The sequence below is a fragment of the Phascolarctos cinereus genome, unplaced genomic scaffold (genome assembly GCF_003287225.1).
Source record: "Phascolarctos cinereus isolate Bilbo 61053 unplaced genomic scaffold, phaCin_HiC Scaffold_3;HRSCAF=262, whole genome shotgun sequence".
Lineage (NCBI taxonomy): Eukaryota > Metazoa > Chordata > Mammalia > Diprotodontia > Phascolarctidae > Phascolarctos > Phascolarctos cinereus.
In genome coordinates this window covers 67,878,095-67,950,183 of record NW_027555736.1, presented here as the reverse complement: position 1 = coordinate 67,950,183, position 72,089 = coordinate 67,878,095, and the positions used below count along the sequence as shown (strand labels likewise).

Genomic DNA, 72,089 nt, shown 5'->3' with positions numbered 1-72,089 from the left:
TATATTTAAAATGAATAGCAAGTTTTATATATACATATAAAATAGATTTTCAGTTTCACATGCAATCATCTTTTTTATTATACTATCTTGTGGAAATGCTTGTTTTATTCCATTAATTAAAAACAAACAAAAAAATAAATTTAAGTAAAAATATCTTAGTTGGTTTGCCAGTTTCAACCACATCCACATTAGACTCTTCAGTAATTGCACCCTTTTTCCTCCTCACTAGAATGATTTCTGTTTCTTCAAAATATCATTCTTAATAGCTTCTCATCCCTCTTGTGTTGACTTCTATAAAATTTTAGTCCATGAGATTCTACTTAGCCTTTCTCTGAACCCTCTGAAATCCTCTCCCCTAATTTAGTCTATGTGCGATAGACTATTCCTGGCTTTCCTCTCTGTCCTTCTCTATCACAAATTATGAAACGAAATTATTTCTTTTCCCCTGACCCCACAAGAATGTTTTTTGTTTTTCCTATCCCCTTATCATTTCCACCCACCACCAGTAAGTCATGAAAATCAGAGTCGGAATAGATCTTTTCTCTTTGTTAGTTCCTCTGCCTTTTGAAGGATGAAACTATTAAGGCAAATATCATCAGCTGCACTTCTTTGGGTAGAGTCCAAATGGATGTCTGGATAATTTAGGGTCCCAACCCACCCCCCACTACTATATCATACCTCTGTGGCAGGATTGTTATCTGTTTCCCAAACTTTCCATCAGTTTCCCTTATTTCTAGTCTTGTCTCTCAATATAAGAATTCAAAGGTCATGGTGGTATAATGTCTTACTTCAACACTTCACTACGGCAGGTCACAACTACTCCAAATTGTAGTGGACAGTTTTATGAGTTTCTAAGGCTAAAAAAAATGAATTATCTCTTGGCCAACTTTCTGGTAATAAGCCCTGTGAACTTAGCTACTTCTTAGACTATGGACCCAAATCTATTATATGGCTTGTGTGCAAAATTGTTCTAGCTTGGTGGGGCCTGACAGAGCACTGCATTGGTCAACTAGCACTTATCAAATGCCTGCTTGTGTGCTAAGCAGTAGGAATACCAAAAAAGGGCAAAAAATAACTCCTGCTCTCAAGTTCACAGTCTAATTTCTAATCCATTTGCAAAGTGTCTAAAAATTGCAAGATGAACTCCATGACTACATGAAGTATCGGAAAAGATCTTTCGTTGAAGAGCGTAATTTTAGGATACTTAAAAGTAATTGTTTTTTAATAATTAATCTTTTCATTTAAAAGTCTTTTATGATAAAAAAAATATAAGTTAAAAGAAAAATATTTTTTGGTTAGAATATGGTTGTAATAAGATATAATAGATCTCAAAGAGCTTCTTATAATATCAGATTTGAAAGTTTATTGTTAAAGATTTAAAGAAAATCTCACCAGAAAATATTTGTAAGTCATTACACACTGGAATCTGTAAACACACTGAATCTTAAAAGTAGATAGGGTTTTATAAATAAGTCAATCTTATTTCTTCATTTTATTATAATTCTATGAAATTGTGAGGTTTCCCAGTGACTTCATAACAATGTTATTTGAGTGCCTTTACTAAAATAACCAAAGCATTGTGTTTTGTAGCAATGAAAAAAATAATCTGGGAATAAAAATCACTTCATTAAAACCTAGAGTATGTGTGTTTTCTACAAATGAAGCCTGAGGCTATATCCAAGTATTAAAAATATATATATCAAGATTATATGAAAAATAATTTAATTATTTATATTATATATATTTATTATTATATATAATAATTATAATATAATATATAAACAGTAATATTACATAATAATTAATTATTATATGATAAATAATATAATAGCCTAGCCAGTATTCTTCATTAATTATGTTATAGGGCAAGCCATTATTTAAATTTTAGAGTTGAATCAATCCCAGTCTTGTGACTTCCCAAAGAGCATTTTGAAAAGGAAGGGAAGCCCGAAAATGTGAGCACAGGGAACAAAGTAATGGGGTATTTCCCATAGTGTGCTTTTTCTGGAAGACAAATCTTAAGAGTACATATCTAGAGTTGGAAGGGACCATAGAGATTGATTGTCTAATCCAACCACTTCATTATATAGATGCGGAAATTCTGAGGTCCAGAAAGAGGAAATGAGTCGGTCAACATCTCAGAAGTAGGAAGTAGCAGTGCCAGGATTTGATCCCAAATCTTCTGATTCTAAAGCCTAGTGATCATTTCCTGCATCATGCTGCCTCTAATGGATAAAGGTGGTTAATTGCTTGATTGACTGGATCCATCCCTACCCTTACATGCTAAGAAAAAAGTTTGGACTGAATTGCACCAAGGTATTCCCAATAGAGCTACCTTTAAAAAACTACCCAAAAGTCACATACAATAAAGAAACCAACCCAAACTCTCCAACTTGGTATTAGAAGTACCAGTTTAAAGGAGTATCTTACATCATTATACCTGTTCATAACTCCAGTATGGACAGTGTTCAAAAGAGTGAATATGATCTCCTGGTGCACATTTTGATGGAAATAACCTGAAAGAGACAGAAAGAGAGAGAGAGAAAGAGAGAGAGAGAGAGAGAGAGAGAGAGAGAGAGAGAGAGAGAGAGAATATATGGTTTCTTCTTTAAATTAAAAAAAATTTGATTAACCCTATAGGTAGTAATCATAAACAATACATTCAGATACAAAGAAAAGAAAAATGAAAACTTATTAAAGGCAATTATTTACATTTCATCTAAATATATTTGGCATACTATTAGTTTCCATATCGTTTTCTGAACTGCATTTCTCCTGTATGTTTTTTTTTCAAATCATGCTGCTTTTGTTATTATTGTTTTTTTAATATTTATTTTTTTTTAATTTTTGTAATAAAGCAAGCATTTTCATAACAGCATAATTTTTTAAAAAGAAGATTGCACACGAAACTGCAAATCAATTATGTATAACTTTTAAATATATAATAAAGTTGTCATGCAAATTTCTTTTTTTCTTTTTTTTCTTCCCTCCCTTTCACCCTTGCTCTAGAAATGGCTAACATTAGACACAAATATGTACATATATATGTATATATATATAATCATCCTACATATACTTCTATTTATCAGTTCTTTCCCTGGATGCAGATAGCATCTTCCTTCATTTGTCCTTTGTAGTTAATTTAGGTATTTCTAGTAGTCAAAATAACTTATTTGCTCAAAGTTGTTCCTAAAACAATATTGCTATTACTGTATACAACATTCTCTTGGTTCTGCTCATTTCACTTTGCATTATTTCATGCAAGTCTTTCCATGGCTTTCTAAGGTCATCAAGCTCATCATTTCTCATAGCACTGTAGTATTCCATCACAATCATACACCAGAACTTGTTTAGCCAATCCCCACAGTTTCCAGTTTTTTGCCACCACAAAGAGAGCTGCTATAAATATTTTAGAACATATAGGTTCTTTTCCTTTTTCCCTAATCATCTTTGGAAATAGGCCTACTAGAGTGTTTCTGGGTCAAAGGTTACAGGCAGTTTAATAATTTGGACCTAATTCCAGATTGCTCTCCAAAATCATTGTTATTGTTTCTATATCATCATGGTCAACATTTGTGTGTTATTCTCTCTTCACTTTCTATATTCTACATCACTTAGGTATTTCCAAGAGTCTCTGCATATTTATTATTTTTGCCTCAAATGAGTCTGGGATCTAGTACTGTGGGTATAATGGTCACAACCCATCTATTGCAGGCCATTCTAAGTGACTCTTTGCCGTGTCCTCCCATATGTTTACCACAGTGGGTCCACTCAATGTGTTGGAGGCTTTTCTTGCTTGCTGGGGACATTTTCACACTACTAATAGAGTACCAGGGCTTTCCATCCATTATTCTTCACTCTTACTATCTGATCAATCCATCTTATTTTTTTTTTACCCAGACATGTTTGGAAGACATCTTTTATGATGTTGTAACTTATGAAACACTATAGTCCCTAAAGAACTAAGAAGGAGTATATTTAGAGGGCAATGGAGAGGTAAGTACATGGAAGTGCAAGTAGGCTGCAATATATTACAGCAAGGAATTATTATGTCTAATGGTGCAATAATATTCTATGTAATTCATATGCCACAATGATTTCAGTCATTGTACTGAAGCCATTGCATATGGGTTGTTTTTAATATTTTTGCCATTCTGAATAAAGCTTCCCTGTATTTATATGCATAGGGTTTTTTCATCATTTTAATAACATTTTAAGATAGAGTCCTAGTAGAATAATCATTGGGTCAAAGGGAATATTCAGTTTTATAACTATTATCGTATGGTGCCATATTGCTTTCCATAAAAGCTGTGCCAATTCATAACCCTGTCAGCTATGTAATCATGTGCCTATTTCTTCACAATGTCATCAATATGGAATTTTGCCTTTTTTAATTAGCTTTGTCAATTTAATAAGTTTTGTTTAAATTATCATTTCTCTGGCTATTAGACAAAATGAACAATTTTTCAAGTAGCATTTCAAAAATATTTTACTTCATATTTCTAGAACTGAGTTCATGTCCTTTGACAATGTACCCAGTGGGAATCATTGATGCAAAAAAAAAAAATCCCTGCAAACATAACAAGAACATACAGCACCCAGAGAAATGTACTTGGACAGCTCAAGCTTGGGAAGTGAAGAATAATCTTATGCATTTATATTAATATCTTACAGATTTGGGATTTCAGTTTTTCTCAGAAATGTTTATGGCAAATATTTTCCCAATATGTTTTCTTTTAATTCTGGACTTGTTACTTCTTACTGACCAAAACCACTTAGTGTTTACGTAATCAAATCTATTTATTTTGTCTCTAATAATTTCATTTTATTTCTTAAATAAATAAGAATGTTATGTTCTCTATAATAGTAACTGATGCAGTCAGTTTTTCCAGTTCTTTATGATTATTAAAGATTTTTATACTTATCATAGGATCTGTTATGTATTATTATGTATCAAATTCCATTTTTTGTCATACTGCTATCCAATATTTCCAATAGTTTTTATTGAAATAATGGTTCATTTCCCCAATTACTCATGATCTTGAATTTATCAGGCAGAATTTATCATTCTATTATGTGCCTTTAGTTCTATTTTGGGATTATTCATTCTGTTGCATTGACCTACTTTTTTACTTTTTTATCCAATACCAGAGAGTTTTGATAATTATCACATCATGGAAAAATTTGAGACCTGGCAATATAAGCCCCCTCTATCATCATTTTTTTTATAGTTATTACTGATGTTTTGTCTATTTCTTCTCACAAATTGTCATTAATTCATATAAATCTATGATACAGTCTATTAGTGTTTTGAGTGGTATTATATTAAATCTATAAATTATTTGGAGATGGTACCATCCACTTTAATATTGGCTTAGTCCAGCCTTGAATATTGACCATCTCTGGTATTTCATTCTGCCTCTATGTTGTTCAAATTAATATAGAACTGTGTTTCTGTGAGTATGTTTGCATGTCTTAATTAGTTAATGAGCAAGTACTCAACTCATTTTGAAGAAATGCAAATGCATGCTTCTATCACTTTCTGATTTTTTTCTTAGAGACCTATACGAATGTTAATTATTTTTATGACTTCATCATAGACTTCACTAACTTGAAAGAAAAGTAAAATGGTAGAAGATTCTTGATATGTCCTCTAAATCCTATTGTAATCAAGCAATACATACTCTGAAAAGTAAATATAAAGGATACAAAATAAATACAAGGCCAAAACCAGAGGGGTATTGGTTATTCAAGAGCCTTGCTTGGGTCTCATTTCTCTTCCATGAGAGATTGATCAAAGCTTGCCAAAAGTACTGTTTCCCTTCATATGGTATGTTGTAACTTAAACATTTAATCAACATATGACATATTGCACAGATGAGAATGCTGAAGTCCAGGGAGGGGAATGACTTGTTCAAGGTCACAAAGGAAAAATACGTTGTGACCTTGAATAAGTCATTCCCCTCCCTGGCAAAAAAATAAGATAGTACTTTGTCTATCTTAACCTATCTGGGACCTTAACAACCAATTAAGACTATGGAGAGAAGAAGGAAGGAAGGAAGGAAGGAAGGAAGGAAGGAAGGAAGGAAGGAAGGAAGGAAGGAAGGAAGGAAGGAAGGAAGGAAGGAAGGAAGGAAAAGGAAAGAAAAGGGAAGGAATGAAAAGGAAAGAAAAGGGAAGGAAGGAAGGAAAAGGAAAGAAAAGGAAAGAAAAGGAAAGAAAAGGAAAGAAAAGGAAAGAAAAGGAAAGAAAAGGAAAGAAAAGGGAGGAAGCTCCCAGATGAGATAGTGGTCCAGGCTGATCACTCCAGGTGCTTAGGATTAGAGAATGTGATTAGTATTGGATTTCTTTTTTTTTTTAAGAAAAAGGCTGAATACTTATTTTCAACATAATACTGAATTAGAATTCAGCTCTGTGTGTCTTTTCTAAAAAAAAGTAACAATAATAACAAAAAAAATGAATGTGTGCAATATATCATAATTTTCAAAACACTTCCACATATATTATCATATTTGATCCTTACATATTTCTTCTTGTCACAAAATGTACTTATATATTATATGTATTTGTAGAAAGGCATTATGCTGTAGTGGCTAGAGAACCAGCCTTAACATTAGGAAGATTATCATTTAAGTCTTGCCTCTGACACTTGCTGACTGTGTGACCCTGGAAAAGTCACTTAACTTCTCAGTACCTCCCCCAACTCTCTAAGACTAATGGAAAGAGAGAGTGTGCGGGAAATAGAGAGTGTGCTGACTAGCACTGGTAGATGGAATTTCCTTATTAGGAATTTTCTATCCTGATGAACTCACAGATCCAGTATCATCCCATACATTTAAAATCATTTTTCCACTTCCAGGCAAAGCCAAGCATATTTCTAAAAAACAATGTATATGAATGTATTTCAAATTCAATAAAAATTTAATAATCAATAAAAAAAATAGTTCCCCCTTCCCTTTGTTTCATTCTCTTTCCTATACTATGTTTTGCCTTCCTGGTCCTTGTAGTCAGCTTCATTTACACATTTATAGGCTTCTGCATTCTTCCTACCCTTGAGAGTCTTTATTCCCAAGATCACAATTCTTTGTTCTCTCCCCTTTATTTTTAATAAGACCTCATAAACTCTTTCTTTGTAAGGGTAGCTTGCCCAGTTTTCCCCCATAACCTTGGATACTGACTCCAAAAAGTCTTTCCCTCTGGCCCTTTCAGAGATTAGGAGTTGCTCTGTCCCCTTCTCTCTATCCCCTTCTCATAAAATCATAGTTTGGGAGATGAAGGGCACCCAAGAGATCATCTCACCTGTCACAACCTGATCAAGACCCAGCTGAAGTGTCAGACATAGTCATCTTGAAAGGGCAGATGGTAAAATAATAGGGGCACTTCTCTATGTATAGGTCCTCTCCAGGACATTTTCGGAGGCCAGATATAAGAATCAAAGGCAGCTAAAGCAGAATTGCCAGTAGGGCAAGTGGGCAATAGGCAGGCAACAAGCCTTTATTAAGGATATGTTAGGCACTGTGTTAAGAACTGGAGACAACAAATACAAGCACAAATAAAAACAATCCCTGCCCTCATCAAGCATACAGTCTAACTGGAGAAGACAGCACATCAAAAGAAGGTCATTGTGATGAAGACCAGAAGCATGACAGGGAGGGGAATGGCTCCATGGCCAACCTGGAACCATCCTCAAAATGGAGGCCCTAGAAATGAACTCACCAAGGGGTTGGGGGGGGAAGATGTTGCAGAAATAGGAATAGTGGAGGGATATTCCACAGTGAGAAGTCTCTAAGACTCTCCACTATAAATTGAAGCCATAATAACAAATTTGGAGAATAGAAATTCCATGTGAGACACTATTTCCAATCATTCAGTCTATAACCCTCGCTATATAGAGAATACCGAAGTCGTCAATTCCTTGGCTGAAAGCTTAATAGTTCTAACACCTCAAATTCTTCTTGGTATATTAAGAGTAGTCATAGAATGTTAGAGTGAGAGGACAGGAAAAGTATGAGGAAGGTGGGAGGTAAAGATCTGACCCCTACTACCACCCTGGGTCTCAGTCTCTTTATAAGTAAAATAAAGAGATTAGACTAAATAACCTCTAGGATACCATGACCTATGACCAACATGCCTGAGGTTCTCTGGGAGCACCCCTGGTCATGTTCCTTACATGATTTTCCTCATGCCACACATCCCAGCCCAAGTAGGGGGCTTAGCAGCCTGTCCCAGCTTGGAGACATAGTCCCACTTGTATGGGTGTATGGATGCTGCTGGAACTTTCCAATTGCATGCTTACTCCCTTCACCCTTCTCTGCTCCCTTTAGTGCCTCCAATTAAGTCATAGGACCTTTCCTTAAATATGCCAAATCAAAAGGTCTATTGCATTCAGCAATGACTGGTCCATCAGGTTCTTCTCTTAGTTCCATAAAAGTCTTATCAAGAGACCTTAATTCTTATAAATAGAAGTGATAGCATCATTGACCAGACCACATATAAAAGGAGGAGGAAAAAGAGGAGGGGAAGGAAGGAAAGGGAAGGAAGGAAAGGGAGGGAAGGGAGGGAAGGGAGGAAGGGAAGAAGGAAAAGGAAGAAGAGAAGAAGGGAAGGGGGGAGGGAGGAAGGGAGAGAGGGAGAGAGGGAGAGTGGGAAAAAGTTCAGAAGGGACACAGACAAGAATAGTATTGCTACTACCATCTTAAATTTAATAAACTTCTTTTTAAAACCCAAGCTGTACATAATAATGATTCACAATTTCACATATGATCTTCATTTTTCTGTTCTTTGTATGGGAAATGTTCATGTATATTAATGCTTTTCATAATAAAAAAGATATTAAAAGGAAGAGAAAGTTAGTGAGGGCATTTAAAACTGTTTTATATAAAGAACCATTGAAGAAACTGGAGATATTTAGCTAAGAGAAGAAGCAAGGCATGATCTCTCTCTCTCCAAACATTTTCAAGAGCATTGTGTGAGGGATTAGACCTGTTCTGGTTAGCTCCGAGAAAAGAACTAAGACGAATGGGTAGATATTAAAGAGTGGCAGATTTAGGCTTAATATAAGGAAGCGACATGGATGAGAATTATGTGGTATAAGAAGGCATGGATAGGTTGTGATTTGCACCAGGGAAGGAAATACCTACATCAGCGAGATTGTGGATCAGTTGAAGCATTGATTGAACCTCCTAACAGTAAGGGCTGTTCAGAAATAGAACTGGCTGTTTTATTAAGTGGTTCAAACAGAGGCATACTGACTGCCAGTTAGGAATATTAAATAAATGAGATTCTTATATTTGGAAGGAAATTATCCTAAGGTTGCTTCCAGCTCCAAGTGCCTTTGGTTCATTGTTTGTTTGATTAAGCACGATTTTCTTCATCTAAACATAACTGATAGCCTTCCTCCTTCCCTTCTTTGGCCTGTTCATGATTTTTCCAAGTTCACCAGACAGCTGTTTAGCACCCTGTCTGTTACTACCACTGGGATATTGCTAGTGAAAGAAGTATGTCATGGGATAGAAGAGGAGCCTTGGAAACAGGACAATCAGAGTTCAAATCTAACCCCTGAAACATACTGATTACATGACTCCGGGCTGTCCCTTAACCTCTCAGTGCCCTGGGGCAATTCTATAAGGTACAGAGCTATTGCTGATTTGTGTCAATAAAGGAAGTACCACTGCCTACATCAATAAAATTGTAGGTCCAGACCAAAACAAATAGACATGTTCAAATCCTGCCTCTGACTCTTACTAGCTGTGTGACCTTAGGTAAGTCACTTAAACTCTCCTGACCTCAGTTTCCTCATCTGTAAGATGAAATGGCTGAACTAGCTGATGTAAGGTCCCTTATAGTTCTAAATCTATGGTCCTAAGTGTGAATTGCGTTGAGGCAAAGTATATTTATAAAATTAAAAAAGAAACATTTGTTAATGTGATTCATTTTAAACCACTAGCAGTAATAATAGTAACAATGATGTCCAACATTTACATAGAGCTTCGAAGTTCTGCAAGGCATTTTCTCTTTTGGGTATGGTATCTGTACACATTCCACAGTAGCACAAATACAGATGCTCACACAAGGGTGCCAAAGCGTACAGGCAGGCACAAAGAAAGGCCAGTGCAAAGCCAGAGCTTTTTTAACAAGCAAATCATGGCAAACTCACTCCATTAGAGTCTCTGTGCCCAAATGCTATTTCACACACACACACACACACACACACACACACATATACACTCCAGTTACAGATGTCACTCTTTAAAACTGAAGGTGTTTGGACTTTTTTTTGTACTATAATGTGTCCTGGTTGGCCTGGATCACTCCACATACCAAAGGTTGAGGGTCTCTTCTGCCCTAGAGGGGTAAGATCGCCTCAGTGAAAACATGTCACCCAGTTAGTAGGCAACAGCCTGTGCACAGTCACTGGTGGATTCTTTTTGGCACTATAGGTTTCATAATCTGACCACTTATGCAGTCCTGGATTAAATATGGCAACCTCTTGACATGGACACACCGCAAGAATGTCCAGTCAAGCTGAGCAAAAGCCTTCAGGAAATCATAGGGAACAATTTCATGACGGTGAGTAAACCACACTTCCTGAAACACAACGTCCACTTTATGTACATTCTAAGGACCCTTCTCCCCAGCCTCAAACCCATTCTCATATTCTTTGGATCTGCATTCTGCTTCTAAGGAATGATGGAGGATTAGCCTGGCTTTCCCTCCCCTTCATCATCATAGGTTAGATTTTTTTTCTTTTCCAAGAGGAATTTGCTCATCCTCCACATTCCTCTGTCAAATGCCTCACTTCATTTCAGACATCACAATTGCTTTATCCAAAAAGGAAAAAAAAGAAGTGGTATCTTTCATTTTCTATGTAATCTCTGTGGGTTGAGGGTTACTAGGTGGGGAAGGGGCAGAACTAATATAAGTGATCCATGTACAGTAAGTATCAAAATGAGCATCTTTCAATTCTGTATTCTTACAGAATAATTCTGATTTTTTTTTTGCTTCATAGGGCAATTTTAAAATTAATTCTAGCAGGGAATGGCTGAACAAATTGTGGTATGTGTAATATTATATATACTGGGATAATATAGAGTTGTTAAATAAATAAATATGAAAAATCCAAAGAAAAAAAGGTGAGACTTGCATGACCTTGAGCCTAGGAAAGAAAACACAACAATATAATTTATACAATGACCATGATGATTTAAAAAATAATACTAAAAGACATCAGAATTTAAATTAAATGTTTCAGTATATACCCACTTTCTATTTCAACAGCCTTAAAGGTCTTAAGGGAAAGTCCTCACAGATCAGAAAATGGAAGGGTGAGGCCCTTTTAGATGTAAATGAAGCATTCTACACCTTGGATGGGATTTTGAAGCCTTTATTAACTCAATTGCATATGAAAGGCCAACAGAAACAATGTACCTGCTGGAGGCTTAAACTGTTTCAATACCTTTTTTGTCCCCAGCCATTTATTTGCATAAGAGCCAACAGGACTCTGGGAAATGTACTAGTGGTCACCATAAATTAGAGTGAGATCCCTCATTAAGGAAATCCAGCTTCGAAACAGAACTCTGGGTCTAGGCTAGACTTCTCCTACGTCTACCCTGAGAGGTAGCTAACTTCAAATCCAAGACCAAGGAAATGGAATTAGAGAAGCTTCTGCCAAATGGAGAACATAGTAGCCATCTAATTGAAAAGAGCATTGTAACACCCATAGATGAAAGAACATAGTAATATCCAGTTGTGGCTGAGGATGGAGGTAGTGGACATTGTAGCTGCAAAGGCAAGCCCACAAAGTATATATTAACTCATCTAGCATAGATGATCTACTCTCTGAGAAGCCAGACCAGCAGCTGAGCAAACTTCCTGGCCCAATTCAACAGAGGTGAGGGGCCAGCAGCCTAAATAAGCTACCCAACCCCACCTGGCAGTAGAACTCATCTAGTTGAGTTCCCATATTCTGTGAAGACCCAGCCTAGTCTAGCAAAATAGTGATTTGTCCATCACCAACAACAACCCACAATGAATTTCATGAGGAGAAGAGACAGTTTGGAGAATGAAAGGATGTTGAGGTCCCATTCTCCTAGGCTTGTGCCCCATATATTACCTGCATGTGTTCCTCACTACTATTAACTTCCTGCCCACTCTTCCTAACCCCACACTCTGTGGGTCGTCGTGGGAGAGAAAAGATAGTCCCTGAACGCAAGAAACTTATGTTCAACCAGGTGTGAACAATATGTACATAATCAAGTCAATACTGTAGATAACTACGAAATAGATACATTCCCCCTCCTTGGGGAAAGAAGAGGGCCCCAATACTGAGAGAGGTAGGGAAAGACCTTGTTGTATGAGGTAGCATTTGGTCTAAAATATGAAATGGGAAAGAATTGTCAAGAGAAAGAGCCAAGAGGGAGAATAACCCTAGAATGAGAGACAATCCCATTCTAAAATAGCAGTTTAAGGTCAGGAACTATGACTTACTTATCATCCTCCATGATTAACATGGTGCTTGTGTTGAATTAATTAAACTGATCTTCTGATATCTGCTTATCTTCCAGATATTGACTTACCCACTTGTTTCAACTTATGCCAATAAGGTCTATTGGTAAGAGCACTGGATTTGAACGTATCTAGATTTGAATACCAGCTTTGCCACCTACTGCTTGTACATCCTTGAACAAATTATTTTCTTTCCTTGGGGCCTCATTTCCCACATCTATAAAATGAAGGGTTTGGACCCAATGACCTATAGGCCCCTTCCAGTTATAGATGCATTATTCTATGATCATGAATTCTGTTTAGATGTCATATTATAGTTCTCCTATCCTTCCATTTCTACCTAGGTGGTTCAGTGGATATTACTAGGCTTGGGATCATGAAGACCTGAGGTTCAAATCTTGCCTCAGCAATTCACTGGCTGTATGACCCTGGGCAAGTCACCCTTTTCTTATCCTCAGTTTCCTCATATATACAATGGGCACAATAATAGCACCTCCTTCCTAGGGTTGCTATGAGGATAAAAATGAGATAATCTATGTAAAGCACTTTGCAAACCTTGAGGAGCTATTATTAGTGTTAGTTATTACTATCACCTCCTCAGACTGATACTGACTCAGTTTTTTAGACTGGTATCTCCTTCCTTGTGCCCAACCTTTGATTAACAGTGCTACTGCTGTATTTAGCCCACCCTAGACTCTGTTCATGTCCAGCTCTGGTCCTCCTCTGTCTGTCTTGCCTTACCACAAACAAATTATTAAATTCATGTGTGTGGTTTCAAATGGATGGCTCAGTGAAGAATCCCAAACCTAGTCCCTCAGAGTGTAGTATATTTCTGTTCTCATATCCAGCCTTGTTCCTCATACTAAACAAACAAGCTTTTAATCTCTCTCTTCTTAGCACTCATAGGCATCTGGCTTGCTACTTTCTTGGCTTGTTGATATATTCTACCATTAGTGGTGCTTTACCCACATTTGTGTAATTCTTAATTAGTTCCTCAAGGCTTCCTTTGAACTCCCCCCCCGCCATTATTTTCCCCTGGTTCTTCAAATTCTGTTTAACTCTCACTGTTTCTTTGATCTATGTGATTCTCCCCTCCCCATGTCCCTCCTCCTTCTGGAAGTTAAACTCTATCTACAGTAGACCCTTATCCTCGCTCTTTTTTGGCATATTCTTCCATTCATTTATCTAGACATGTCACTCCCCCTTTCTCCTCTCAGCAAATTTCATAAAGAGCTATCTTTCCAAGGCAGGTGTTCCCTGTCTCTTTTTCTCCCTGTACTTCTTTTCATCCCTAGCTACATTATCTGGTTTCCTTGGCTTAAAAAAAATTACCACCTGGAATCCATCTTCTATTTTATTTCTACTCATATCAGTCTGAAGTCCTTTTCCCCCATAACTATCCCTTTTCTCCCACCACCTCTGATGGCTTACTGGCGTTCTGGTCAGATGTTGCCAGTTCAGTTGCCTCATACCTACCACCACCCCCACCCTCAGATTCTGAGTCCTTGAAGCTAGCCCAGCTATGTCTGGCTCGCTTTCATCATGGTGTTCTGTGGACAGTTTCCAGAGGTATGACCTTAGGTACCTTGGCCCTTCCTATTGTATCAACCCCACTCTGGCCTCACCTGCTTCCCAACCCAGATTGGGCTTTACAGTCATTTACCTCCATGATTCACTCAGTATCAATCATCAGTCAGTAAGCATTTATGGAAAGTAGTATGATTGAAAGAGTATTGATACTAGAGTTGAAATACCTAGGTTCTGGCATTTACTACATGTGTGACCTTGAGAAAAATCACCTAAGGTTCCTGGGCCCATTTTCTCATCTGTAAGTCAAGTCAACAAACACTTATTAAGCATTTTGTATGTTTCATGCATTATATTAAGCACTGGGGCACTGAGAAAGGTAAAACCAATCTCTGCCCTCGAAGAACTTACATTCTAATGGTGGAGAAAACATACAAATAACTATCTATAAATAAGATAACATAGAGATACATGTGTATGTATCAATCAATAAACATTTATTAGCACATATATACATATAGACATAAATATAGAAAGAGAAGGGAGGGAAGGGAAGAGAGAGAGAAATGGAGAAATATGATCAAGACAGAGACAGAGATAGATATAAATGATAGATACAGATTACAGGATAAATAGATTTTTCTTAGAGAGATAGTAGTAACTGGGAAAGGGCTCTTGCAGAAGATGAACTTGGACTTGAAAAAAGACAGGGAAGGTAGGATGTGGAGACAAGGAGGCAGAGAATTCCTAGCCCAAAGGATAGCCAACAAGGACACATGAAGTAGGGAAATGGAAAGTCTTGTTTGAAGAATGGTAAGGAATTCTATTGTCACCGTATTGAAGATTAAATGGTTGGAAGAAAAGTATAAGAAGACTGGAAAAGGAGAAAGGGCTAGGTTGTGAAATACTTTAAATGCCAAAATGAAAGATTGGTCTAGATGATGCTCAGGTCCTTTATAGCTCTAGATTTATGATGACAATGATAATGGTGATGGTAATGGCAATAATGATATATTATTAATTATCTATGATCTGCCAGACACTTGTCCTAGGCTCTGGGGATTCAAAGACAAAAATGAGATAGTCTCTGCCTTTGAGAAGCATACATTCTATCAGGGAAGCCAACATATACATACATAAATTTAAGTAAAATAAATACAAAGTAATTGGGAAGGGAGTAGAGGTGCTACCATTTGAGCTAATTAGGAAAGGCCTCATGTAGATGGGGGCATTTGAATTGATCTTTGAAGTAAATTAAGGATTAGTTATTAATTAGTTAAGACTTTAGTGGTTCCATATTGTCTATTAAATAGAGCATAAACTTCTTATCCAAGCTTTTAAAACACTTGCTTTCCTCATTTGTAAAATTAGGCCATTGGACTAGATCAGGGCTTCTTAAACTTTTTCCACTCATGACCCCTTCAGCACTTCTTGAACTGTGAATCGCAATATGGAGTCAGGACCCACAGTTTAAGAAGTGCTGTACTAGATGACTTCTAATGACCCTTCCGCATCTAAATCTATGAGCAATACCCAATACCATGCTAGAATCTTTTACCCAATTCAATTCAATAAGCATTTATTGTCTACAATATGGAGCCTCTGCTAGACCCCAATCCAGTGCCTAATCCTGGTAAGGAATTGATACTGAGGTCTTGAAGTCTATGACAGTGAAATACAAGGTTCTATGAAGGGAAAAAAAAAAAGGTATTGAGTAAGGGTCTGATGATATGACTGTAGTATTAAGACCAGCCTACTTAAGTTCAGAGAAATTCCTTATCAGAAGGTGGACCATCCAGTGATAACTCTATTTGGCCACAGAAACTCACTGAATCATTGATTAAGGCTGGGAGCTCTTATAATAATGAAGTCACTGGTCCTTTCAACTTTTAGAGAAGTATTATTTGCAAGGTAGTAAGCTGTACACTGGGAATACAAAGGTGAAATAAAGAAAAGCTCCTGCCTTTAAGGAGCATAGAGTCTAAGAGAAGGGCAAATCATGAAGGCAAATACATTGAAGAAGGAAGAAGAGGAGAGTTGTACAAACAAAGTACTATGAGACATTTCAGGTGGTAGAGATCCCTTCTGGTTTAGCAGCAGAGAGAAGTAAAGTAACAAAGTTTCACTTGGGTTGACCCTTGAAGAGAAAGAGGGTCTTCACAAACGGGAGGGATGCTGACTCTCTGTCCACTTTGGCAAGACTACAGTGGTGTCAAACTTAGAAATAGGAGCCACTAACCCATATGTAAGGCTCCCTGTGGGCTGCATATTGACATAGAAAAACCACACATATTTTTATATATATATACATATATATATATATATATATATATATATGTATATACATGCATACATACATATATATACACACACATATATATACACATATATACATATATACACATATATATTTTATATATATAATTTTATATATGAGTATGTGTATGTGTGCATATGTGTGTGTGTGTGTGTGTGTGTGTGTGTGTGTGTGTGTGTTTTGGCTGAGGCAGTTGGGGTTAAGTGACTTGCCCAGGGTCACACAGCTAGTATCAAGTGTCTGAGGCTGAATTTGAACTCAGGTCCTCCTGACTCCAAGGCCAGAGCTCTATCCACTGTGCCACCTTGCTGCCCCTATATATTTCTTTTTTACTAACACATCGACACACAAAAATCAGATTGGAATTACATTTTAATCCGGTTGGTTCACACAGGAGTGTTGTATGTGTTTGACATCTCTGGTCTTGAGTATGATAAGGCAGTACCATCTGCCCTTTAGCCACCCTCCAATTCCCCCACCCCTGTAAGGCTCCCCTTTTTGTGTTGTCTCCCCCCAATAGCATGCAAGTTCCTTCATGAAAGGGAGTGATTTGCATGCTTACGTTCCTATCCCCAGCACTTAGCACGATGTTTGGCATTTAGCAAACATTTAATAGATATTTATCATTAATTTATTCACAAAGCTAGAAAGGTAAGTTCATAGAATTGGAGCTAGGCAAGACTTTGGAAGTGATCTAATCCAACCCCAACTGAAGGCTTGTGAGCAAAGATCTGTCATAATTACAGTGACATGTTGGGAAGTTTATGTGAATGACAGATTGAAAAAAGAAGGCTGGAAGGCCATTTAGGAGTCTCTTACAATAACTCAGAGGTAAGAAGGTCTGAACAAGGAAGAGGCAACAGGAGCAGGAAGGAGATGTGAGAATGAAGAGATTTTTCAAGGTAGAATCGACAGGATTTGGTAACTGATTGGATATGAATGTCATAGTGACAAACACTGAAAAAGTCTAAGATGATTCTGAGGTTTGGGGCTTGAATAACTGGGAAGAGGGTGATAAAATCAGCAAAAATGGAAAAGTTATGGAGGGGAAAATTTTGTGGTGAAAATAATGAGTTCAGTTTTGGACATGATCAGTTTCATGGTAATTCCAATTAGAGACAGTCTAGTAAGAATTTGAAAACAGAGGACTGCAATTCTGAAGGATAGTGTAGTTTTGGGGGTCATTAGACTGTGAATTTCTTAAGAACAAGGATTGTCTTTTATCTTTCTTTGTATCCCCAGTGTTTAGAACAATGTTTGGTGCATAGTAGGAGCTTAGTAAATGTTTACCAACTTTAAAATTATAGTTGATATTTATATAGGTAATCATAATAGATAGTATTTATAAAGAGCTATAGGAGCTACAAAGCACTTTATAAATATCTCATTTTATCCTCACAAAAACCCTGGGAGGTAGGTGCTAGTATTATCCCCATTTTGCAAATGAGGAAACTGAGGCAAATGGAGGTTAAGTGACTTGCCCAGGGTCACACAGCTAGTAAGTTTCTGAGACCTCCTTTGAACTGAGGTCTTCCTGACTACAGATGTAGCACTTCATCCACTGAACCACCTAGGTGCTTGAAGGTTTCAAAACTACTTTACATATGTTTTTTTCATTACATCCTCACAATACCCTGTTGAGGTAGCACTACAGGTATCATTATCCCCATTTTAGAGTTGAGGAAAATGGAATGCAGAGAAGGTAAATTACTTGTCCATAGTCACATGGCCAGTAAAAGTTGGAAGAGGTATTCAAATCCATGCCTGCCTGTGGTCCCAGAGGTCTTTCCAAAACTCTTCACTGTCTCTTACAGCATTGTAAACATAGAGGTAATTATTCCATGAAAGTAAATCCAATCACTAAGGGTGAGAAAGAAAAATAGCTTCAAGGACAGAAATTTGGAGCAAGAAGGAAGAATGTGATGGTTGTTAAAAAAAAAATACTATGAGATATTGGAGGTTGGAGAGTTCACTTCTGGGTTGGGGGTAGGGAGGAGTCAAGTTAAAAAGGTTTCAGTTGAGTTGAGCTGTGAAGAAAAGGAAGGTATTTGACAGGCAAGGATCTGTGTGTTTTTATATACAGAGATAGGGAGGCAGAGAAAAATATAGGAGAAGCTTGAGAGTGTATTGTAACCATGTTAAAGTACGATAAAGTATCAAGAAGAGAGGATGGTCAAGAGTGTCAAATGCTAAATAAATAAACAAATAAATGAGTGAATGAAAGAAAGATTAAGGAGGATGGAGACAGTAAAAAAGCCATAGGATTTAGCAATTACGAGGCTACTGGTGACCTTGAAAAGAGAAGTTGCAGTAAAATGATGGGGAAATCCAAAAGCACTTGTGGGCCAAGAAGGAATCAGTGAAGTAGGAGAAATTAAACATGCCTGAGAGAATATGGTGGTTGAGCCAAGGTCATAGAATAAATAGCAAAGTAAGAGATCCAGGGCATAGGCAGCATCGAAGGTAGAAGGTCTTTTCTGCTTCCCCACTTTCAGGCTGCTCTGCACAAAAAGTTATAAAATCACACTAATTTTGTCCTCTAAAAAAGTCATGTTTTCTCTCCGTAGTTGGGCCATCCTAATTCCTTGACAATCCTTTTAATGAGCTCTAAGTGATTTTGACTCCTTATCATGCTTCCTCCAGAGTTTGTTACAAATCTGTTCCACTCTACTAAAGTCCCCAACTTCACCCCCTCCACATTAAGCAGATGACATTATCTCCCCTACTTTACTGGGAAGATGGAAGTCGTCCAATAAACGTTCCTTTGACTCCCCTGCTCCACGTTAAAACATTTCTGCTTTTATCCATAATCTCTCTCTTCTTCCCCTTTGGTTGCAGAAGAAAAAAGTACTTTCCTTGGACCAAGGTTAACCTCTCTCTACTAATGTCCTTGAATTCCATTCCCTCCCATCTTCACCAGAAACTTATTCCTCTGATTAACCTCTCTTTCCCATGTATCTTTATTGTCTCGTTATTTTCTGTCTTCTCCTCTTCTGTGTTTAGAAACTTCTCAACCTAAAAAATTTTCTCTCAATCTTTCCATCTGCTCAAACTACCGTCCTATCTTTCTTTCCCTCTCAGCATCAATGCTCTAGAAAAAGTTGTCTACACTCACCACCTTTTCACACATACACACACACATTATTGATGCAACCATTTTACCTCTGAACCCTTGCATAGACTTAGAGCTGGAAGAGACTCATTTTACAGATGAGGAGACTGAGGCAGAAAGAAGTTAAGTGACTTTCCTAGTGTCCACTTAATCTTGCTGAAGTTCTATCACCTTGTTCTTCTCTCTTTCTTATACCTCCCCCACTCCTCCTTATGGAATATCAGATAAACACACTAGCTGTTGTACTTTCTTTCCTTTTCCATCTTCCACCTCCCTGTCCTTCTTTTCCTTCACCCTTAGCTTTGCCTGTCTTCTGTCTTCTTCAGAGTTCTTCAGAGTTTTTAAATGACCACTATCCTGTTCTTCTTTCACATCTGGGCTGCCTTAATTGAGTTGTATCAAAGTTCCCTGGATCATCACCACCATCAGCTTTCTTTCTAACCTACGGCTCACTCACTTTCGTTGGCAAAATTCTTTGAACCTTATCCCAACCAACCTTGTGAAGTGGGCAAGATAGGTACAATTATCCCTACTTCACAGATGAAGAAACAACACCCAGAGATATTATATAACTTGTTCAAGGTCACAGTGCTAATTAGAGGCAGAGTTAAGTGTCCTACTTTCTTGTCCCATTCTGTATTCAATAGCTTATGCTGCTGGCAAATATGTTTTGTAGTAACCGGGCCATTTTTGTCTGTTTACCCTCTCTCCTTCTACTTAGTGATTGAAACCCAGTAGAAGAACTCTGCAGAGAGACAGAAATATATTGGTGTATGGTCAACTGTCCATAAAAAGAAATGCTTGATGGATTCGTACCATATAGTGGTTTTCTACCATTCTCTCTCTATCTCTCTCCCAACAATAATTATAACTAATAATAATGATAGTAATAGGTGGTTATATTGTCAATATGGTACATTAGTAATACTATTGTCATTACAACAATAACTGATATTTACAGCACTTTATGATTTGCAAAAGTAATTTCTATTTGAGCCTCACAAGTTTGAATGGTCTGGGCTATTGATGCTGCTGCTGGTACTACTGCTGCCGCTGCTACCACCGCTGTCACTGCTTGAAGACGCACAGAACACTTTGTTTCCTCTTAGTCTGTTTTCTGTACTGTTTTTCGTTACGGGTGCTGTCTCTATATCCCAGGAGTCCTGAAAGGCAGGGTTTCTGCTACTCCGTTTGGTCTGGGGGAGATGACTGTCTTCTTCGTTCCCATTCCTTCTCCTTTTCCTGGGGCGGAGGCGTTCGCTCATGGCAGCAGATGGAAGGCAGCGACGGCGCGTCGCCAGGCGGGGAAATCGGTGGAGAGGTGTTCGGTTCAGGCGGCGGTAGCGGCGGCCGCCGCCCCCATGCCCTCCCTCTGCGGTCCTACCCCTCACTACTGCCTTCCTCTACGCCGTCTGTGTGCCACTAGTGTTATTTACCTTATTCTACATATGAGGAAACTGAGATCTAGCAACTTTAAGTGACTTGACCAGAGTCGTACTCTTACCAGAGATTCAGAGGCATACTTGAACCCACTTCTTTCTGACTCCAGGTCTAATATTTCAGACACCATGCTACGCTGCCCCTCTGCTATCCAAATGCATGAGTGATCTGAATAAAATTGGAGTAGTTACCGCATAGAGATTCGTCTTTAATGTTTTGCTATAAGCAACATACATTCACATCCCTCATCTCTCATTATGTAACTCATAAGAGAGATGTGAAAGCATCATGTCAGTTGTTGGGTTTTTCTTTATACCTTTTCTTCCTCCTCCTCCATGCCTTGCCCCTTCAGTGACATGCTTTTCAATGGAAGCTGAGATCCATCTAGAGAATGGGACTATCTTAGCTAAGAGAATAGTACAGTAGTGCCATTAGCAAATGGCACCCTCCTTTCCCATCATTTTTCCTGGATTAAAATCATTCTTCTTTTATTTACCACCCTGCTCCCCCACCTTGTTTCCTAAATTCCACTTGGACTGTCATTCCCCATAGAGCTGGATTCATGGGAAGAGTTCTAAATAGTACCGCAGTTAAGTTTTAATGGGAAATAGTACTGATTCTAGTGTTTATTTAGAATGCACTTTATTTCATCAAACCAAGTCCAGGCAGACTCAAATTACAGTGGGAGACAATGTGCTATAATCTTGTTTTATTCCCATGTCCCTGGTAATTTGGCCCAATACAAATGGCTTCCTCTGTCCTTTGGGGAGAGATGTGGATTCAAGGCTAATCAAAGGAATATTTTCCATTTTATCAAGTCTGGAGCATTTGACTTTTACAATCTGCACTTCTATTGGCTTTAAAAAGGGGGTGTGTGAATTGATAAAACAACAAAGTAGATCATTATTTCACTTTTCCTATAGCTTGTAAAAGATTAAATATATATTTATGTGTGTATTGTATGTATATATTTCACCAGAGCAGAAGAGATACGTCATGTATTATAATGTTATTTATGCTTGTTTTTACTCTGATTTATTATACTATGGTCTAATGGTTAGAAGAGAGAACTTGGAAAAAAAAAAGCCCTTGTATTCTTGGCTCCACAACTTCATGATCTTGGTCAAATCATTTAAAATCTCTGTGCCTCTTTCTTCATCCAAGTCATATATCCTAAAGGGAGGAGTGGGCTATAACCCTTCCTTTTTTTAGGAGTAAAGCACTTTAAAGTCCTCAAAGCAAAAGGTGTTTTTTTTTAAAGATGTGAAACAGTGTCTGTAATCATCTTTTGTGTTATGCTCACACATATGAAGGGATCACAATGACTCTTTTGTAAGGGTCTGGGACTTCTTAACCAAGAAAATATTTTCTTTCCTTTGCAGATATAATCTGCTCATTTCTCCCTGTGCACTAGGTAATGTGTGTTCTTTAAGTGCATGTGGTGGATGGCAGGGAGGTAGGAAGAGGAGGAAAGAAGAAATAATGGAGGAAAGAGTCTACTGGGGCAAGGGAACTCCTCAGTATCCTCTCCTAGATCCCACCTCAGAGCAGGCCTATGTTTAGCAGCCAATCTACAGCTGATATTTCCTCTGTATCTCCAAGATGATGTCTACAGGACGCAATTAGACTGACTCACAGAATGCCCGCACTAGAAAGGTCCTTATAAATTATCTTGTCCAATTGTCTCATTTAACTGATGAGAAAACTGGGTCCCAGAGAATGATTTGGCCAAGATCTCAGATAGCAAGTGGCGAAGTCAAGTTCAAAACTGGACTCTGACTCTATCAGGATAAGAAACAAACATTTGAAGTACTTTAGGTTAGTAGTTTTGTTGTTGTTGTCGTTATTGATGACACATGTGTCTACAGGATGCTGCATAACCAATAGACTGAATTTTCTTTAGCTGATTACACCATCTGTTTGGCAGAGCTAACCAAGCCCCGCCATTGTTGAGTCTCCAAGTGAACATAGCTATGGAAAAGTGCTTTGGAAACCAAGACAGTGGTCAGTTAGTCCCATGACTGCTCCCAGGGGAGTATTTTGTTGAACTTACTTGGTCTTTGTTGCCCCCAGGGTTTAGGGAGAGTGATAGCCACAGAGCTGTTCCAATTCCCAGAAAGGAGAGGCCGGAGAATAATTCTCCTCTACCCACCCTCCCTCCTCATAACCCTGCAGGAGGCTGTCCCTCCATAGGTTTATAACAGCCCAGCCTCCAAAAGGCACAGAACTGGGCCAACCTCATTATTAATGGTGTGTGACACTATTTGTGCCATACTGGGGCAATGATGATCTGAACAGGAAGAAGCTGGAAACTTTAGATGTGTAGTTTCAAATCTGAAGCCCACGGTGCCCCATCTAAATGCTTAACTGTAACTGCACTATTAAAAATAAAATCCCTCTTCACTTGGCAAGGCTTTTAATTAGCAGAAATTTCCATGCTTAGGAATATTATTCTGCATGAGCAGAAAGTACTTAACAAACACTTGTGGAGAACCTTAGCCATTCCATTGATCGGTCGTATTCTGAACAGAGAAGTGATGTGATCTGGGGTTAATTTGCATTCCTTTACCAAGCTCATTTTGAGTTCATCTTCACTCGAAACAGGTCAAAGTATTATGGCTTTTAAGACTTTTCAAGCCTGCTGCTCTGCAATAAAATAAGGTGAGAAATATTAGCCATCAGTAGTTGATTTCCTAATTCTTTACTAACAACATCAAAGTATCAGTGTCCTACAGGCTTCAGTGTAGGTTTAAGACAAATACAGAGGCATTTGTTTGAATGGAAGTTGGGAATGAGTTAAAGAGAGAGAGAGAACATTTTAATGGGACACTGGTCTAGAATAGCCCAGCTTGTTTCTACCTCCTGCAGACTCGTCCTCCTTTTCACAGGACCTTGATTGTATAGAAACAGTGCAGACAAAAACCCACAAATAACAAGAGGTTAGCTCCCGCCCCCAGCGGAGGTCATAAGCATGGGGGGGGGGTGGAGAGGGAAAGAAGGGGAGCATCAAAAGATGGTCTGGATTATTTATAAGGAAAGATTAATTAATTCGATGGCTGCTACTTTATTATTGATTTTTTCAGCAAATTTGCTTCTGGAAATTGAATCTATAATATGTTAGCTGTATCGAGGGGAGTAAACTGTGGCATGAGCTAATTCTCCAAATGAATAAGACATTTGTAGCTCTTGGAATCTTGCAAAGAGAGGAAAGGTTCAGAAGTTCTGAATAGTATTGACTCCAATTTGACATCTCAAGGTTTAAAACAAAATCACAAAAGGGTTGTGTTACACACCAACAGTAGCTTTTTCCAGCAATTTTTTAATTATTGCATTGTGTTCTCTCCAAGAAAAGTAACTGCGCTGACTGAGACACAGCAGACAAAGTAACTGGAACAGTATGTTCGGAAGTATGCAAACAGATTTATTTTATAATATTATTAAATATTATTTTATTTATTTATAATATTATTTTATTTTAAATTATTTTAATTTATTTATTATATTATCACATATTAAATTATTAAATATAATATTTTGTCTTCCTTACCTTTTGCAAACCACCCTTCTAAGGATGTCTACTGTCATTCTTAAGCTGTGGTCATTCGCATTCGATGTGACATGAGGTGCAGAACTGCCTAGAACTACTGTTAGTCAGGTCTTGCTTTTAATAGGAAGCCAAGGAATATGCATTCTATTTTTAAACATGTTAAACATTCCTCCAAAAATGTAGCTAATTGTTTTCTTGAGAGTCATCCAACTCTCTGAATGCTTAGATCAACTAATATTTTAGAATCACTTGTTAAAATGAGCTAAAAGCCCCTCCTTTCCTTGTAGTCTTGCTGCTTAAAAAGTTCCAGAATTAATAAATGCCTTTGCTCCAACCTCTGGAATCACTCTTACTAAAATAGAATCCTGCCAGAATTCAACCACACTAATTAATTTTGCATTTTAAACAGGTTCTTGTAGTATCCCACGCATTAGTTGTGCCTTTTAAAAACACGTATTAAGAATGATTCCAAAGGATATAATTTTGGTGATTGCAGCCCTAAGACGTTGGCATTTCCAAAGGGCAGCCCCCATCTCCGGCTTACCCAGGCTCTCAGCTGCTAGAATGCAAACTGTCGTCTTGCACTCTTAAAGACACCAGCCAGGAAATCCATGTCACCTCCCATGTACATGAAGGGCAAACATAATCATGCAGGACACACGCTAACAGTACAACCACGCAGCTTAGAGGATCTCCAGCCAAGGCACTCTCACAGAAACGCACACATAGACACAGAACACACAGCTCTCCAGAAAGTACAAGTCACTTTTCTTTAAGACCACTGCTGGGCTGACCTGTGCCCCAGTGCTTGTAAAGATTTAGATGTCATTCGCTGAGAGCGAGAGCTTTATTCCCCTACCAAATGGAGGCTGGAGAGGGAGGGGGATGCGCTCCTCCCCGCCTCCCCTGCCCCAACAAAACCGACTAGTAACAGTTCATCTGCAAAGTTTCCTCGGGCTGCCCGTGGGATCCGTTAGCCCCTCAGCAGGCAGGCAGGCAGGCAAGAAGGCAGGCAAGCTCCTTGGTCCATCCTGAGCCGCGAAGGAGAGCGGAAGGAACGCCTGGCTCCCCCTCTCCCCCTCCCCCTACTGGCTCCCCCCCTCCAAGTGCCAGCACTTCTCACCTCGCAGGCAAGGTGATTGGTTGGCTAGCCTTCCCCACTCCAGCTCCTACCCCCATCCCCACCCCCCCCAGCAACTGTTCTCCCAGGGCCGTAGCCCCGCTACCCTTCACCGGTGCAAAAGGCGAGCGGCGCAGCCAGAGAGCGGGGAAACAGGAGAGCCGAGCCCAAGCGGGTGTCCCAGGAGCTGAGTCTCAGCGCCCAGGCTGCCAGCTGCCGCTCCAGACCCGGGGTGGGTGGGGCGGTGACTGCTCTGCTCCCAACTGCTGCAGCCGCAGCAGCTATAGCAGCAGCAGCTATAGAGCGGCGGCGGCGGCGGCAGCAGCAGCAGCTGCTGCAACCACTCCCTAAGTGCCACCCCGAGCCCAGGCCGCCCTCCCGCTTTCCTCCCTCCCTCCCTCCCGGGCTCTCCAAATGGCCTGGCGCCGCGCTCGGGCCGGGCTGCTGCTGATGCCGCGGCTACTGCTGCTGCTGGTGCAGGAGAGAGCGAGCGGCAGCCACACAACCGGAGTGGTCGGATTGCCCCCGGGCTGCCTACGACTTCTTGTTCAGTGGGGCTCCCGCTGCCTTTTCCTCCGCCTCGGCCTCTTCCAGCTCTGCTGCAGCGGGCAGTGAGCGCCTAGAGGACGTATCTGCGGCCCTGGGCGCCAGCGCCTGGGACATGGTAGCTGTCCACATGCTTAAGCTCTATGAGAAATACAACCGCGAGGGCAACCGGCCGGGAGACGGCAACACCGTCCGCAGTTTCAAACCCAAGCTGGGTAAGCTGATTTGATTCCCATTCCCACTCTCTCCTTCCCGGACTTCCTAAGAACTTGTCAAAACTCCCTCTTTCTAGATCGACTTGGTGTCATTCTTCCCACTCTTGGAGATAATGGTTTAAGAGAATCTTTCCGGGGCTCCTAGGACCCCTGGTGTGTTAGAAGCACCTGGGCATTTCATCTTGAAGCCTCTGCTTCTACGCCTAGAGGAGGGGGTGGGATGGTGGGGAATATTATTATTCAGCATCTCGAAGAACCCCACCTTGGCCAAGACGGTTGGTCATCTCATGAGCAAATTGGTTTAGCATTGCCAAAATGTCCCGCTGGGGTGGAGCTGGCCAGGTGGGCTAATCTGGGTGGGGATTGGACAAGCAGGGGTATTCTAGCCTCACTGACCAGAAAGAAAGTAGCAAAGCCACCTCACAGAGAAGTTTTCTCTGTCACCCTAAGTCCTCTCCAGACAGACACGGAATCTTTCCCCGTCTAACTTCACAGGTCTGCTGTGGGGTGAAGTTGGTAAGAGCGCCATCTGTCAACGTGCTAGCAATAGCCTCCTTTAGCTTCGCACAACCCCTTTTCCAAGTTCCGCAGACTGCCCCTGCTCTAGAAAACAGGGTTTTTCCTTGTTTGGGGGCACAATATAGGGATTCCCCGATTCCAGTCTCTAGGCAAAGCACTTAGGCACTCTAAAGATCTCAAAGGCCCCAACTGCACTTGGATGGGTAGCTTACACTGTAGTAACAAGGCTTCCCCAAGGCATTCAACACGGGGAATATTTCGGGGTCCTCGGTGGAATATGGTAAGAGGAGCTATCCCACACTTTCCCTAAGAAGTGGCTATTCTAAAAGAGCAGCTGGTTAAAGAAGTGTCTGTCTCTTCACCTCGAGTGGATTAATTTGGTTAAAGCCTCTCTGTGCTTCAGGACAATCAGAATCACCATCTGTAGTAGTCGGTAACTTCTATGCAACAATTTGGGTTGCATGAATTATCAACTGAATTTGAAGAATGGAAAAACTGAAACAGAGAGAGGTTAAGCAACTTGCTCAAGGTCACACAGCAAATCGGGAGTCAAGCTAGAAAGTCCTCTGATACCCAAGCTCCAGCTCTCTCTCCCCTGTTGTGATGTATATTTGGCTTTTCAAGATGAGGGGCAGTATGGAAAATTTATTGGGTTTGGTGAAAAGTAGGGTCAGTGGGCAGCTTCCTTCTTTGCTATCAAAGAATTCCTCTGCATAGCTTGGGCTTTTGAACATTTCACGTGTTTTGAATATAGGCTGTGATACAGGCTTTATATTTATTTAGCTTAACTTGATCTTTTTTTTTTTTTTTGCTCTAAGATCTGTTTACTTGGGCTTGCCTCTGATCCTCTGAGTGTCTCTGCTTCACTGATATGAGCCCATCAACTCATTACCAACCTGGGAGGTAGGGAGAAAATCTGATTATCCTAATCTTGTAGTTAGGAGAAAGAAGGCAGCCATAGAGTATGTATGTTGGCTAGAAGCAGGAGACCATTCTGATTCACTCTGTATGACACCTAGCATCACAAACTCTTAGAGTCAAGAATTTGGTGTCATCCATTCTAAACTCACAAGCAGTGCAATCTCTTGTCTCTGGCATCATCTTTAACAACCTCCCAGCCAGCCAATGATTGAACCCTTCCGTAATGGGAAATCACTACTACACAAAACAATCTCTTCTGTTTTTCAGAGAGCTCTAATTCTTAAAACATTCTTTCTTATGCTTAGCTAAAGTCAACCTCCCTGTAACTTTCATCCTTTGGTCCTAGAACAGTACTGTTTACCAATAGGTGCTTGCTATAGTCTTTGGGTTGTTTTAAATAATGATCATGAAGATCACAAAAGACAGTATGGTATACCAGTTAAAGGATAGGCATTGGTGTTGGGAAGACCTGGATTCAAGTCTTACTTTTAACACATGCTAGCCCTGTGACCATGGGCAAGACTCTCACAGTGTGGCAGAGTGTAACTCTGATAGGAGTTACAGAGAAGTGTCAACCTGCGCCATGCTGATCATAGTATCCTCCATGAAGCTTTGTAAGACAAGAAGCTACAAAGGTTCTGCCAGCTGCCTTGAAAAGGGGGCTTTCCACATTGGGAATTCCCTGTACAGATGAAATCACTGGTAAAGACAACAACAAATATTGACAGCACATTACTTAAGTGTAGCTAGGAAAAGGACTCAGCTTCTGAATCTATAGCTCTAATAATTCAGCATTTAAACAATTTGGTTTTTAGGATAAAATACAATTTAAGTATATTGTTTTTTTATTCTAAGGGCTGTTCTTTCAGAGTGGAGATTAGGAATGAGGGAAGAGCCATTGCAAATTATTTTAAGCTATTTCTTACCATATTTCACTTTATCCACCCAGAAGGCTCAAGTGTATCGAGCACTTAAAATCTGAGGCATGCAAACTGTATGCTAGGGTTCTTTTGTATGTCTTTCTTCATTTACTTATAATCATGTATGTATTTACCCATTTATTTTTTCAAATAGTATTGATATCTTTTGTGTTCATATACCTTCATTTCTAAATATATTCTTCCCCCCTTCCCAAAGAGACATTTTTTGTAACAAAGAATAAACAGGAAAGAGCAAATAAAGCAGTTAAGCAAAATTAACCAACAGGTTCGTGGAGGCTAACATATATAGTGTCCACACCCATAGATCTCCACTTCTTCAAAGAAGGGAGAGAGGCACACGCTATTTTTATTAGTTGTTCCTCACTTAATTTGGAAAAGAATCTAGATGCTAAGTCCCCTCTTGCTTCATTTAAAATAAGAGAACAGATATGCACAGAGTTTAAATTATTTGCTTGGGAATCTATCAGAGTAGAACTCAAACTCTTATTCAAAAGTCTGTTTCTTTACCTACTGGGCTGGGCTGCTTCTAAAGTAAGAGATCTTGGCAGTTTCTAACTCTATTAAAAAAAATTCAAAATTCAAAACAAACCCTGTAATACACTTGTGTAATACAGAAATTTAATGGCACATCAAAATGGGTTTCATGGTGCCAATGAACCTTTACTTCCCTTCCAGTTTTTTTTTAATAAGTGCACAGTATTTTCCACTGGATATTTATTAATGGAGTACCACCTGCAATCTGCAACTCGTCTGATTGCAGTTACCTGGTGGTTGGGGCTTAGCCACTGAACGGCTTCTTACAGAAAGCCACAGAACCTAACCTACTGTATCCCTGCACCATCTCACCCCCTGGTCTAAGGTCTTCAGACTCCCACCATGGGTTTTTTTTTCACATCCCAGTCATATTTTCCATCTTCCTTTGGGTGGTGTAAAGTAACAGCTGTTTCGGGGTAATGGATGAAGGGACAAAAATCCCGGAGTGTTTAGACTCTGTTTATCTAGGGGTGATAACACTGTAAAGAGTAGCACTTGGACCTAAATTTGGCATGCAGTGAGCCCAAACCCATCACATAATTAGCACAGACAGCCTCCTAGGGCCAGAGTAAAACCACATGATGCCTGACCATATAAACAGGTTCTGCAGTTGGGTCATTAGGAACTGGAGTGTTATGCAGAGCGCACAAAATCAAGTTGGTTAGAATTGTCCAAGTTCAGCAAGGAATCCAGAATTACCAAAAGTAGTTTATATTTACACCAAGTCAACAGATGCATTTGTTGGGTTTTTTTTCAAGTTCCAGCTAAAATCTCCTCTTCTACAAGAAATCTTTCCTGTTCCCCCTTAATGTTAGTACCTTCTCTCAGCTGATTATCTACATTAGATCCTTTACATATCTTATTTGTTCATAGTTATTTGTATGCTATCTTCTCCCATTAAGTAGTAAGCTCACTGAAAGCAGAGGGTTTTTTTTTTCTTGGCCTTTCTTTGTATCCCCAGAACTTAGTATGGTGCCTGGCATGTGGTGGGTACTTTATAAATGCTTGTTGACTGACTTAAAATGTTTTTCAAGAGAATCAATCCTAGAACTAGAAGTAGTCTATGAGGCCATCCAGGCCAACCCCTGCCTACCACATGAAGTCTTTCTACAACATCCCTTACAAGTGTCTCTCTGGCCTCTATTTGAACACCTCCAGTGACAGTGAGCTCGCTACAGAACCTCATATGCTTCTGTCATTCTTGAACGCATTGCCATACAACAGCAGTCTTTCCCCCTCACTCTTCCCCAGGGAAAATTTCAGAAACTACTCTTTGAATTTATATACACATATATGCATATATATTATATATATATATGCATATATATTATATATATAAATATGTATATATGCATATATATTTTATATATAAATACATATATATGTGTATATATATATGCGTGTGTGTGTATATATATATGTATGTATGTGTGTATGTATGTATGTATGTATGTATGTATTTTTAAAGATAGGAGAGTCTTTCCGCCTTGGATTCTGTCCCTCTCCTCCAGCATCTTGGGTGGTATTTTTTGGTTGTTTGTGCTTGAATGGTAAGAGCATGCCTTGTGTCTCTTATAGTAAAACATGAATCACTAAGAATTCACATACTTTGCTAGGAACTAGATGCCTCTGTCATGTCTTCTCCTGTAAACTCACTAATCCATTCTGGGAAACAAGGGGGAAACCCTGTACTCTGGCAGAATCCCAGGCACTTTGTAATAAAGTAACAGGGGAAGAAGGGCACCCTAGCATTTTTGCCAGTATTCTCGTGTTCTGACTTCAGCCCCTTCTCTTTCAACCAGGAGACCAAAGCTCTGTCAAAATTTTAACAGAGGGACTAAGAAGTCCCACCCTTTCAAAAATAGCAAACATAGCAAGTTAAATTTTTTCTAAATCTATGTGGCATGCAAAGTACTGTTCAGACATTAGTTCATTTAACTCCACGAACACAGAGCAATGAGAAGAAGGAACTCTGGGATTTACCAGGAGTGGGGAACCTTCAGCCTCAAGGCCACATGTGGCCTCTAGGTCCTCAAGTGCAGCCCTTTGACTGAATCCAAACTTCACAGAACAAATCCCCTTAATGAAAGGATTTGTTCTGTAAAACTCAGACTCAGTCAAAAGGCTGTACACGAGGACCTTGAAGGCCACATGTGGCCTCAAGGCTGCTGGTTCCCCACCCCTGGTTTAGACACATTCAAACTAGATAGCTAAATCTATGTCCATTTCAAATTACCTCAACCTGGAGAGCTTCTCAGAAGTCTGGAAACAATGTTATTCTCTTTGCCTCACAGGGAGGCAGGATAGGGGAGTTAGTTGTAAGGAACTAGGAAAACTCAAAAAATATTAGAGCTTAGAGAACAATGTCTAGCTCAAACCTCAATGTATTGCTAGCAAAAATGAGGCCTAGCCAAGTTAAATGACTTACTTGCTCATTGTAGCAATAGTCAGAACTCTGAATTCAGTAATCCAAATTCCTGGTCTTTATGAGCTGAGGATAATAGTAGCTTACATTTATATGACGCTTTGAGGCTCAATTAAATTCAGTAGACAATTAGATAACTAGGTGGCACAGTGGACAGAGTTGCAGGTCTGGAGTCAGCAAGACTCATCTCTGTGAGTTCAAATATGGTTTCAGACACTTCCCTGCCCCTCATATAGTCACTTAGCTCAATTTGAACCACAATGAGCTGGTCCAGAGAAGGTATACTCATAATAGTCCTATGAGACAGACCTCTGCTTTCTTCAGCACAGGGAATCCCTCTACCAATGCAAGTGAGCACCTATTTTTTTATAAACAACTTACAGCCCTAGAGAGTTACCTAGAGTACTAAAAACTTTAGCAAGTTGCCCAGGGTTCTGTAACCGCTATGTATCCGAGGTAGGATTTGAAACCCAAGTCTTGGTTCCAGAGCTAGCTCTCTATCCATTATGCCAAGCTGTTTCTCAAATGATGGGTAATACAAAGGATATTATCCCCATTTTACAGATATGGAAGCTGAGCTTTAGAGAGATGAAGTGAGGTGTCTACAGCAACACAGATGAGAAGTGTCAGAGCCAAGAATTTGAGTCCAGGTTTCCCTTCAAGCTGATGTTACTTCCTCTGTGCCATACTACCTTTATGTACTTTTAGGGGGTAGGCGACTTTTGCGGGGTATTTTTATTTGGAGTGAGCAGACTTGTGATTTCATTGATGTACAGAATTTCTAGAGAGAAGCCCTTTCTTCTAAAGGACATTTGCAATTGTTTTGCAGTGTAAAATCTCAAGTTACATAAAGCACAGAAAAGTTAATTGACTTGCCCAGGGTCACACAGCCATAATGGATCAGAAGCAGGACCTGAACCCAGGTCCTCATGACTCTATAGTCTATCCACTATTCTACACTGCTCATTCTCTGTTGTCTGATGTAGTTCAGTCCTTCTTTTGGGGCATTCTGAGTATAGTAGGTATGGCTTTTTAGAAAGCATCCTGACTTTGTGAATATCTGAAGCAAATTTTCCAAGGGAGACCTACATTTCCCAGGACTCCTAAGCCCACTCCATATCAGAGAAGCAATCAAGTGATATTTCTGCTCCATTTTCCTTGATCCATGTTCTGAATTTTCTTCTGATTACATGCATATATATGTATTTATGTATGTATGTATATTTCAGATGTCTCTTGTATTAGCCCAGCTCTCTGTCTTAATAAATTAGCTTTCATAAGATTTTTTTTGGATTAGTTTTTCACAGATGTATAATACTTAACTGATTAGAAGGGGTAGGGTGAAACTAGAAATCCTGAATTATGGTGCAATAAGTAACACATGACAATCACTTTGAGACTTCTAACACTGCAGTTGGGAGACCTGGATTCTGACTTCAGAATCCTACTAGTTGCGGAACCTTGGACAGATTGCTTGATCTATCTGAGACTGCACTTTCCTCATCTATATAAATTAAGGTGTTGGACTACACAATCTCTGAGATCCCTTCCAGCCACAACATTCTATAACTCTAATTCACTGACCTCTTCTTCTTCTCCTTCTCCTTCCCCTTCTCCTCCTCCTCCTTTTTCTCCTCCTCCTCCTCTTCTTACTCATTCTTCTTCTTTATCTCTCTCTGTTCCCCTCTCCAAATACAGATAGATATTTCAATATAATCATTTTATAATCTTATATATTTTATTTCATGTATACTGAAACGTTATTCTGTGGTGTTTGTAAGAATCATCAGGCTGCCAAAAGTATCTGTTTCATGGATTCACACACACATACACACACACAGAATGAAAAATAAACACCCACTCAAAGGATTTTTGTCATTTGTAATGCCCTGGATAAACAATGTATTGTTATATTCAATATTTTGCAAAGGATGATCTGTGGAACTCTTTTGTTTTAAGTGACAAGAACAGGAACTCTTTGAGGAAAGTTTGAACTTACCAATGTTCCCCCCATGCATTAATCAAATATTCAAATGGTTCCGTGATTTCCTCAAGGTGAGTGTTCCCTCCTGTGATGCTCTTGCATCATCTATGCCTGTCCATCATCCTATGGGACTCTTGTCCATATCCTCCTCTCAGTTCACCCCAGAGAGTCCATCAAACATTCTGGGAATCATACTCACTTCCTCTTAAAATTTCAAGAATAATGGTGGAGTATGTGGGCTACCTATTGGCTGCTCCTCACTCCCACACACCTTTTTTTTAATTAGACTTTTCTTTCTTTTCTCTATTCCAGGTCTCTTTCATAATTCTTCATTTGTTATATGTTGAAGCCAGAGAATATCCACCATATTTATGTACACAGAAAAAAGACAATACACATAAATCTTTAGTATGAAAATAGGTATAATTTCCATAGAGTCCCCAGTTTTCCTTTATCCTGTCAGTATTCCAAACCCCTAGACCCCCCCCCAAATTGGCATGGATGAGTTTTGCCAATACATTTCAAGGCCAAAAGTATTCTGTGGCCAAACGATCTGAATAAATGCTGCTGCACAATATCAAGAATTCCTTCACATTGTCTCATGTCTTATTGATGGAATTATATCTATGTCCGATATAATGGCATTACACAGGAGTTCTCTCATCATCTCAAAGTACTCTACAGCTATTAGCTATATTTCTACTTACACTTTCTTTTTTTTAATTTTTAAATTTTTTTTTAATTTGGTTACTTACACTTTCCAACGAGTAACATCACAATCCTAGGAGAGACTTGCCTACGATCACATAAGTATAAGTAGCAAATCCAGGATTTGAACCCAGGTCCTCTGACTCCAAGTTCAGTACTTATCACCGGACAAGGGGTCCTCTTCCTCGGGCCCAGTTGCCACTTCCTTTACCCTTTGATCATCAGGAGTTTGGCCCTTCCTCTATCATAGGCCTATCCCTGACCAGCCCTTGAGAAATCTGTTCTTGAGATAACATCCCCATCTTCTTATTGGCTTCTTCCCTCCTCTAAGAGGCCATGAGGTCCTAAATCTTTAATATTTATTAGACTATATTTTCCCTTTAATCTTCATTGCCCCCAAAGTCAAGTTCCAAACAGGTGCAGGATGTCCATATCTCTACTTCTGTTTAAGGTATCCTAGAACCCAACATCACTAACCCTTGGATCTACTATCCCCTTGACAGGAAACTATCTACCCTGCCACTATTCCCCAAGATCCTGAGGGCCTTGCCATCTGTGCTGCTACTTTTTTTGTTTTGTTTTGTTTTGTTTTGGCATGTCAATGGGGGTTAAGTGACTTAGCAAAGGTCACACAGCTAGTGAGTATCACGTGTCTAAGGCCAGATGTGGACTCAGGTCCTCCTGACTCAAGGGCCGGTGCTGTATCCAACGCACCACCTCAATGCCCCCACGGCATCTGTGCTGCTGCTTAATCTGCCTAAGAACTACCTTCTCATCTGCCAGACTTAACACGATCATAAACTTCCTTTGTATATCATCTCCCCCAATTAAAGCGTGAGCCCCTTGGAAGGAGGAAATGCTTTGTTTTTTGTTTTTTGGTTTTTTTGCATCCCTGGAGCCTAAGATTGTACTTTGCACAAAGTTAAGAGCTCAGTAAACGCTTTTCCATTATGTTAGCCATGAGTTAGCCCCTTAGCACTGAGAAGAGTAGAGAAGTCCCAACCTCTGTATGCTCTGGCTTACTATTAAAAGCCTTGTTCTCAAAGGACTTGGTCACGAAGGCATACTGTACTGGGCAACCAGCTTAGTTGCTGTAAACACAGTCCTGCTTAGAGAAACTGTATTAAATGCATGAGAGGCAGCCTCTAGTGGATAGAGAATTTACCTTGAAGTCAAGAAGATCTGGGTTCAAGTCCTTCTCCAATTTAGATTCACACCGAATTTGTGAGAAAGTTTGTCTCCTTTGAGGAGAGCCTTCTAGGTGATAGTATTTGGGGAAGACACATTGTAAATCTCCATCTATCACTATATTCTCATGAATATAGTTAAGTGCATCTGTATCTTTTTTCAGTGGCCTTAAGACAGGAAGTTGACAATGCTCCAAATCTACTTGGGTCTTTGCCCCCTCCTCCTTAGAATAAACCCCTCAATACCACTTGAGGGATTGTTAAGGGGGAAGCAGCTTCTACTTGATCAAATATGGCCCGAGTGCCAATGAGGCAGAGACACTTCCTGGAAAGCTCCCGAGAACATTCTGTTTCCCAATAATGCTCGGCTTTGTCCTGCTTCAGCCTCCCTCCTGGGTCACCCTGCTTTCGCGGCCTGTGCATGGTTGTGAGAGAGAGCTTCCCTTCTGTTCCTGCTGCTCATTCTCCCTCTTGGAGACATGCTCTTCAATCGGAGGATTCGAGGTGTTGCTGTGGAGGGGATTATGGAGCAATTGACATAGAATTATGACTTTTGGTGAGGGAGAAAGCAGCAGGGGGAGATGAAAGTGGGAACAAAACAGCTCCTGTTTTCATGTAAATTTTACTAGCCCTCAAAAAAAGAGAAAAGAATACATAACACACAACACACACACACACACACACACACACACACACACACACACCCTATCCCTCAGCCTCCCCAGAAAACGAATATGAGATTTTGGAGGATTTATTTGTTAAAGTTTGCAAGACCCTTCAAACAGCTGTTGAAAGGATATTGAATTTTTCAGGACATGGGCTGGGGTGGAGGAGGTGGGGGGATAACATGTGAAAAAGAGTGAAAGGAATTATTGAGGAGACCTAATGAAATGTTTGCAGGGGAAGAACCTGGCCGGGACACAGGGGAAGGCTGCAGGGTTAGTGATCAGGGTTACTGTGTGAGGCCTGCTTGGGGCATTTCTGTGATACACTCTTCCACTGTGAGGGCCTTTGGACTTTGGGTGTTTCTGTTTCTAGGCCTCATGGGGAGCTGAGATGTCCTGCTTTTTGTAAAAAAGGCTTTGAAATCCTTGAGCAAAATGAGCTACAGATGTCCAAACTGTTTAAGCATAACTGAATTTTTTTCCATAGATGGTATTGTCAGCATATTCAACATAAAGATGCTATAAGAATGTTACCTTCTTTGACAAATGATACCTAGTATAGGTAAGTCATGTTTGGTTGTGACATTATGTAGTTTAGTGAATAAACAGCTGGCCTTAGAGTTCAAATCTAGCCTCAGACACTTACAACTTGTGTGACCCTGGGCAAATCACTTAACCCTGTTTGCCTCAGTTTCCCCATCTGCAAAATGAGATAGAGAAGGAAATGCCAAACCACTCTCGTATCTTTGCCAAGAAAACCCCAAAGGGGGTCATGAAGAGTTGGACATGACTGAAAAACAACTAAACAACAATTAGAGTCAGGAAGGCCTAGCTCTAAGTGTTGTCTCTTATATATAAAATAAATCTGTGACCATTTATCTTCTCCGTGCTTCAGTTTCCTCATATGTAGATTGAATATAATAGCACCAACCATTCACTAATATATGTGAAGAGCTTTGTAAATCTTGAATAACAGCTAGTAGGAGTTGTTATAATAATTGTAGACAGAGGAGGTAGGCAGGAGGAGGAGGAAAAGGGGGAGGAGAAGGACCAGATAGAAAAGGGGGAAGTGTTACATGGTACCACCAAAGAAGAGGGATGTCTGCTAAAAAAAAATTAGCTGTATGACCTCGGACAAGTCATATCAATTCTCAGTGCTCTGCAGGCTCCCTAAGACTTGCCAGTTCATACCACCCATTTTGTCTACCCACTCCCCCCTAAAAAGAAATAAGAAATATTGGGTTAGATGCAGGATCAGTAGTGGATATCATTATGGATTTTTAGCCTACTCAAAAGTTAAATTCTTCTTTTCCTATATGAACAATCAAATTATGAATATTTTTTGCTATAATCAAATATGAAAGCTTATATTCAGAAGTGTGGGATATACTCTTGTCCTTAATTAGTTTTGTTTTGTCTCTGTCATTTTCATCACAGAAATGATTGACCAGAAAGCCTTGTATCATTTCAATTTGACATCCATGCAAGATTCAGAAATGGTTCTTTCAGCCACATTCCACTTCTATTCCGATCGGAGACCTCGGTCCCGAGAAGTAATTTGCAAGCGTTTCAAGAACTCCTCCTGCCGCCTTCTACACCTGCAACCCCTCCCTCGTTTCCACCTGATATTCCGCAGTGTCCCACAGAATGCGGCTTTTGGGTTGGTCAAAGGTAATGTGACTATCTTCCCCCACCAACGAGGTGTTTGGCAAGCCAAGGATATTTCTCACATAATTAAGGAAGCTAAACAGGACGGGGAGCTTCTCCTCCTGGCTGAGCTCGATTCTGGGGAGAAGGACCAAGTCTTCCATGGCCCAGGACCAAACAACATGCCCTACATCCTTGTCTATGCTAACGATCTGGCAATCTCTGAGCCTAACAGTGTGGCAGTGACTCTCCAGAGGTATGACCCCTTCCCAACCAGTGACACTGACCCAAGCCGCTCGCCCAATGCCTCCACTGACTCTCGGGTAAGGAGGGACATTTATGTTCCCGGTTCCATCCATGACAATGAGCTTCCAGAGGTAGAATACAGTCTCCACCATCCCCATCACCTCCACCATCCTCATCACCTCAACACTATCATAAACACGACCTGTGGGAGAGTGCCTATAAGGCCCTAAAACCTAAATCACCCCGGAAAGACCGAAGGAAAAAGGGACAAGATCATCATGAAATGCTCACAAAATCTCAGATGCTGAATTTTGATGAGAAAACCATGAAAAAGGCCCGAAGAAAACAATGGAATGAGCCGCGAATTTGCTCACGGAGATACTTGAAAGTTGACTTTGCTGACATAGGGTGGAATGAATGGATCATATCGCCTAAATCATTTGATGCCTATTACTGTTCTGGGGCTGTGAGTTCCCCATGCCCAAGGTAGAGTGAGCTGTTGCTATTGTTGTTTGCTCTCAGAATTCCACTTCAGTGGGGTAGTGATCATAATTTATTACTGGATATAACTGAGTCAATTACACATTTTTCCCTACTATTGAACTCAAAACTAACAATGAAATCTTGTCTCTCTCTTGACTCTACACTAGTTCTAAATCAAGGAATGAATTCCCACTTTATCATCATATTTTCCACTCTGTATCCATCTGTTTTTCTCTCTGCTTTTCTCTCTTGCCTATGGGATATTTTTCCCTAGCACAGGCATTGCTGTTCCTTGTATAGTCCAGCTCAACGTCCTTCCAACAGAAGGTTTCCCATATTAACATATGACATTAGAGAGAAGTTTGGATGCTTCAGAAATACTAATGGCTCTGGTATAGAATTTGAATTTTCTAGTAAGCATATTTGTTTAACATAAAACTGAATATGGTTAGTCTTCCCTCATTACAGTGTGCTGCATGGCCTTAAGTCTAGCATAGGCAAGGAAATGAGAAATGCTTTATCTTAGCAGCACTGACGCTAATGGATTTCCTCAAGGTAACATATTCACCTAGTAGCAGAGGCTCGTACCTGCACTCACCACATAGGCTAATTTCTCTATGCCATTCTATTTCTTTAATGAGGCTAAGCAGCTGAGTTGTTTTCAAAGTATAATTACCCATATTATGGAAGATGGGGTACAGCTATGATCTTGTGATTCTGTTGGTATAGAAAACTTTCAGTAAGAATCCCACCTCAACCCCCCAATGCTGATTTGCAAGTGCTATGCAATTTATAGTCTCAGAGAGGCTCCTGGGATGCTGACTGGTTAAGTAACTTGCCCTGGGTCACACAGCTTATATGTGTGAGAGGCAGAACACGATTCCAGGTCATTCTGAATCAGAAGCTAGCTCCCTATTAATTACATAAGACCACCTCTCCATGTAAGAACTCACTTCTTTACTGGATGTCAAGTTGGGATTTGTTTCTAATTCATAGTTTTTCTGAGGCTTTTGGCAGAACAAAATGATTGTCTTATTACAGCCATGCACGAAATTACCTTGATTGATGAGGAAGTCATGATGGTGGGGTGAAGAACTCCATTTCTTTTGAAATTTACTAGCCTTCTAAGTCAATGGCCTAAGGCTGAATCTTCCCTCAGAACAATGAACCAGAGCTCTACCATTGATATATTTCTCTCTTCTCCTGTGAATTGTGCTTAGAAGTAACGCTGATGTCCTTAGGTGGTACCCAATCCTCCTCTCAAGACCAGCCACCTGTTACTTTAGCTTTAGGCTAGGTTTTGGTTACTAGAATTAAAAGGATGTTAGAGGTAAAAGCAGCCAGAGGGGTCATCTAGTCCAAGCCCCTTATTTTAAAGATGAAAGCTGAGACCCACAGACATTAAGTGACTTGTCCCAGATAATACAGGTATTAAATGGCAGGTTTGGGATTCCAGCCCAGGGCTTCTGTCTCCTAAGCCCTGTCCTCTTTCTACCTGGCCGTGCTGTCTCTGGCACATATTAGCTATCTGCTAGGGCCCTATACTAGTGAACATTCCAGAACTAATGACCATTCAGGTACCTTCCAATTCTGAACTTTCATGACTTAGATATGAGGCGGAATGGTGTAGTGGACTTGATATCCCACGTCCTGAGTCCAAATCCCAGCTCTGCCACTGACTACCTTCGTGACTTTGGGCAAATCACTTTGCCTCTGGGGCCTCAGTTTCCTCACCTGTAAAATGAAGGGGTTGGGCCAGATGATCTCTGAGGTCCCTTCCAGCTCTAGATTTATAATCTTATATTTCCATGATCCTAAATGCCTAATTTATAAGGAAAGAGGAACTCAGCTACTCTGAGGCATTTGTATCAGAGCAAGCAATTAGCAGTCATTTATTAAGTTCCTTTTATGTTCTAGGCACTCTGCTAGGCACTAGGGATAAAATACAAAAAATGCAATCCCTAGAATGAATCATAGGATTGTGAGGGGGAAACTCTATATCAATGTGACTCTCTATATAAATTAGTACTGCCATGTGACCTTGGATGAGTGAATTAACTTCTCTGGAGGTCTCATTGGTCAAATTATGAATCTCAATTAGGTCCTTAGAAAAAACTCTCTCCTTCCCAGTTTTGTGTCACATCAATGAGGGCCAAATATGCACCAGTGAATGATTTTGCTGTTCTCCTATTTTCATACTTCTGGATATCCCTAGATGCATGTTTTCTATAAAAATCCATGACAATTTTGAGTCAGAAAGATACATAGGGGTGGATAGTAATCTCAGGATTCACAAAATATTTACAGAGGGTTGAGGATAAGCAGGGTAGGACTGGTGGAAAGTTGGATGAGAGGGAAAGGGAAAAATGAAATAGGGGCAAGTATGTCTTTGAAAATAGTCATCAGCAGTGGAAAGAATTCAAGAATTAGAATCTTGAGTATGATGTCAGAAAAATCACTTTGCCTTCCTGGCCCTTGGTTTCCTCATCTGTAAAATGAGTGGGTTGGATTAGATGATCTCTAGGGCTCCTTCCAGGCATAAGTCTATGGAAGAATAAAGCATTAAAATTTGGTAAGGATGAGAGGGAAACCAGGGTAAGAAAGATAATCTGGGAGAATTTGGAGGGGCTCAGGTCACTTGGAGCAGAGTGTAGGAGTGATAGAATGCTGTGTTCCAAGTGGTTTTTCAGAGGTAGGATTCTGAATGTGTCTTGGTAAGTGGCATTTGCTGCTCTTTCCATCAACTCTCAGGAGCAGTACTTTGGGCCTGTTAGAGGATAAGTTCTAACCCATCAGAGCAGTTTCAAAATTACAGTTCTCTTACCAAGTCACAATTCCTGGTGAGAGGAAATAACATTTCCAGGCCCCCATAAGCATTAAGTGGGAATGTTATGCCATTTGTTTGTAGGGGCAGCCCAGCCTGCATACTAATGGGAGCATACAAAATTCCAAACAGGCTTTCCCAACATCCTCTTGGGCACATCAATAATAGTTAACATTTATATAATGTTTTAAAGTTTGCAAAATGCTTTGCATGGCTTATTTCCTTTGGTTCTCACAACAACTCAGTGTGATAGGTGCAATTATTATGCCCATTAAGCATGTTCATCAAATATTTATTAAGCACCTACTATGTGCAGCATACTGTATATAATCTATGCTGTCTTTGGTATACAGAGAAGATTCTACTGGGACTTGAAACTACGGTAGAGTATACACATTAAAGAAAAGAACATGGTGTCCAGGAAGGAACAGTGGTCTAGGAGTCCTATGACCTGGATTCTAGTCCTTATTTAACCAATTCACTGTGTGATTTGCAGCAAATTACCACCCCTAGCTGGGCCTCAGTCTCCTCATCTGTAAAATGAGAGGTTATATTAGATGATCTTTAAAGCCCCCTTTTTTTCCCCAGTTCTATTTATTGTCCTGGCCCCTCTCCCCCCCAAGCAGAAACAAAGGATGAGCCCACAAAGCCACACTCTTGTCTACTCACCTTCGTGACTAGTAGCATGCATTCATTCTCAAAAAGGCTACATAAAGTTAGAGGTGGAATTTTGGGCCATGCAATGAAATAAAGCCAAGATGGCCATGTAGAAACCAAACTTTGAGAGCTTTTTTGTTTTGGTTTTCCTAGTTAGAGGAGTTGATTTATGCTGGTCTGCTCACACTGTCTTGCCTGATAATTACAAGATGGTAGATCAAGGTTAGGTTTCTTTGGGTGTGTCTTAGTTGTTGCAATCTCCTGGGACCATTCATTAATTTGGTACCTTCTTCTCAACCCTCACCCTGACTTTTTATTAGCTTTTTTCAGTCTGTATAGCCTTTAAAAGCTAGAGAATGGTTTGTTCTATCTAAATCTACTTTGTAGTTGTAGTGAAGGAGGAAGAAGCGCAGGAGCAGGGTTGGGAGGGGAGGGATAGAGATAGGAATTGGTGAAATAGCTAAATCTCCAAAAAAAACCTCTCCCTGATGATAGGATAGTTAGAGCTAGAAGGTGAACATGTGGTTTCTATATCAGAAAAATCAGCTTCTCTCAATAGGCTCGGATGAGTGTAATTCTGTTCTGGGAGTTCTCATTGCTCCTCAGTGGCAAAACCAAGCCTACTCATCCTCAAGAGAGGAGGCATTTTAGAGCCCTGATCACCTCCTGTCCTTTATCAGGAAAATAGTTCTTCTTCCCTGCCCAAGCTAAACATTCCCTTCTCTAAGAAAAAGCCACAAAACTTACCCTTGGCTTTGGCTGTAGAGACCAAGCCACAGTGGGGTCAAAACCACGGCCATGTGAGCAAAACCAGGGGTAAATTATGGGGTGACAGGCATGGAGGTTTTAATGTTTGACTGTTCTCAAGGTTTGCAGACTGACTCCTTAGCCTGGGAGGACAGTAAGTCAGTTAATACGAAAAGTGTGTGGCTTCATTGATTTTACAGCTCATAAATATTCTTGAGATCTTTTTTTTTTCAGTTTTAGAAAGAAAATGTTACTTGACAGACATTAGCCTCATTCAAATTTTCATCTAAAGCACAAAATGTAATCAATACTGAAAACTACTTATAATCAATGAATCTAGTATAATGTAAAGTTGGTTTTCTCTTACTTCTCAATGATAATAATAACTAATAATTACATAGCACTTACTGAGCATTTTACACTTGTATCTCATTTAATCCTTACAACAATCCTTGGGGAATGGGGTGGGGGGAGAGATGCTATTATTATCTCCATCTGATAGATGAGTAAACTAAGGCAATATAAGGTTAAGTGACTTGCCCAGGGTCACATAGCTAGTAAGTTGCTGAAGTCAAATTCGAACTCAGGTCTTCCTGAGCCCAGGTCCAACTAGCTGTCCCATCTTAAAACACACTCTCATTGAATCCATCAACCAATCTGGAGTGGTAATTATGTGTCCAGTACTAGGCTAGGTGCTAATATAATCACTTTGTTGTTTTGTTTTGTTTTGTTTTGTTTTTTAAGAGGTAATGAGCATTTATATAGCACTTAATATGTGCCAGGAACTGCACTAAGCACTTTATAAACATTATTTCATTTGGTCCCCACAATAATCCTGTGAGGTAGGTGGTATTATTATCCCCTTTCTGTACCGATGAGGAAACTGAGGTAAGCCGAGGTTAAGTGACTTGAGCAAGGGCCTCACAGCTATTAAGTGTCTGAGGTCAAATTTGAACTCAGGTTGTCCTGACTTCAGGCCCAGCACTCTATCCACTGCAATACTTAGCTGTCTTAGCACAGAACCTAGACCATAATAAGAGCTTATAAATGTTTATCGATTGATTGCTTTCTTTAAAATTAACATTTTATTGATTTTTTTTTGTTTTATGCCATTGTCACTTTCCATTGACTCTATGACCCCCCAATCATTTTCTCTTGTCCCAATAAAGTATGGTGATGCAAAACAGATCAATGCATTTGCACATATAGCCTTCATTTCACTTTTGTGGTGTGCCCCATTTCTGCCGATGTAAAGATGGCATTTTTCACTGTTCTTTTCTCTGAAGTCACGACTGGTTGCTGCATTGATTTCACTTCCAATGTCTTTCCATGTCATTTTCCATGGCATTATTGAAATTCACTAACTTTCTAACTCTATTCCTCCAATTTTCTAGGGTGTTCCCAAAGACTTAATATGGTTTTATATGTGTTTATATATATATATATATACACACACACACATACATGCACACACATGTGTGTATATGCATGCATACATGTAAATATACATGTGTGCATTTATACATATCTGCACACATACATAATATAAATATATATAACAATGCAATTTTATAAAATGCAGTTTATATAAGCTTTAATAACTTCAGAAGTACAAATGCTATGAACTTACAAAAATATCTTTTGAAAGTTTAATTACTGAGATTTATGTGATGCACTTCATTTTGTGAATTGTGACTAAGAAAATTTTAAATTGAACAAGGTAAGGCACCTTGTCATTATACATTGTGCATGCAATAGTTTAGATGATACTTTCTCAGACAAGCAGAGGTGATCCTCTGGCTCGATCACCTTGATCACCAGATCTGTCTCTATTAGACCTTTTCTCATGGGATTATAGCAAAACTGCCACGTATGCATCAAAATCTTCTCCTCTGGATGATTTTAAGATTAGAATTATAAACATAGCTCTTTCAAATCACTGAGCAGAAGCTGAAAGATTTTGTGAAGTTTGACCATTGAATAGAGCTATGTATAGTACAAGATGGTGGTTATGAGGAATTTTAATAGGAAACATATTGCTATTTTAAATTTTTAAATAATTAACCTTTCAAATGTTTTTAAAATTTTGCAGCCTTTATGCTTCTGACGTTTTTAAAGTTTGCAAATACACTAAGACTTTTGGGACACCCTGTATTACTTGTCACTCATTTCTTCTGTCAATCTTAAGCCAATCTGGCCATGATTGTAGGTGAAAATGAATAACACTCTTTCTTTTGCCTCTTTCTAGATTGTGCGACCATCAAACCATGCCACAATCCAGAGCATTGTAAAAGCAGTGGGGATCATTCCAGGCATTCCAGAGCCCTGCTGTGTTCCTGATAAAATGAACTCCCTCAGCGTACTGTTCTTGGATGAGAATAGAAACGTGGTACTAAAGGTGTATCCCAACATGTCAGTGGAGACTTGTGCCTGCCGATAAGTCTCTGGGATGGACTTCTGTTTAAAAAGAAGAAGAGAAGAGAAGAAGAGAGAAGAGAAAAGAAAAGGAAAAAGAAAAGAAAAGAAAAGAAAAGAAAGGAAAGGAAAAGAAAAGAAAAGAAAAGAAAAGAAAAGAAAAAGAAAAGAAAAGAAAAGAAAAGAAAAGAAAAGAAAAGAAAAGAAAAGAAAAGAAAAGAAAAGAAAAGAAAAGAAAGACAAGACAAGAAAAGAAAAAAGGCAGAAAGGAAGGAAAAGAGACCCCATCTGATCACAGAACCAGCATACGCTGGGGACTTTGAGTCATGGAAATGAGTCCAGTTGTATTGTTGATTCTGTTTATGTCAGTAAACACACACACAGACACACGCAGAGGAAAAACAACCCCAGGAGGCAGGAGAAGGAGCTCTTCATTCTTTTGGAGAGTTTTTTAAATAACTAATTACAGCCCCTTAAGGTCAAAACTTCAGTTCATTACACCCAGTCAACGGGCCTTCCCAAAGGCCTTCTACTCTCTATTTACTCAGAGCTTGCCACCATCATTACGGTAACTTTTCATCAAGACACCCCGAGATCATTCCTGTGCCTTTTTATGTTATCATCTCATAACTTGGGAAGTGGGCTTCATACACTCCAGCCTATTGATTCCCTACAAAAACATTTTTGTTTAAAACACCTGCCTTTTAATATACATATTTATATTGAAAAAAAAGGCTGTAATAAAGGGCTTAAATGTATATTTTCTTTGAGATTCAAATGTAGTGCACTGTATAAGCTTTTATACATTACTATATATACAGTATGTTAATATAACCAATTTTTGGTTATTTTCTCCTAATATATATTTTATTTTGCGAAAGAAGAGGGTACTCCAGTGTACCTGCAGATGTGTAAGTTGCTGGGTTAATTTTGAGTTGTCGAGACACACATATTCTTGAAATAACACACATAGTAATATGTTTAAATACTAAAATGAAATAACCAAGATTTTATATTTTTGTAAATTATACTTTCTATACTATAGAATATGTTATAAGTGCTTTTTACTGAAAGCTAATAAATTAAAGTACAGTTGTATCTTTTTAAAATGGTATAATTCTGTTCTTTCCTTCTTTCATTAATTAACTCCATAAATCAAATATTTACTATATGTAATGCTCTTGGGAGGATATAAAGATATAGAAAGTACTGGCCCTACTTGTAGCTCTCTAGCTGGGGAAATGAGAAAGGTATATACAGAAATATAGTACAGGAAAAGGAAATGATGAGTGACATATAAATGACAGAAACAACTTGTTCTCTAAGATGACTTTTCCAGTTCTATACTTTTGATCCTACACAACTTGTTAGGAAAAGTTTCCTTAACAATCCATTAAATTGTCCATTCTACTGATCTGGAGAAAAATAAAGTTTGGGGACTGCCTGTATCCCAGCATCTATTCATTCAAACAGATGGTATTCCAGGACCTCTGTTGTCCCTTCTCAGGGCCATGTCCTGAGCTCTGCCCTGTACCCGCCAACTCCGTAAATCCTGAAATCAAATGTCTTCTCACCAGATGTTCAATGGTGTTTGCCCTGAGCGCCAGAATTCACAGTTTTAGCCCATGGTAGAAGCAAAACATAATTTTGCAGCATTTAGGATTAAAACCATCAGGTTCTATTAGTAGACAAGCAGCTATAAAACACCTGCTGCCAGGTGCTGTCCTAGGAGCTCAGGATACAAAGGCAAGAATGAAACAGCCCTTTCCCTTGAGGAGCTTACATTCTTATATGCACAATCCCAGTGAAAGAGGCAGGAAGTGTTATCTACCCAAGTGGTGTATCTGGAGAAAAAAGAAGAGTATGAAAGAAACGGAGAAATTGTATTTGTCTAATTATGTAATTTGGATGGGGGCTGTGCAGTTCAAGCAGATTGGGGTCAGGTGAGAAAAGGAATATAGATCAGTAGAAGGAGCAACTTTGTTTCCAGTTTTAATTATGAATGTGTGTTAAAATATAAATGTACCCAGATACAAGGATACAAAGATACGTCATCACACATAGAGTGTGTCCCTCATCCTTACTTACTGAGAGTCCCCAAGGATCCCACTTAGCTCTGATGATAGCTCACAGCTTCTGATTTAAGATTATGAGCCAAATCCATTTCTTTTCCACTTTTGTTTCTAATCAAAATTTAAAAAAAAAACTGATGAGAAAGTGTGGTATCGTGCAAAAAAAAATCCACCATCTTTGGAGTCATGTGGCATGGGTTCAAATCCCAACACTGCCATGCCACCTGTGTGACCTTGAGTATGTTATTTTATTTCTTTAGGTCTCAACGTCCTCATCTATAAATAATGTCTAGCATTTATATAGCACCTTAAGGTTTGCAAAGCATTTTACATACATTAACTCATCTGATCCTCACAACAACCCCAAGAGGTGGGTGTTGTTATTATCCCCATTTTAGAGATAAGGAAATTGAGTCACATAGAGATTAAGTGTCTTGCCCAAGGTAACACAGCTAGCGTCTATACAGATGCTATACAGACAGGATTCTAACTCAGGTCTTCTCAACTCCAAGTGATGCCCTATGCCTCCTAGCTGCCTTTGGAGGCCTGTTCCAACTCTAAAGATGTGATTACGTGATTGAATATTGACTTTCCCCTATCCTCTTCATACGTCACTGAATTCATTGACTTTTTACTGTAGTCAAAAATGTTCACCTCTTTCTTTGCTGTCATTTTTCTTTTATAGCATCTTCCTCTATATAATAAAAGGGTTAGACTAGAGGGCCTCAAAGATCCTTCCAATCTACATACAATCTATAAACTATGAAGTATCCTTTTACCTCATCCACAAAAGTCCTTCTGTGATACCTTAGTATGACATGGGGACAATGCTAAGTATTCTAAGGCTATACCAATGGAGTGAAAATACTTTCAAATCCTAACAGCAGGAAAGCATTCAAGTATGGACACTGTGATAGCTAATAATCATAAAAGCATAGAATCAAAGATTTAGCACCTTAGACATCGCCTGGTCCAATATGCATCTGAGTATGAATCTCTGACAAGTGGTCATGAGGCCATTGTTCTAAGATTTCCAGCAGTGGGGAATTCCTTCACCCTGATACAATTGATCTCACTTTAGGCCAGCTCTAATTTCCTTTTTTTTTTTTAGGTATTTCTTATGTCAAGTCAAAATCTGCCTCTTTGAAATGTTTACCTAGTCCTGCTCTCTGAAACTAAACAAAGCAACTATAATCCTATTTTTCCAAACGACAAGCTAGCAAATACTTGAAGACAGCTACCAGGTCTCCTCTAAGTTTCCTCTTTTCCAGGCTAACCATCCTCAGTTCCTCCAACCTGCTATTGGTAGGCATCATTTCTAGTTCCTTCAACATCTCTGTTACTGTCTCTTAGCTGTGCTCTACTTTATCAGTGTCTTACCTAAGATGGGGTATACAGAAATAGGTATAACGCTCATGAGGCAGCTGGGTAGCACATTGGACAAAGTGTGGATCTGGATTCAGGAAGACTTGTGTTCAAATTTGGCCTCAGACGCTTAATAACCGTGTGACCCTGGGCAAGTCACTTAACCTCTCTGTGCCTCAGTTTCTTTATCTGTATAATTCGGATAATAATATCACCTGCTTCTCAAGGTTGTTCTGAAGATCAGATATTTGTGAAGTGCTTTGAAAATCTTAAAGTGCTATATAAATGCTAACTATTTGACCAGAGCAAAGGATAGTAAGAGTATTCACCCCCCAATTTTATGCACTATATTTCTGCTAACTTAGCCAAAGAACTGTAGCTTTCTTGGCTGTGATGTCACACTATTGACGTTGTCTTACAATCTACTAAAACCCCAAATTTATTGTTCAGATGAATTGTCATTTATATCTGTGCTTCTATAATTTTGTAGTGGTGTAATTGATTTTTTTTTTAAAGATAGGACTTTACATTAAAGGCCTGATGGTGCAGTGATAACATTGCCAAACTTGGAATTAGGAGAGATCTATGTTCAAATCCTGCTTCTGACACTAAGCTGGGGAACAGTTTAGTGGGACAACTAGCCCACTTAAACTCTCTTTGTTTCAAGGAACTCCTCTGGACTTATCTATTAAATCATCAGTCTTGAATCCACATTCAGAGTCCTCCCATGGAAGAAATCCCACACTATTGCATATTTGCATAATAATAACCCTAGTGCTTAGCTCCCTGGGGTTATTGTGAGGATCAAAAGATGAATTTAAAGGATGACAAAGATGTTAGTTATCTATCCCTTTAAAATTTCATCCCATTAGAGTCAAAAAATTTGTCTTGGCCTGTTGAGATCATTTTTGAATCTTAATTCTGTCATTCAGTGATTTGGCTGTCCCTTCCAGATTTATGCCCTCTGCATTTTTTATAAGCATGCTATCTACAAAAGCATGATTATCATTGACAAAAAAATGTTGAACAAAGCAAAGGACAGAGCCCTGTGGAACTTGCTGAGAGCCTTCCTTAAACATCAATGTTAGTCCATTAATCATTCCTCTTAGGCCCTAGTTGTGCAAACAGCTGCGACCATACTTAAGCATAATGCCACTCAGCCTACCTCATCTTGATTGCAAGGTTACCTAAGAGCTTTTGTCAATGCTTTGGATGAAAACCAGGTATATGATTTCTATAGCACTATCTCGAGTATAGTGCCAGCACAAAGTCGGTGCTTAAAAAATGTCTGTCGCAATGTCAGTCTAATTACCCTGTCAAAAAAGGAAATGAGGATCATTGGGCATGACTTGTTTTTTGTTTAATTTTGTTTTCTTAAAATTTTGTCTCCCCCCCCATTACGTGTTAAATCACTTTTATGCCTTGTTTTTTTGAAGAAGCTTTTCATTCTTGCCATGTGCCTTTCTAAGTGCTCACAAACTTCCCCTTTAATGATGAAAAACCCCTGTGCTTCTTCAGGCAGATTTTTCCTTTGCATTTCTCTGGTTTCCACCCACACCTGCGCACTCTGGGGAGTTGAAACAGGGTGCTGAGAGGAAGTAACTGGAACTACAAAATGACGGGAATGCCATTAATTGTTGTGTTGAGCTGGGGCTTCAAACCACAGCCTGTAAATATTTCCAGGATCTTAGACTGGAGCTAGAAGGACCTCAGAGACCATCTACTCCTAATGTCCTCATTTGACAGATGAGAAAAGCTCACATAGGTAACAAATATCATAAGTGGGATTTGAACCCCCTCTGACTCACATATACCAGCACAAGTGCCTACAATATTCTGGAGTATGGCAAGAACCAGATTAAAACGTAATCTGGAAATATTCATAAAATAAAAATACGATGAAACATAAAAAAAAACCCTAAATCAATATGTGACTGTTATGGATGGATTAGTGTCCACCAATTATATTTGAGTTTTACGCCACTGCTCAGAGGTCTGAATGCCCGTACCATGAAGTGTTTTGGGCAGAATTCTAATCCTGGCGTCTGTATGGTACATCCAGGAACATAATTCACCACAAAAAACAGAAACCATTTGGTGGAGGTCACTTTGGTGGGTAGAGAACTGCTTTATACTCTTAGGAACCCAAGGTTTGGAGGTCATAGCCACGGGGACAGTGGAAACACTAGGGAGATCTACTTAAGCTGCGTCTGAGGAGACAAGATAGATCAAGTTGTCTGTTGATTGGTGAGTTGAGGAGGAGGTGGAGCAAAAGTCCCTGTCAGAAGACAACTCATGGCCCTAGTGAACTGTTTAAGGAGGTACTAGGGGAACAGTGAAATAGCGTATTCTACTCCTCTATTTATATGAGTGCCACATTGAGTTTCTATCCCCTGGTGCCAACTGTCTATGGAAGCTATAGGCCATGAGATGGCTGATCCTTTACCTGAGGTGCACACCACTGCTTGGAGTTGTATCACTGTGTATTTTAAATTCCTTATGGAAAAGTTATTCCGAACTATAATGGGAATGTGTTTCCTTTTGGATCATGTAAAATAGGAAAAGAGATAAGCATCTAAATGGGAAACAAGGCGAGATTTTCCCTCAGTTCTAAATACAACTAAAGTAACGAGCCAATTGTGATAAGTTCATGAAATAGAGTAAGTGACTGATATTCTGTATTTTAAACCTTAGATCAGAGGGTTTTGGTAAACCTAAGGTTTATGAACTTTTTTTTAACATTTTGATAACTGTATTGCAATATAATTGGTTACCTCTGTAATCCTATATATTTTATTTCATTCATTTAAGAGCATTATTCTGAGAAAGGAGTTCATGAATTTCATCATATGCCTACACACACACACACACACACACACACACACACACACAAGATTAAGAAACTCTGCCCTTTATTAAGTTGACAGGGACATCTGGGTTGCAGTAGAGGCTTGTGGTAGAACAAACTTCCTGAACTATGTCCAGCTCTTGCATCAGCCTCTTGATTGGCTATTGTCCTTCACTCTCAAAGAGGATCAAAATGACATTGCTATGTTGAGGTCAAGGTGCTACTGAGTCCAACTGTGGCTGATCTGACCAATCTGAGCTCAGACACAAATAGTTCATATGAACGTTTGGAGTGGATATGTCTCTAAATTTGCCCATCAGCCTCTTACCCACGGAGGGCAACCTAAGCAAATCTCTAAATATGGGGCCTAGGCCACGTCTTGTTCCTACCAGGTAGATAGAATGTACTCTGCTCTACTATCTTTTCTATGCCGGGATAAAACGAACTCATTTCAAATTGTTTTAGTTTTTAAGCAGAGACTATTTTGGATTAAAGCTCCAAGGATTTGAGTTCAATTTTTGGCCCGACCACTTCCTATATGCATTACTTTGGGCAAGTCATTTTACTGCTCTGTGCCTCAGTTTCCTCATACATAGAATATAAGGATTGGATTAGATGATCTTGAAGGTGCCTTCCAGCTCTAAATCCTGTGATCTAGCTCTCCTAACTATAGTTCAAAGAAGACAATTGCTTCTTTCTTTGGAAAATTGTGCAACATACGCCAGTCTTGAGTCCTGGGACCCTTCCTCTGCCTAAGAAATCAGCTGTTCCAACTTGTACCTGGGTAGGTTCCAAGACATAAGTTTATAAACTTTATTGGGATATGGACTTGAACTCAGTGAGGGGATAGCAGCTATTTTCTTCCCATCTCCTCACTTAACTTGGATTTCAATCCCCATTAATAGCTAAGATGTATGGGTCACTTTAAGGTTTACAAAGAACTTTACCTGTGCTATCTCTTTTAACTCACATGATCTTCACAATAACCCTGTGAGGTAGATACCATTATTATCACCGCCATTTTACACATAAGGAAACTGAGGCTGAGAAAGGTGCAGGGACTTGCCCAGGGTTACATTCAAACCAAGGCCTTCCTGTCTCTATCCACCGCACCACCTACTTGTTTCAACATTTAACAATTTTTAAACTACCCACTAAAAATTTTTGTGCTATCCTAAAGCTGAGAACCATTCTCATAGGTTGTTATTGTTTTCTCAGTCATTTTTCAGTCATGTCCAACTCTTCATGGCTTCTTTTGGGGTTTTCTTGGCAAAGATGCTGGAGTGGTTTGTCATCTCCTTCTCCAGTTCACTTTATAATGAAGAAACTGAGACAAACAGGTTTAAATGACTTGCCCAGGGTCACACAGCTAGTAAGTGTCTGAGACCAGATTTGAATTCAGGACAAGTCATCTTCCTACTCCAGGCCCAGCACACTATCTACTGTACCACCTAACTGCCCTATTCTGATGGACAGAGAATATAAAAGCAAAGTAGAAACTGAGTAGTTCTACCTTCTCTCCAGTACCCATTAACACTGTCCCAATCATGTATTTCTCTCCTTTCCCTGATCTTTCTCTTCCTGTATGTTTGTTCCTATATGAACAGAGGGGCTCATTACTAGCAACAGAAACTCATCAGGACAGTCCCACAAGACACAAAGCAGTTCTGATCTGCACCAGGGAGGGTACCCACACCAATGAAATCTTGTACCCTTCCAATACTGAAATATTCCTTTCACCTTGTTTCACTCACCTCTAACTGTCTTTGTGTCCTCTCGTGAACATGACTTGTTCTTGTGCTCCTGTTTCTTTGTTAGCTAAGATGTGAGTTTATCAATTATCTAAGCAAGATAATAACAACACCCTACACATACAAAGCACCTTAATGAAACATGTTCATATGCATAGTCTCATCTGATTTTCATTTCAACTCTGCGCAGTAGTTAGGGTATGATTATTCCCATTTTGTAGTTGTTCAAAGCCCACAGTTTTTGACACTAAGCTTAATGTATATATATTTTTCCCGTACTGCCTCTCTTTGTCAAATTTTAATTCCTAAATATATGAAACACTGAGAAGGCAAAAAAAATTGAATTATTATTGATCACTTGGGGATATCTACTGGTGTAGTACAGATTAAAGTTTTGTTCTTGACTATTTCTTAGTTGATACTCATATCCCTAAGCCAAACCACCTCCCCTCCCTCCAAAAAAAACAAAAACATGGAAACATACTGTCATTCTCAAATTAAAGCTGTTCCAAAGTGTCACCTCCTCCTGAGAGAGATGTCAGCTCTGTGGGATAATGAAAGCCTGAGTCTAATTTTTGTCTCACGTTGTTGAATTGTCTTTTTCCCATAGCATTACTCATTGTTTGTAGTATTTACTCAAACTCATCAGTCATGGGAGGGATGCATATTGACTGGATGTGTGTTAACAATCACAACAAGAATTCCTCACCGCAGCAATCTCCAACCTGGAAAAGAAGACGAGAAAAGAGAGAGCCCCCAAAACTCCAGGCCACAGGCAGCATTGAATTTACAGGCATTTAGAGGTGCCTGCAATACAGAAGTCCCTGGAATTACAAAGCTAAAAATGACCTCTTTCCCATCCTCAGGGAGCTTATCATTCCACCCAGGAAATATGAAATGTACACAGATAATAAGTGTAATATACAGATGGGTATATGAGAGGCAGCTGAAAACGTTGTCAAGAGAGACAGCAAGTCACCAAACCTCTCAGTGTCCCAAGACAACTCTCTCAGACTATAAATGGCACAGCAGACTTGACTTGGTAGAAAATGTTCCCTCACCAGGAACTCCCTGCCAATGCAATCACAACTTCAATGGAAAAAAAAAAAGTAAAATACAATATAGGCAGAGTTGAGGGCAAAACAGAGACCCAGAGAAAAAGCTTTAAGACTACTTGAAGGAGAGAATAAATCTGGCCTCAAACACTTACTAGCTGCATGACCCTGGGCAAATCACTTAACCCTCTTTGCCTCAGTTTCCTCATCTGTAAAATGAGCTGGAGAAGGAAATGGCAAACTACTCCAGTATCTTAACCAAGAAAACTCCAAATGGGGTTACAAAGAGTCAGACACGACTGAAAAATGACTGAACAACAATAAGTCTGCTCTCTGGAATTTAGTTTCCTCATCTGTAAAATAAAGCGGTTGGACTAGACTTCAAAGATCCCTTCCAAATCTGTGTTGTTTGATCTCTATGACTCAATGCCTTCTCCCCAGAGTGGTCAGGGAAGTTTTATGTACCCCAGAAATGACAATTGAGCTAGATCTTGAAGAATAGTGAGAATTTGGCAAGGGGGAAAGGAGAAGGGGGAAGAGGGAGGACTCCAGGAAGAGGCAAAAATGGCATAAGCAAAGGAATTCCAACTCAGTGAGTTATCCAGGGGGTTGGGAGTAAATCAGTTAGGCTGCTGCAAAAAGTTCCTGTTGGGGAATAGTGGGCAATCAGACTGAATGAAACTTGGCTTCTACTCCAAACCCACCCCTCTTCATAACTTCACCATTTCTGTTGAATACACAACCTTCCTTCTAATCCTTGACACTCAGTCCACTTTCCCTCACCCCACCCCTGTATTCAACTGGTTGCCAACTTTTATCTCTATTTTTACCTCTGGTGCCATCTCTGGCATCCAAATTCTTTTATCCAGTGACACAGCCACCTCTCAACTTCAGGCCCTTCTCATCTCTTGCCTAGACAACTGCAATGTCCTTCTAGATGGCCTTACAAGATTCCAACCTCTGCCCTTATCTCCTAAATTCTCCACAGAGCTGTTAACTTGATAGCCCTAACTCATTGGCCAGACCATGTCATTCTTCTCCTCAAGAATCCTCTGTGGTTCCCAATTGCTTCTAGAGTAAAACATAAACTCTGCTGTTGGGCATTTAAAGACCCTCACAAGCTGAAATCAGCCTACCTTTCTAGACCAATTTCATATTATATCCCTTCATGGATTCTACATTCTAGCCAACCTATTCTACCTGCTCTTTCTCATGCACAATCTTCCATTTTTTGCCCCCATGCTTTATGCAGACTATCCCCTACACATGAAATAAATTCTTTCTTCACTACTATTTCTTAGAATTTCTATATTCCTTCAAGGTTCAATTCAAGTGCCCCCTTCTACAAAAAGTCTTTCCTTAACTCCTTGTTATTAGTGCCCTAGTTTGCAAAAAAAAAAAATCACCTTTTTATTGATTTTTTTCTATTTAGTATTTACTTATGTGCGTTCTAGTTGCTTCCCCCCAGGTAGGATGTAAGTCCCTTGATGTAGGGTACCCTCAGATACTTCAATGGATCTGTAATCTCATTGATTCAGAAATTCGCTGCAATAATGCATCTCAATCCATCCAAGCCTTCCCATCCTATGTGACTGTTATCCATGTCCTACTGAAAGTCTGATAAGGCAGGTCTATCCAACATGCTGAATGTTTACTCCATTCCTCTAGACATAGTAAGGGCACCTCTGGAATACTTTTACCATCTACCTGTCATCCCTTGCACCCTCCACAGAACCATCCCATCTTCTCTTTCTATAATACCATTCCTCAATAACATCCTCTCCTTCTGTTCTTTGGAGTTCCTCATTGGTTATATGATGCAGCCTGTTTGTACCTACCATGAGCCTTTCCATCTTCCTCTGTCTCATAATTATCTTTAGTTCTTTGAAGGCAGTGGCACTCTAGGTCTTGCTATCATAACAGAAAAATGGTATAAATTTTTTTTAAATCATAATCCTTGTCTTACAGTAAACTTGGGGTCAGTGAAAGTGTACTGCCATTTCCTAAAAAGCAATCAAGGATGCTCTTCTCCTTTTCAATTCAGGGCCCAGCTCATTGTCTATCTGGACTGTCCAACTCACATGTTGTTGGATAAGCTCTATTGGGTGACCAGAGACATGTCAAAGTCTATACAATAGATATTCTTCATCCTCTTGAGCTTTCCTGTGTGTATTAACAAACCAAACACCTTTAAGTTCTCTTCTGGAGGCTCTGCAATGTTCTGGGGCTTGATACTATTAACAAAATGTCATCCACAAACAGGAACTTCTGGATGACCTCACCATCTATAGGGAATCTCTTCTTCTACCTATTCTGGATCTCCTCCCTTATTTGCCATTGCAAATACATTGGGTGAATCTACATCTCACTGTTTTATACTTCACTTGACCTTTGATTATCAGAAGGTCAACGAACAAGATTTATTCAGTGTTACATCTTCTGAAGAATCCTGAATGATCTTGATGTAGGGAAGGGAGACTTCTTCTTAGAAAAGAACCCATGGCTAATACAGAAATGTTTTGCATGACTTCACATATATAATGGGTATCATATTGCTTGCCTTCTCAATGGGTGGGGGAGGAGCTGGATGGAAGGAGAGAATTTGGAACTTAAAATTTAAAAAAAAAAGAAATGTTAAAAAAATAAAAATCTTGAGGGAAAATAGAAATAAAAGAATTCATAAAACTTCATTGAGGGGGGTGGAAGTGTTCATTATATGGAAGAGCCAGGCTTCTGCATAATCCATAAGTCTCTGGATTTTCTCATTTCTTTCTCCTGAACCATATTTCCCACTTAGTTCTCCCCATCCTTGCCTTTTCCCACCTTTGGATTGAAATCACTGAGCTTTAGGGTATATATTACTTTGATTTTGAATGTCTTACCAAGTTTTTTATGGAATTTCCCTATCACTTCATCCAGACATCTAAGCTGCAATTATTTTCAATCCCCACAACATCTCTGGCATCTATACCTTTTGTCCAGGTACACACCCACCCACTCTAGAACAGACTCTTCTCATTTTTTTCCTGGACTGTTGTAAAAACCTCCTAAATGGTCTTATAGATTCCCATCTCTGCCATTGTCCAGATCACACTTCACACAGCATATATTTATCATTCTTACTCTGATGACCAAATGCCCCATGAAATAATATATCTTGTAGGTTTGGACATATGCTAAAACACACTCTATCAACTCCTTGGTTCGCCTTTATAAGAAAAGCAAAGACTGTTTTGTTTCTGTCTTTGTATCCCCAGCAGAATTACTGGCACATAGTAGGAACTTAATGCCTGTTAAATGAGTGATGCAAAAAGATGAACCATTTAGTGTCAGAAAACTTTAACAATAAAATTATATCCATTTTAAAATAGATTTTACTCTTTGGTCCATTGCATATACTAAAAGTATTACAAAATAAAATCACCTGAGATAATCCAAAACAAGAACTCTGTCTAGGTCATGGAGGGTCTTAAATGTCTGGCTAAGGAACTTAGACTTTATTCTATAGGCAATGGGAGTCACTGATGATTCTGGGAACTGTGGGAAGGATGGGGTTGGAAAAGCAAAGTGCACAAAGGAGAATTTTAGAAAGATTAGTCTAGTAGCAGTGTCTAGGATCAGTTGCAAGAAGTCAGAGGTCAGGTGCAGAAGGCCAGTTGGTAAATTATTGCGGTAATCCAGATGTGAAGTGATAGGGTCATTAGGGAGGGTTATAGAAGTGAGAAAGGAAGAGAGCTACCAGATGAGCACGTGAAAATGTAAATATGACTAGCAGATCTAGCCATAGGGATATGTCTACATATGAAAAAATAATTAAGAAACTTAGAAGACCATCAAAATAATTTAGTGTCTCACAAAGATATTTTTTACCTGAATTATTCTGATAATTGGAGATAATCTCAGAGGGAAGGCGTTAGCATTAAGAAAGATCAAGGGAGGCTTTTTGCAGAAGTTAGGATCTTAGCTGAAATTTGCGGGAAGCCAGGAAGTAGAGATGAGAGAAGAGAGAATTCCAGGGATGGGGGACCCCCAGTGAAAATGCATGGAGTCTGGAGATGGAGTGTTTTGTTTGAGGAATAGCAAGGAAGCCAGTGTCCCTGGATCTTAGAGTACATGGAGGAGAGTAAAGCAGAAGACAGGAAAAGTAGGAGGAGAGCAAGTTATTAAGGACTTTGAATTCTAAACAGAGGATTTTACATTTGATACTGGAGTTGATTCAGGAACCTTTGGAGTTTGTTGAATTGAGGGGCATGGAATGATCCAAGGCAGGGCGGGGGGGTGGGGGGAGCAGTAGTAGCCTCGGTACAGTTGGGAGACATTAAATAAAAATAAGGGAGCAGTGGAAGCATAAGGAAAGAAGAGAAGAAAAATTTGAAAAACTGTTCATACATGTTTCATCTGTTGTGTAACAGAGTTAAAGTCATAGTGGTTACATTATTTTCCAAATAAACACACAAAATACAAATTATAACCAATCAGTGGTCAAGTCCACCAATAGGTCTTACTTAACAAACAGGTGTTTGCAGGTGAGCGTGTCATGCATTGTTGGGAAGTCCAGCAGGCATCATCAGGAATATGTGCATGTAATGACTTGTTTACAATACAATACTTTATGGTTACATGACTGCAATATTGTATCACCAGAATTTCAATGTGGGGGTGGGAACCCACAAATTTACAATGAATTATTGAACTTAAGATGTGTCATTAAAAAAAAACATTAAAAAAATTTTTTTTGAAATGACACAAATTTGAAAAAACATTAAAGGGTTAAAAAAGTAGACTTCGGGGGGGGGCACCGAGTAATTTTTTTAAAGGGGGCAGTAGGTCAAATAAGTCTGGGAATCCCTGGAATAGAGTATCAAGAAGAAGAAGGTGATTAACAATGTTAAAGGTAGCACAGAGTTCAAGAAAAATAAGGATTGAGAAAAGGCCATTGAATTTGGTGATTAAGAGATCGCTGGTAACTTTGGAGAAAACAGTTTCAGTTGAATAAGGAGGAAGAAAGCCAGGCTGCAGAGGGTTAAGAAGACAGTGGTAGGAAGGGAAGTAGAGAGGGCATTGATCACAGACGGCCTTCTCAAGATGTGGAGCCATGAAAGGGACAAGAGATATAGGACAATAGCTACTACTGCCTCTCCCATTAGAGTGAAATCTCCTTGAGGACTGGGATTGTTTTTTGCTTTTAAAAAAAATGTATATTTTATTTTCCCCCAATTACATGTGAAAACAATTTTTCTACATTTTTTTTAAGTTTGGAGTTCTGAATTCTCTTCCTCCCTCCCTCTTCTCCCCCCTTCTTGAGAAGGTAAGCAATCAGATATAGGTTATACATGTGCAATCATGTAAAATATTTCCATATTAGTCATTTTGTACAAGAAGACTCAAATTTTTTAAAATGGAAGAAAGAAGTGAAAAATAGCATGCTTCAGTCTATATTCAGACATCAGTTCTTTTTCTGGAAGTGGAAAGTATACTTTATCACTAGTCCTTTAGGATTGTCTTAGATCATTGTATTGCTGAAAATAGCTTCACAGTTCTTCATTGTACAATATTGCTATTACTGTGTACAACTTCCTCCTGGTTCTGCTCACTTCACTTTGCATCAGTTCATGTAAGTCTTTCCAGCTTTTTTCTGAAACCATCTTGCTCGCCAATTCTTACAGCACAATAATATTCCATCACAATCATATACTGCGGCTTGTTTAACCATTCCCCAATTGATGGGCATCCCTTTGATTTCTAATTCTTAGCCACTACAAAAAATGAGTTGCTATAAATATTAACTGTTTTTGTTTAAAAAGGAAATAGCCGCCAGCTTAGATTCTTAAAATCTAGCCACTGCTCAGATTCTTATAATCTAGCCAACAGCTCCCTAATGTTCAGACTGCTTAAGAGTCTGAGCAATATTACAGATGCTCTAATAAACCTTGTCTTTGGCTGAAAAAGAAATACAATTGGCCAACTGGGAAAAAAAAAAGCACATTGAAGAAAACAAGTTCCTAAAAAATACAATTGACCAACTAGAAAAAAGTACACTGAAGAAAACAAGTCCTTAAAAAATACAATTGGCCAACTGGGGAAAGAGGTACAAAATCTAACAGAAGAAAACAATTTGTTAAAAATTAGAATTGGACATATGGAACTAATGACTCTATGAGAAAGCAAGAATCAGTCAGACAAAAACAAAACAATGTAAAATAGATGAAAATTTAAAATACCTCAGGGGTAAAACAGCTAACCTAGAAAATTGATCCAGGAGAGACAATTTAAAAATTATTGGTCTACCTGAAAATCATGATGAAAAAAAAAAAAGAGCCTGGATAATATCTTTCAGGAAATCATAAAAGAAAACTGCCCTAGAACCAGAGGGTAAAATAGCCATAGAAAGAATGCACTGATCACCTCCTGAAAGAGATTCCAAATTGAAAATGCCAAGGAATATAGTAGCCAAATTCCAAAATTACCAGGTCAAAGAGAAAATACTGCAACCAGCCAGAAAGAAACAATTTAAATATCATGGAACCACAGTCAGGATTACACAGGACCTTGCAGCTTCTACATTAAAAGACCATAGGGTGTGGAATATTGATATTCCATAAGGCAAAGGAGCTTGGATTACAACCAAGGATCAACTACCCTGTGAAAATGAGCATGATCTTTCAGAGGAGGAGATTGATATTCAATGAAATAGGGGATTTCTAATCCTTCCTGATAAAATATGCCAGAGCTCAAGAGAAAAATTTGATCTTCAGATACAAGACTCAAGAGAGACATAAAAAGGTAAAAGGGACAGAAAGAAACAACATGTTGTTAATAAGGGCAAACTGTTTACATCCCTACAAGGGAAGATGACACTTGTAACCCTTGAGAACTGTATTGTTATTACACCATGTTCAAGGGATATACATAAAGGGGGTGGATAAGTTGACTTTGATGTAATGATAAAAAAAAATCAAGTGGGTTAAATGGATCCAAGTAAGTGGATCAATCTGCTCTAAGAAAATGTACTGAGAGAAAAGGAAAGGAGGAGGCAGACAAGGGTAAATTACATTATAGGAAAGACACAAAAACCTATGATAGCAGAGGGGAAGAAGGGAGGGATATGAGCATTGTTTGAACCTTAATCTCATCAGATTTGGCTCAAGAAGGGAATAACATAATCAGTTAGGTACTAATATTGATAAACTTAACTCTTCTCAGCAATACAAGGATCTAAGACATCTCTAAAGGCCTCATGATGAAAAATGCTATCCACATCCAAAGAAAGAACTATGGAGTTTGAATGCAGATTGAAGCATACTATTTGCTGTTTTTTTTCTTCCATTGTGTTTTGATTTGTCTTTCTGTTGGTTCCTCCTATTGGTTCTAATTCTTACTTACAACATCACTAATGTGAAAATATGTTTAATAGGAATGTATATGTATGGCCTATATCAGATTGTGCCCCATCTTGGGGAGGGTGGTGGGGAGAAAGGGGGAGAAAAATTTGAAACTCAAAAGCTTATGGAAGTGATTGTTGATAAATCAAAATAAATTAATTAAAAAAAAAAACAATAACCACCAGGATTTAGCACAGTGCCCACTACATAGTTAGAACTCAATAAAGTCTTACAGATCGATTGATTGGTTGATTTGGCCCTCCACTCCGAGTAGAGAAGGGAGAGAAGGGGAAAAAAAATAGTAGTGTCCATGTTGACTAAGCTACCATGGGCTTCTGACAGCTTATCTCTCACCTCCACACACCCCCAAGCTGGGGGAGAGAATGAAAATGAATAAAAATAGTAGGGAGTATGAGTGTTGCTATTCCCTCCTTCTTAACCTTCCACCCTAGAAGATTGGTTCAGCTAATTGCAACCTCTTGAAAGGGAACAATGTAATGCCATTCATAAATCTTTCCCTACAATAAACAACCAAAAACACCCACAACACTTATTTTTAGTCTTGATCTTCACTGGGCCTTAGTCAATACTCACATGTGAACTTTACCCCCCCACCCCCTAAATATAAATTTGTATATAGACTTCAGTAACAGGAAATAAACTCTTTACTCAAAAGGATGAAGGCGACACATGCACACGCCTCAGGCTTATCGTCATTTTCAGGTCATTGAAACCATAACTGGTCATTTGGGGCTCAGGGACTTAACCCAGAACCTCGTGTACAAAATGGAGAGGAAACATTGCATAACATTCCCTCCAGAAGCAGGGTGTCTCGCACGCCCCCCCACCCCCACCACATACCCGTACACACGCACAACCCTCCAAAGAACACAGTCTCCAAAGGGACAATTGAAGACCAACTTGACACAAAACAGATATTGTTCCTGAACAAATAGTAGCTCTAGGCTGATAAAATGGGAGGGGGGTTTTAAAGTTTATTTGTATTTTTTAAGTGTGTTTCGGGGCATGAAGCTTATTCATTGATGCTTGAATTCAACCTGATTTACACAAACTCTCAGAGGCTCCAGAGCCCAGTACTTTGAGCCCAGAGGTGTGGCAAAACCAAGTTTGTTTCTGTCCTCCTTGAATCTTATCCTCCTGTTCCCTCCACACATACACACCCCAAATTCAGGGACCTGGAAAACTCTGAGCATATGACATTCCCCGCCCCCCACCACATCCCAATCCTCTTCAGCTCAGAGCTGGCAAGGAAATGAGGAGGGAAAGAAAGAAAAAAAAAACTAATTAAGCAGCCGATAACCCCAAAGTGAAATGCGAATTCTTTACAGTATACAATGTTCTTCCCACAAGCCATTTGTGTTTGTCAGATGTTTATAGAATCATCATTAACTAAAACTAAGAGCTTTGGGAGATAAGAACCACTGAGGCAATTCAGATAAGTTACAAGTGTATGGCCAGCCCCGGCTGACAACTGATGAGAGATTGTGGTTAGAAAAGCCTGCGGAAACGGGATGTTCCAAGGCTATTCCTTCATTTTCTCTCCCTCCTCCAGGATCTAATCCATCAACTGTCTCAAGCTGGAGTAACCTGGGCTCCTTTTTCATCCTGTTGGCAGACAGGGCACACCCCCACCCCCAAAAAATGCCTTATTTTGCCTTGCTGGCTGGTCTGCTCGCTTTATCTTTCCTGGCCTGCTGTGGGAGAGGTAAGCCCTTAGAGAACTGGGAGAGGGTGCCTGCCGTGGAAAGCACCAATAAATTCTTCGGGGAGGCTATGAAGGGGGAGGATGACATGAGCTTTGATTTCAAAATGTTCCTGGAGAACATGAAGGTGGATTTCTTGCGGAGCCTGAATTTATCAGGGGTCCCTTCCCAAGACAGGACCAAAGTGGAGCCGCCTCAGTTCATGATTGATCTGTACAACAGATATACCACCGACAAATCGTCCACTCCAACATCCAACATAGTGAGAAGCTTCAGCATTGAAGGTATGGATAAATCTGGGGGAGGAAGGGTCTTTTTGATATCCCCTGTGTCTAGCTTAGCAGGGTGCTTGGACTATAAAAGGTACTTAATGAATGTGTGTGTTGATAAATTCATCAGTTCTATATTGCATGGGTCTTTGCCAATGATCCCTCGCTTTCTTCTGTACTTCCGAGTAACAAGCTGTTGGAGATGAAGACCTAGAGGTGTTAGTTTGGGGAGTTGCTCCTCTTTTTCCATATTATTTAATGGACTAGCCAATTTGTCAGTCCCTGGATTTCACATACTGGATTTTCAGGCTTTTAAAAATGATTGTTATTTCTATCCTGTCAATAGGTTTAGAAAAGAAAGTAAGACAGAAAAGGAAAGCTCTTTGAGAATTTCCTTGGTTCTGCCATCCCTCAGTCTCTAATTAAATAATCTATGGTTTCCTTTACACAAGAAGCTTATATGGTTTGATGACCAGCTGTAGTGGTAGCATACTGATTCACTAGCCAGAAGACTTGGGTTTTATTCCCACTTCTTTCACTAACCTGCTGTGCGACTTACACAACTTGCTTTGCCTCTAGGCTTCATTTTCCTCATCTACAAAAGTGAGTGGCTTATTATAGACAATCTTTAGAATACCATAGAGTTCTGATGTTCTATAAGCCTATGAAACTGAGAAACCAAGCAGTCAGGTAGATTGAGATTGTGTTAGCAACCACAGTAGGTCCCCTCAACCATCCCCAGCAATTAATTAGAATGAATGTGCAGGCATTGGTGCAGATGGTTTTGAAAGAATCAACAGACACAAAAACAGACTTATTGACTATGTAGAGGTGTTGTTGTTCAGTCAATTTTCCATCACATCCAACTTTTTATGACCCTATTTGGGGTTTTCTTAAAGTTTCCAGAAGTACAGCTTGGTTAATCAGAGGATTAACCTTTCTTTTCAGTAGAAATTTGCAAGAGGATGGATTTGTCCCCTAAATATTTGCTTGCCTTTTTTTGTTTGTTTGTTTGGGACCTGTGGTTTCATCAGTTTAGAAACTTCCACCAAAGCAGACTGACAACTCATCAGCAACTTAGGACCTGATTGTGAGCTCCTCAAGGGCTAAGATTGTCTTTTGCCTTTCTTTGAATCCCCAGTGCTTAGCATAGTGCCTGACACATAGTAGGGGCATAATAAATGTTTAATGACACACTTAAAAATATTTATTGCCTGAGAAAGGCTCCTGGCATACTTCAATGTTAAGTACTTGCCCATGGTAACACAATTAATGAATGTTAAAGGCAGAATTTCAACTCAGGTCTTCCTGACTTCCAGGCCAACCGCCCCCCTGTTGTCTAGACTCATTTGAAATGAATGTGGTGTGGGAATGACTTTGCGGTCATTTGCCATATGGTAGAACTCCATTGAAAGGCAAAGTGGTACAGTAGCCAGAAAACTAGCCTCTGAGTCAGAAAGACCCGGGTTCAAGTCCTGTCTGAAACATACATTGGCGAGGAGACCTTGGATAAGCTTGCTAAGACTATATAAGTTGCAGAAGTTGCCCGTCTGTACTGATAGAGGGAGCTTCCTCACTAAAAGTTTTTCTACATCAATTAAATCACAATTCCAGAACTGAAAAAGAATGTCAAGTATACCACAGGGTAAATCATATTCCTCAAGCCCAATTTAAGGAGGATGCTATAAAATAAATGGTGTTAGTTTTGTCCCCTGACACTGGTGTTATCGGGGGTTTCCCTGTATAGAAAGCAGTGACTGCATTATCATTACGGAAAGCCCTCTATTGCCATATTTCCAGATGCAAAGTGAAGTGGGGAATTAAAGAAATGATCTGGAGAATTTAAGCAAAATCTCCCTTTCCCCTACCCCAACAATGATAGTGGAGATCAAAGTATTTTTTTTTCTTTAAATCACCCTGATAATCCTCAACTTCAATTAAGAATATGTAGTCACTGCTGGTTGCTGAACCATTTCAGTCTCTGGATCAAGTTCTTTTCCTAACATTGGAATGTCACTTCCCCCTCCCACTCACCGCCCTTTAAAAAAAATTCTCAAGGTGTTCAATTTAAGGCTGGCAGCAATAAATCAGAGCTTTCTCAAAAGCCCATAGGAAAACAGGAATTCACTTCAGATTACTTCGAGCTCATTATGATACATCATCCTTCTACTTTCATTTGCAATGGTGATTTGAAATTACTGAATTTCTTTCACTTGAAGTTCTTTAAAAATACTTCATAAAGAAATGTTATGATTTCTATCTTCTGGAAAGGCAAACAATGGATCAAACATGTCATTATTTGGTGATGCCAAATCAACACTAAAATCTGGAATGCCTATGTAAACCAAGGGATTATCATTATTGTTATGATTATTGTTGTTATAGCTCACACCCTCACAGCCACTCTATGTGATAGGTATTATCTATATTTTACAAATGAAGAAATTGAGGCTCACAGAAGTGTCAGACCTTACCCAGTCACAGAGTTATTAAGTGGCAGACACAGAATTCAGATCAGGTCCTTTAATTCCAATGACAACGTTCTTCTCAACGCATCATTTTGCCTCTTACGTATTCAAATTACTCATGTATGTGTCATTTCCACCTTTCAGCAATCTGTAAGCTCCTTGAAGGCAAAAAAGCTGTCTTATTCTTCTTTGTAATTCTTTCATAGCATCAGACACAGGGCCCTGTATGTGATTAGTGAACAATAAATATTTGTGAAAGGGAGGGAGGAAGAAAAGGAAAAAAGAATGAAGAAAGGAAGGAAAGAAGGAAGGAAAGAAGGAAGGAAGGAAGGAAGGAAGGAAGGAAGGAAGGAAGGAAGGAAGGAAGGAAGGAAGGAAGGAAGGAAGGAAGGAAGGAAAAAGGGGGGGAGGGAAGAGATAACTCAATACAGCAGTAAGAATCTGAGACTATTAACCAAGAGACCTGAGTCTAGGTCCTGGCTTTGCTACTGCTAACTAACGTGATCTTAAGCAATTCACTTTATCCCTCTGGATCTCAGTTTCCTCAACTGCAAAATAAGAGGAGGGGAATGGCTGGACTAGATGAGTGCATTTAACTTTGGAGCTTTCAAGCAGGAAAACTGAATGAGCCAAGTAAAATAAATCAGGTCACCATATGTGTGTTTCCATTGCAGATGTTGTCTCTATGTCTTCGACAGACAGACATCTCTTCCAGAAGCACATCTTACTTTTCAACATCTCTATCCCAAGACATGAACAAATCACCAGGGCTGAGCTCCGGCTCTATATCTCATGTCAAAGCCACGCCAAATTGTCCCACGAACTGAAAGGCAACATTGCCATTTATGACATCCAAGGTGGAACAGACTTCTGGGAAGGCACAGAGGGGACCAAGTCTTTCCTTGTGTCCCAGGTCATCCAAGAAAGTGGATGGGAAACATTTGAGGTCTCCAGTGCAGTGAAACGATGGGTCAGGTCAGACCCAACAAAGAACAAAAACAAACTGGAAATCAGAGTGGAAAGTCACATGAAAGGATGTGAAAAACTAGACATCAGTGTCCCCCCAGAATCCAAAAACTTTCCCTTCTTTGTTGTATTCTCTGATGACCGCAGCAATGGGACAAAGGAAACCAAGATGGAGCTCAGAGAAATGATAGGTCATGAGCAAGAGAGCGTGCTCAAGAAATTGTCCAAGAATGTTAGTCCTCAGGAAGAGGAGGAAATGGAAGAAGAAATGGAGAATTTCTCCATCAGGAGACCATTTTCATCCAGAAACAAGAGAAGCACAACTCCCAATAACCACTGCCAAAGGAGCTCCCTTAGAGTCAACTTCAAGGATATTGGCTGGGACAATTGGATCATTGCCCCGAAGGAGTATGATGCATATGAATGTAAAGGAGTCTGCTTCTTCCCTCTCGCCGATGATGTGACTCCAACTAAGCATGCCATTGTTCAGACTTTAGTGCATCTCAAAAATCCCATGAAAGCTGGGAAAGCCTGCTGTGTGCCCACCAAACTGAACCCAATTTCTATCCTTTACAAAGATGATGTTGGAGTGCCCACTTTAAAATACCAATATGAAGGAATGAGTGTGGCAGAATGTGGATGTAGGTAGTACCCAATAGCCTGCCAAGCCAGGAAAGAAGAAAATATTGGCATACTGTTTAGGGTAGAAGGGGAGGGGAGGTATCAAAAGGCATACTCTTGTACAAAGCTATACACTGGTGCTGACTATGTTAACTGGAGTAGGCAATCTTGGAAAGGAGGAAAGAAAAAAATCTAAGACTCTAAAGATGTTACATGGAACTAGTTATTTGGAAGCACTACTACAATTGACCCTTTTAGCTATATGTCCAATATGAGTAAGGTTGGCCTTTGAAGCACCCAAAGGGGATCTTGGGGAAACAGAATTGGGTGAGGAGAATGTAAAAAAATCAGAGAAGTAGATGGAATAGGGGGGTGGGGAACGAGCAGGGAAGATGGTGGAAAAAAAGGAACACAAAGTCAAAGAGTTGAGTGTTAGCAGAAAATTATCTTAAGATTACTGGGTATGAGGAGTGCAGATGGATCCATAATGTATTATAATCCATGAAAATAAACATGAAAGGGAATAGAGAAGTAAGGAATGAAAGTTTCACATGGACAGCAGTGTTCCTAAGGAGGTCATCACCTTGATCTAGGGCACACTCCATGTCAGAAAACTGATTAACAGCTGCTGCTTTATGGAAAGATGACAGTTAAGAATGTATACGCCAAGAATGCAGAGTTACAATTCATTACCACCAGGCTCCACCAACACATCATTCAATTATGATTGAATGTGTAGATGCAGGCTGGATGGATCTGGCTACAAAGTGGATCAGGGGCATAAAGTACAGTGAGCTTCGTCTGCCACAGCTGTCTTCCCAACAGAGCCCTTCCAAGGATTTTAAAGCCCAAACTTTGCCACTGCCAGGGCACAAAGGGGACCAGGGGCAAATGGAGTCCATCAATTACTTTGGTTTCTCTGCTGGTCCACTACATAGTCAAAATAGATATTATTTGTTATCAAACAAATCCATTATTTCATACTCCTAAGGGGTAGCAGTGTTACATGTTATTGGATAGTATGTGGAGGATGGTTCAGCACAGAGACTCCAGTTCTTTTCAATTATTTATTCAACATAGTTGACCATGTATTTTCTTTGTGCATGAACTGGCTTTTTTCTTTCTAGTTTTCCTTTTGGAAGAATTTAAAGAGTAGTGAATGAATCAGGCTTTAATTCACTGAAATAAATGTGTGGGAGTTGGAGATGTCATGCTTTGGACATGGTTATCCAAGATGTACCTATTTTTACCTTCTTTATGACACGTACTTGAATGATAAGAAGCCCAGTCTTCCGTCAGTTAAGGTTCACTCTCCTCTGAGGAACTCTTGGCCTTATCTCGCCTTCCTGATAAAAAAAGAAGCTTTGCCTTATGCAGGCCATGCTCAGTATTTCTTCAAGCAATAGGCAGTGGAAATGCTAACATATGTCAACTTCCTTCCTGGGTTTCTTAAGGGCAGATGGCTTTTTTTTTTCCTGAACAGTCTTATTAGGAGAAAGTGAAATTGGAAAGTTTTACGTTTCATCAATTAGATCGGTCTACTTTTCTGACATTGGAATTAACTAAATGGACTGTCTGTCAGATTAGTTTGGGTAGAATCCCAAGGTGCTCTTAAGAATTCTGAGGTAGTCTGACTGAAGCTGCTGACTGTGTGGTTTTAATATATACCAAGCTTCATTTTTCCCTGCCTTGATGGGGAAAAGGGAGGCAGGGCAGAGGAGAAGGCTTACTTGCCATCATCTCCCTCACCTCACTATCACCTACAGGATTTAGGGTGGCATTTCACCTACATGTCACCCAAATCACTCATACTGAAAGGTGGGACAAGGATATGAGAGAAAAGCAGAGGAGGACTGGCCAATACAGAACGGACACAGTTTGGGAAATAAAATGGCAGTGCCTTCTGGGAATGTTAGAATGCCATCTTACACAAATCCTTCCCTTACTCTCCAGATAACTAAGCATCTATTCAAAACATTGATGGATTGTGATGAGGGAAGGACATAAACAGTAGCTGGACCTACTGACCATTTAAATAAATGCTTATGTTTTAAACCAAAGAGGCTTTGTGGGTGAAATAAACCACCAACATTTTAGTAGTTGGGATCCTCAAAAGAGATTCTATTGACCCCATAAGCCACACATAAACCCACATTTAAAAATCCATACATAAAACTGTCCTCTGTACCTAACAACAGCAGAAGTGATTCATCGTGAGTTAAGAATGTACTTTCAGAGCTTTCGCAAGCTGTATAAGCCAGAAAGTCTTTTCATTTTGGAATCAAAAAGGATCTCCAAGGTCATCCAGGTCAACCTATTCCTAAGCAAGATCAGTGTTACAACATTCCTAATAAGTGAAATCTTGAGGATCTCCAGTAACAGGAAACTTACTACCTTCCACTTTTGGACATCAAGGGTATGCACTTGCCCAGTCTCCCTTGTGACCATGGTGGAAGTTAGGTGATCTACCAAGATTAGGGGCTATATACAAAGGAACTAAGTTAATAATAATAATAACTTGCATCTACATATAGTGCTTTGAGATTTACATGGCATTATCTTTACTCTCAGAGACATTTGATCAATATTACACAGCTAGCAAGAGTGAGTCTAAAGTAGGCCCTTAGTAAATGTTGATCGATTGAGTGATTGACACCAGAATCCTTAACTTCAAGCCTACTGCTTGTTCCACATAGACATCAGATTGGTTAAGAATAAGTCAACAAGTATTTGCTTTAGATAATAGAAAGACAGAATCAAAACAGTCCCTGCCCTCAAGGAGTTTACAATCTAGCTGGGGGAGACATGTCCATATATAGCATATACAAAATAGATATAAGATATTTGGGGGGGACATTAGAAGAAACAAGAAGGCCTCATGTAAAAGACAGCTCCTGGAGCTGGACCTTTAATATCATTTACAATGTATTCCAACCAGCTAAGCTAATTATTTATAGGCCGAAAAAAGATAACAACAATAATAAAAACTGACAGATAATAATACTATTAATAATAATAGCTAGCATTTATGGAGCTCTTTAAGGTTTGCAAAGTGCTTTACAAATATGTCATTTCATCCTCAGAACAACATTGGGAGGTAGATTATCCTCATTTTACAGATAAGGGAACTGTGGCTGAGATAGATATCTTTACAGTTTCTGAAACATTTTACGTAAAAGTTATCTCATTTAATAAACCATGTAAGCAACAATTAAGTCGCCAGTTATCAAATGAAGAATTCAGTATGTTTCATTTCAAAGCTGCCTAGTTTTCCCCTGATGAACCTCTGAACCCAGGATCTTGCAAATACTGGGCATGTTCCCAATGCTTAGCAAATATTTGCTGTTGGATTGACTGAGCTCTCGCTCTCAGACTGTCATTTTCTTTGTGCTGTCCTGTTTTCATTTGCCCCCAAGTTTGCTGCTACTTTCCTCCTGCTTCTATATCCTCCTTAGCAGTGCCTAAACCAGGTGGGATGCGCAAAATTTCTGATCAGGCAAATCCTTAAAAGGGCCTGCTCAGAAAAGCCTCAACCCACCATTGGCCACCCCAGTGGTGGAAAAAGGATACTCACTCCCTCATCTCTCAGTATTTAAACTCTGCAGACATCTATTTTTCTGAGTGCTAGGTTAAGCTCTGACATGACTTCAAGAGGCTAATGTGATGATTCAATTTATCAAGTGTTTATTAAATGCCTACTAAATATCAGGCTAGCCATTGCATAAACAAAAACAAAACTAAATAATTCCTGCCCTCAGGGAGTTTAATTCTATTGGGAGAAAACAATATGCACATAGATAAATAAATACACAACATATTTCCAACAAGGCAGCTTAGGTGGTACAGTGGATGGAGTCAGGAAGATTTGAGTTCTAATCTGGTCTCAAACACTTACTAGCTAGGCAAGTCACCTAACCCTGTTTGCCTCAGTTATTTTGTTAGATGAGCTGGAGAAGGAAATAGCAAACCACTCCAGTCTCTCTGCCAAGAAAACCCCCAATGGGGTCACAAAGAGTTGGACACAAATGAAATAACTCAACAACACCAACCAAAAAAAATTTCCAACAGAGAATTTTAGGGTTTAAAAAACCCACTTAATAAAATACAAATTGGTACAAACAATGTAAAAGAATTTCCAGGCCCAAAAAAGAGAATCGTAATGGAGAAGCCCCATAATATAGTAAAAAGTATACCTTTTGTTCTATTCCCAGTCTGCCTAACTCTAACTCTTGCTGTCTGACCTTAAGGCATTTAATTTCTCAAGGCCTCTGTCTCCTCATAAAATGACAGGGTTGAAGTGAGTAATCTCTACACACACACACACACACACACACACA

General features: G+C 39.4%; 2 protein-coding genes across 2 annotated transcripts; both read left to right on the top strand.

Annotated features, from left to right (window-relative positions):
- The first annotated feature begins 25,388 nt into the window (after positions 1-25,388).
- Positions 25,389-46,340, top strand: GDF10 (growth differentiation factor 10). Its single transcript, XM_020997071.2, is given in 6 exon segments — positions 25,389-26,095; positions 26,097-26,328; positions 37,650-38,282; positions 38,285-38,566; positions 38,569-38,591; positions 45,065-46,340. Coding segments are annotated over 6 exon segments (1,476 nt in total). The 5' UTR covers positions 25,389-25,981; the 3' UTR covers positions 45,257-46,340.
- Positions 46,341-63,170: 16,830 nt separating this feature from the next.
- Positions 63,171-68,972, top strand: GDF2 (growth differentiation factor 2). Its single transcript, XM_020996742.1, has 2 exons — positions 63,171-63,712; positions 66,840-68,972. Exons 1-2 carry the CDS (start codon positions 63,367-63,369, stop codon positions 67,778-67,780), a joined length of 1,287 nt encoding a protein of 428 aa, XP_020852401.1. The 5' UTR covers positions 63,171-63,366; the 3' UTR covers positions 67,781-68,972.
- The last annotated feature ends 3,117 nt before the right edge of the window (positions 68,973-72,089 follow it).

What these genes read in the sequence shown, in the direction of transcription:
- GDF2 (XM_020996742.1), top strand. Translation starts at nt 63,367, where the DNA reads ATGCCTTATTTTGCCTTGCTGGCTGGTCTGCTCGCTTTATCTTTCCTG. An exon ending in GAGAAGCTTCAGCATTGAAG is followed by an intron (nt 63,713 to 66,839) that starts GTATGGATAAAT and finishes TTTCCATTGCAG; the next exon opens with ATGTTGTCTCTATGTCTTCG.